The sequence below is a fragment of the Humulus lupulus genome, chromosome 2 (assembly GCF_963169125.1).
Source record: "Humulus lupulus chromosome 2, drHumLupu1.1, whole genome shotgun sequence".
In the NCBI taxonomy this organism is placed as follows: domain Eukaryota; kingdom Viridiplantae; phylum Streptophyta; class Magnoliopsida; order Rosales; family Cannabaceae; genus Humulus; species Humulus lupulus.
In genome coordinates this window covers 83714773-83786861 of record NC_084794.1, presented here as the reverse complement: position 1 = coordinate 83786861, position 72089 = coordinate 83714773, and the positions used below count along the sequence as shown (strand labels likewise).

Genomic DNA, 72089 nt, shown 5'->3' with positions numbered 1-72089 from the left:
GGTTCTACGATTTGTGGTGGTGCTGCAAGTTGAGCTAGTGCCATCCCTTGTTTCTATGGGGTCTGCCTTTGCTTTTACCCCTATTTTTTTTTATCTCATCTTTGAGTTGTCTGCACTCCTCGGTAAGGTGGCCAATGTCCCTATGGAACCTAAATTACTTGTTTTGGTCCCTTTTGGCGCATTGATTGCACATAGGTTCAATTCGCCGAAAGGGACTTGATTTTCATTCACTACATAAATATTTTCCCGAGTCCCTGTTAGCTTGGTATACACGGTGTATATGGAGATGTATTTATCTCCTTTTGTTCTTCTTACATCCATCCGCATCAAGGGTATTACCCTCATTCTTCTTCCTCTTGAAAGAGTTATCATTGGGAGGGTGCACAATAGTTGGTGCTGCTATTGGGATTTGTGCCATTAAAGCATATTTCTGTATGAAAGATTACTTTTAATTAAAAAAGTTAATATTTTGCACTCATATTTACATTTAATAATACATGCCATTTATCATGAAGATCCATTATTAACTATGCGGTCTTGAATTAAGTATATGTATAATGATATATATATATATATCTACAAAAGGATTTAATTCAAGATAATAATATAAAAGAAATTTCTATAATCGCTAAATAAAGTGGGAGCTTTATTTAATAAAGATTATGAGTACGGTCTATCTTCTGTTTTAGACAAAGAAATTTATCTAGACTATTAAGTGTAGTGATACAAAGAGATAGATGTATCGTATACAATATAGATTGCATTGGATTGAGACACGATGAAAGAAAGAACTTCTGGTAATCTCTGTTAAAATATAGAAGTTCAACATTCATCAATCAATGATCATTTGAGACTTGAACCCAATCCTAAAGTGGGTGATGAATTCCTATTTGTGCTTTTATGACTTTTGACTTATCGGGTAATGTTCAATGTTCCTATAACCGAATTCCTGATATCTTGGAGTCATAGAACTACAAGTGCCTGGGAACATACTTCACAGATATGGAATCTTCTCCTTAAATGAAAGTAGATTAGTTGTGTAATGCCCTGGATAGCCAAGACTATTACACTGCGTACTTTAAATAGTGTTGGACTTGTTAATCAAGTCATTTGGATATAAACGTGTTACTAGAAGTAATTAACAGATTAGGGTTAAAAATTTTGGCCAAAGGAATATTTACTTTCATTAAAAGTTTAAGTTCGTACATGGGATCCTAAAATAAACATTTACAAAGTCATTTGCAACCAAAAAGGGTGGTTACAACACAAGCCAGCCCAATCAGCAAAATTAGGGTTTAACCTAGTTCCTCTGTGAACCCCCGACTGTGGTGATCGAGCAAGCTACATATGTACACTCCGCCACCGAAGTTATCCAACTCATGGTTGATCTAGCTTCCCTTTTCCCTTACCTACACCACATAGCGCTCGTGAGCCAAGGCTTAACAAGAATCATAATCAGCATGCCTAGCAGTAATAACCCTACTCATGCATGCATTTACCCAGATAAGTGACTATGTTATCACACCGATGTTGTTGCCCTATATAAATGACTATAGAGTCACCCTGGGGCCCATTTCTCTAGGATAAGCGACTATAGAGTCACCCTGGGGCACATTGCCCTAGGATAAGTGATTGTAGAGTCACCCTGGGCCCATTGCCCAATCCTCTATATAACCAACCTTAGGGCTGACCAAGCATACCTGTCGCTTTATTTTCCAAGCGACCATAGGGTTGGTCATGTCTATACCATGCTCCTGGATAAGCCTAACCATATCGGTCAGCACTCAGTGTGTTATTTCCACTCTTGACTTATAAGTCAAGCCTTTCACCCGACGCTTTACTCACTTTTGTCGCCCATGACTTATAAGTCAAGCCTTTCAAGAAGATAATACATACAAGCATAAATCCTTTTAAACTTATCCATATACATAGCATTTAAGCATGCTTAATCAAACAATCACAAGCATAATCATAATCATGCTCATTCAAAGGGGCCAGAGCCCTAATCATAACCGAGGGTGCAGTTTTCTTACCTCTGGGACCCTCGAGCATGATCCCCTTCCAAGTCCTAGCGATACCCTAGTCACAACAATTGTAATGTCTCAAATTACCTAATAAGGCTTAGGGCCTTGATTAGGGGGCCAAGATGGCAAATTATGGAGAATTATTTGAATATATATGATTTAATTATGAAATATATGTTTATGTGATATATATATGTGTGTATCATTATATGATTATGTGAGTTATATTATAATACGACTAGATATGCATGTTTAGGTGTATTAAATATGTATGTGGGCCTGTTTCTTATTAAAAGGGCAATTTTTGTAATTTGGCCTGTTATGGGTATATTTGGAATATATGTGATATATGTGTGAGACCACATTATTATTTGGATATATTTGGGTTATTCGGAACAAGGCGATCTAGGAAGCAAGATAGTGGCCTGGTCATAACGAGATCAATTACCAGGCTCGGGGTGAGGCTAGGGGTATTTTGGTAATTTAGTACATTACCCAAAATTATCGGGTATTGGGAAATTGTTTAGTGATTATCCGAGGATATTGGAATTAATGGGAATGGTGAGACATTAATTATGATCCACAGGATAAGTTGCAAATGACAGATTTTCCCTTATGAGCATTAGAGAGTAAGTTATTGGGCTAGGGGTATTTTAGACATTTTCTTGCCTAAGGGATTGCTATACCCAACCTCTCCACTTGAGAACTTAGCAGAATTAAGGAAAACACACCTAGCAGCTCTCTCTCTCCCTCACATGTTCTCTTCTCTCTCTCACACCTAGGTTGGTTGTTTTTGAGAAAACTAAGAAAAAATTAAAGGATGGGAAGGCTAGAGTTAGGGTTGGAGTTGCTGCAGCTAAAAGGATGGAAATCACAACTGAGGTAAACTCTAATCCTTGTTTTGATTCATTTCTGTTTTTGGTTTCAGGTGTTCTTGAGCTTTGTGGCTCAAGATGTTGAATTGGAGTCTTGTGGAGGTTTTTAATCAAGTTTAAGGTTGGGTTTTGGTGCTGGTAATGTGTTAATAATGTTTTGGGACTAAGTGGTGATTTTAGGGTTAGTTTGGGACATATTTTTGGTAAGAATTTGCTGAGGAAAAGCTTAGAAAATTTGGGTTGTGTAGGGTCGAGCTGCGACGCTTTAGGGCTGAGTGGCGGGGCGTGTCCCTGGGAGCGTAAGGGCTGGGAGCCTTTGACTTGAGGCGTGCCGCAACCAGTAAGGGGGCGCCGCAGCGCATAGGCAGAATTGGACAAGTCAGGTTTTGAGTGACGGGAACTCAAACCTAAAGGATTGAGATGGATTTTACTACCCGGGTTAGTAGAATTAGAGGTCCCAGAGGCTAGGACTCGGTCCGAAAGCCTTTATTTACTCAATATTGATGAATACATTTATTATGGTTATGACTAGGGTACCGCTAGGGCTTGGAACCGGGATCGTGCTTGAGGGTCATTCTTATTGTATGTTGCACTCGGACCTGAGGTAAGAAAATTGCACCTAGTACGTTTTAAATGTGATTAGGGCTTGGCCCCATTAAGGAACATGGTTATTACTGTGTTGTATTCAACTGGCTGAGATATATGATTAATATGTATGCATACTTATATTATCTAAAGTACGCTTATCTGTATCTGGTTATATGTTTATCTGGTTGTTTGAGTATCTAGTTAAGGCATTGACTTATTAGTCAAGGGCGGAAATAGCACACTGTGCGCTGGTCAAGTGGCTTAGGTCTAATCAGGGACGTACTATTACGTTGGCCGACCCTATGGTTGTTTGGAAAAGCAAAGTGCTTGGCTAGCTCTATAGCTAGTTACTCAGAGCTAGGGCAAAGGGCCTCGTGTGAGTCGATGGCCACTTATCTAGGGCATAGGGCCCCGTGTTGACTCTATGGTCATCTATTCAAGGTAGTGGGCTCCAAAATGGTCATCCTATAATCATTTATTTGTAATTATATGCATGCATGAGTAGGTTATTAATGCTGGACATGCTAGATATGCATCTGGAATATGTATTTATTGCTCATGCACTTGTTTATACTTTTCTTACTGAGCCTTGGCTCACGGGTGCTGTGTGGTGTAGGTAAGGGGAAGGAAAAGCTTGATTAGGCCTGAGTTGGAGAGCTTCAATGGCGGCGTGTACATATGCAGCTGCTCGACCACCACAACCGAGGGTTTCTCAGAGGAACTAAGGGTCAAACCCTATTTTTGCCGCTTAGGTCCGCTAGTTGTAACCTTTGAACTGTAATAGACCTTTTAAACATTATGTTGGGATCCCATGTATGAACGTAAATATTTTTAATGAAATGGTTATTCCTTTTTTACCAAAATTTTTAACCCTAACCTTTGTCATTAACCTTAGTTACACGCTTATAACCAAGGGACTTGATTAGCAAGTCTGGCACTATTTAAAGTACACAGTGTAATGGTCCTGGATTAGGAGGGTGTCATAACTTGGTATCAGAGTTGCCAAGGTTTAAGTGTTCCTGAAGACTAGCCGGGCATGTACACTCGCCACTAAAGACAAGCTCGACTCAGGGTTTGGTAACTATTTATGTGATTAAGTGATTAACTGTTTAAATGAATGTATATGCCTTATCTGCATGTCTTATTAGGGAGCATGAGGTTATCTAATTGGGCCAAGCCCCTTTGATTGTAATGTGCATTATAGAGTGATGCTTATTAGCAATATGATTGATTATAAATGTTTAAGAAATGCTTATTAGCATTGTTAATTTCATATAAGCCAGGAAATGCTTATTAGCACTATTAATATTGGCATGGATTAAAGAACATGCTTATTAGCATTGCTATATATAAATGTCTGAATTGTTATATGCATCGTTATTTGCTTATGAATGCTAGAAATTCTTATTAGCATCGCTCTTTGTTGATGAATATTAGGAAGTGCTTATTAGCACTATGGTTGAATATATTATGTGTTGGCATGCTTATTAGTATTGCATCTATTTTTTTGTTCAGTCTTAGACCGCCAGGTGGCAAGAGGTATAGTTATTACTTACCTAATGGCCAATTGATCACTGCAGAGTGGGACAGTTGTCAGTATGCTTCCTCGAAGGTCACAGAGGTTGGCTGGCTAAGAAATACAAGCCAAGGAATAGAATGACCAGGGCTAGACCCTACCTCAAGCTCCAGAGAACTGGAAACAGATACTTGCTGATGTGCAAGCCAAGTTACAGAGGCAATAAGATGAGATTTGCCTCTTGAGACAACAATAGGTTCCAGCAGGGAGCCTACAGCCCGCAGTACCAGTAGTGATACAGCCAGTGGTAGCACAACCTCAGACAGTGGAAAACATATGGGAACCCCTATATAAGAGGTTTAGGAAATAGCACCCTTCGGTTTTTGAGGGTAGCTCAGACCTAGTGAAGGTTGAGTAGTGGATGATGATGATAACCGCCATCCTTGATTTCATAAGGGTGGGCGGTAATGAGAGACTGGCTTGTGCCGCTTATATGTTTCAGGAGGATGCCCGAATATGGTGGGAGGTACTATCCCAAACAAGAAATGTAAATACTATGGAATGGGAAGAATTCATAACTCTGTTTAATGAGAAATACAATGACACAATTAGAGCTATGAAGGCCGAAGAGTTCGGCAAGTTACTTGAGGGCAGCATGTTAATGATTGATTATGCTTTGAAGTTTGACAGATTAGCAAAGTTTATCAGGGATCTGGTGCCCACTGATGAGACCAAAAGGGAGAGGTTTCTCCATGGGCTACAACCTATGATAGCCCGGGATGTTTGCATCACTACCGTGCCAGGAGTGACTACTTACGCATAGGTTATTGAGAATGCATTCACAATGGAGAGCACAGAGAACAAGATTTGGTGCGAGAGTGGGACTAGAAGGGATTTTAGGAGGCCAGGACCTCCATTTGCAGGCTTTGGTTGGGGCGGAGGCCCTAGTGACCAAAACAGAAAGACTCCAGATACATTTTCAGCTCCAGGGCCAGATAGGAGGCCACGGGGCGTACAGATAGGCCGCCAGAGTGGCGGTGAGACCTGGAGAGCATTCCCAGAGTGTATTCGATGCAGAAGGCACCATATTGGGGAATTTCGTGTGAAGGCCTGCTTCATCTGCAGGATTGTGGGACACCTGAAGAAGGATTTCTCGAAAGCCAAGAAGGAAGAGCCCAAGAAGGTGGATAGCCTGACGCCAGCTCGGGTGTTCACCCTGACTCAAGCAAAGGTCGAGGCTAGTTCATCGGTGGTTACAAGTGAGCTTTCTAGTGCTGGGACCTTTTATACTGTTTTGATTGACTCGGGTGCTACACATTCTTTTGTTGCTAGTAGGACTATTGATGGATTGTGTAGACCTTGTGACTTTTATCTTGTGGGGTTTGGTACTTTGCTTCCTACTAGGGAGTTAATGGTTTCCAGGAAATGGATCAGATCATTACCAGTGACAGTGGATGGTAGAGAGTTGTTAGTTGATTTGATTGAGCTAGTCATTAGTGACTTTGATATGATCTTGGGTATGGATTGGTAGCCAAGTATGGGACAACGATATATTATAAGAAGAAGATGGTAACCTTTGAGCCTGAGGATGAGGATCCCTTTGTATTTTTTGGCACTGTGCATGGACCTCATATACCTATGACATCTGTACTTAGAGCTAGAGACCTATTTCAGGGGGGATGCATCGGATTCTTAGCTAGTGTGGTGGATACCACTCAAGTCGTGCTAGTGGGACCAGGACAGACCAGATTAGTGTGTGAGTTTCTGCATGTATTTCCAGAGGATCTGCTAGGATTACCTCCACACAGGGTAATAGAGTTTGTGATTGAGTTGGCACCAGGGACGGAACCAGTGTCTAGAGCGTCGTACAGAATGTCTCCAGCAGAGCTGAAGTAATTAAAGGTTGAGTTATAGGAATTACTAGACTTGGGTTTTATTAGGCCTAGTTTCTCGCCATGGGGCGCACCGGTTCTCTTTGTGAAGATGAAAGATGGTTCTTTGAGGATGTGTATCGATTATAGAGAACTGAACAAGTTAACTATCAAGAACAGGTATCCTCTGCCAAGGATTAATGACCTGTTTGATCAGTTACAGGGTAAGACGGTATTCTCCAAGATAAATCTTTGATTTGGTTATCACTAGTTGAGGATCAGGAAGGAAGATATATCGAAGACAGATTTTCACACCAGGTATGAGCCTTATGAGTTTCTGGTGATGTCATATGGTTCATGATCATTTTTATCAATGATATACTGGTATACTTTCAGTCAGAGATAGATAACGAGCAACATCTCAGATTAGTACTACAGAGGCTGAGAGAGCACATGTTGTATGCGAAATTCAAGAAGTGTGAGTTCTAGTTACCACAGGTGACTTTCTTAGGTCACATAGTCAGTAAAGATGGAATTATGGTGGATTCAGCGAAGATTGAGGCAGTTGGAGATTGGCCAAGGTCGAAGAATGCTTCAAAGATCAGAAGTTTCTTGAGATTGCCAAGTATTACAGATGCTTTGTGGGGGGTTTTCCAAGATTGTGTCACCACTGACAGAGTTGACATGCAAGAATTAGAGGTATATATGGTCAGATAGATCCAGAGGCTGAAGAAGAATCTGATCACTGCTCTAGTTTTGAGTCTTCCTACAGATCAGGATTAGTTGGTGGTTTATTATGATGCCCCGAGACATGGTTTAGGTTGTGTCCTTATGTAGACAGGAAAGGTGATTGCCTATGCATCACGTTAGCTGAAGGAATATTAACAGAGGTACCCTACACATGATCTAGAACTTGTAGCAGTGATTTTTGCACTGAAGGTGTAGTGGCACTACTTGTATGGTGAGAAGTGTGAGATATACATTGATCACAAGAGTTTGAAATACTTCTTCACCCAGAAGGACTTGAACATGAGACATAGGCATTGGTTAGAGCTGGTGAAGGATTATGATTGTGAGATCCTATATCACCCAGGGAAAGCCAACGTGGTGGCAGGTGCCTTAAGCTGGAAGGGTCCAGGACAATTATACAGTGTGATACAAATATCTAAGGAGTTGGCAAAGGATATGAGCAGATATTGAGCTAGTGGTGGGCTAGTTAGCCAACATCACCCTGTAGTCTACTCTATTAGAGAGGATCAAGGAGAAACAGTTGAGTGACCCACAGTTGGGAAAGATTAGAGGGGGCGTCCTAGCTGGAGTAGCTAAGGACTATACAGTGTCATACATGGGTTTATAGAGGTACAAGGATCAGATTTGTGTTCCGATGGACACTGGGATCAGACGAGAGATTCTAGATGAATCTCATACTACCCCTTATTCTATACATACAAGCACCACGAAGATGTACTAGGATCTGAAAGCTTTATATTGGTGGCTTGGGATGAAGAGGGACGTGACTGAGTACGTGGCTAAGTGCTTGACATGTTAGTAGGTCAATGCAGAGCATCAGAGACCAGCAAGGCTACTACAACCTCTAGATATCCCAGTGTGGAAGTGGGAGGATATCACGATGGATTTCATGGTGGGGTTGCCTAGGACAGTGGGCTAGCATGATTCAGTTTGGGTCATTGTGGATTGATATACAAAGTCAGCTCACTTTTTACCAGTGAGGATGAACTACACAGTTGACCAGTTTGCATATCTCTATGTGAGAGAGATAGTACGCATTCATGGGACTGCGAGGTCTATTATTTCGGATAGGGACCCTATCCTTACTTCCAAGTTTTGGGTAAGTTTACAGAAGGCAATAGGTACACAGCTGAAGTTCAGTATGACTTATCATCCCAAGGCTGATGGTTAGTCTGAGAGGGCTATCCAGATATTGGAGAACATGCTGAGAGCATGTGTATTAGACTTTGAAGGGTCCTGGAGTAAATTATTGCCTCTGATAGAGTTTTCCTATAATAACAACTACCAATCGACTATTGGACTGGCACCTTATGAGATGTTGTATGGTAGGAAGTTTAGATCGCCCATTCACTTGGATGAGATGGGTGAGAAGAAATATTTGGGTCCTGAGGCAGTTCAGAGGACCACTGAGGCTATTGAAAAGATTAGAGCTCGGATGCTTGCAGCTCAAAGTAGACTGAAAAGTCAGGGTATCACCACTGAGATGGGTGAAGAGATTTGGGAAGAAGGGCAAGTTGAGCCCTAGGTTTGTTGGACCATTTAAGATCCTAGTGAGGATCAGTCAGGTGGCCTATAGGTTGGCCTTACCCTCGACACTATCTAGTGTGCACAACATATTTCATATTTCAATGTTAAGGAAGTATGTATCAGATGAGACTCATGTGTTGAGTTACAAGGATCTAGAACTGGAGACAGATTTATCCAATGGGGAGAAGCCAGTTTAGATTCTAGATGTGAAGGACAGGGTCCTGAGGAACAAGACTATACTTTTGGTTAAGGTATTATGGAGGAACAGGAAGGTCGAGGAAGCGAACTGGGAGCTAGAGCCAGATATGCAGTATCAGTAACCTGAGCTGTTCAGGTAAAATTTTGAGGATGAAATTCCTGTAAGGAGGGGATAGTTGTAACATCACAAATTACCTAATAAGGCTTAGGGCCTTGATTAGAAGGCAAGGATGGCAGAATATGGAGAATTATTTGAATATGTGTGATTTAATTATGAAATATATATTTATGTGATATATATGTGTATCATAATATGATTATGTGAGTTATATTATAATATGACTAGATATGCATGTTTAGGTGTATTAAATATGCATGTGGGCCTGTTTCTTATTAGAAGGACAATTTTTCATAATTTGGCCCGTTATAGGTGTATTTGGAATATATGAGCATATATGTGATATATGTCTGAGACCACATTATTATGTAGATATATTTGGGTTATTCGGTACGCGACGATCTTATGAAGAAAGATAATGGTCTAGTCATAACGGGATCAAATACCCAGCTCAGGGTGGGCCTAGGGGTATTTTGGTAATTTAGTTCATTACCGGGTATTATCGGGTAATGGGAAATTGTTTAGTGATTATTCGAGGATATTGGAAATAACGATAATTGTGAGGTGTTAATTATGATTAATGGGATAAGTGGCAAATGATGGATTTGCCCTTGTAAGCATTAGAGAGTAAGTTATTGAGCTAGGGGTATTTTAGACATTTTCTTGCCTAAGGGATAGCTATACCCAGCCTCTCCAATTCAGAACTTAGCAGAATTAAGGAAAACACTCCCAGCAGCTCTCTCTCTCTCCCTCACTCATTCTATTTTCTCTCTCTCACCTAGGATGGTTGTTTTTGAGAAAACTAAGGGAAATTAAAGGCTGGGAAGGCTTGAAAATGGAAGGTTTGAGTTAGGGTTGGATTTGTTGCAGGTAGAAGGATAGAAATCACAACTAATGATGGTTGTGGGCGCAACCCTCCTGTATGGATGACTAACAAGTCAATCCTAAATAGATGCGTGATTAACACTAGAGGTTCTGATAACCATGTTGGGGCTTATAGCCCTAATCAAATGAGTGACTAATGAGCAAGTCACTAACATTGGATCTGCATCCTTAGATGAGTGACTGGTCAGCAAGTCACTAACATGGGATCTGCACCCTTAGATGAGTGACTGGTAAGCAAGTCACTAACATGGGATCTGCACCCTTAGATGAGTGACTGGTAAGCAAGTCACTAACATGGGATCTGCACCCTTAGATGAGTGACTGGTAAGCAAGTCACTAACCTGAAACTAACCTGAACAAAATGAGTGATCATGAAGTCACTATTGTGGGTTCCGTACCCTTAGCCATGTGACGAAATGGTCACCTGGGTCTTCCGGCCCTGGCTTTGAGTGACTAGTCATGGAACTAGGCAAGCGCTTTTAGTTTTAATCGAACTTGAGGTTGGTCCGGCATTAATGCTCATGATGAGTCATTCAATGCAGATGTCGATTAGATCTAATCTTTTCGGCTCTGCATTCATGATGCTTATGCCGCTCCTGACTCATAGGTCAATAACATACGACCAGTGCTCAGTACTGCTGTCGAACTTGAATAGTAAGTCATAGCTTCACAGCCAGTTCTGACACCATTGCCGATTATGACTAGTAAGTCAGTGCCACGCACAAGTAGGCAATGCTACCAGGCATATATCATATGTCAAATATCCACATGTAGGACATTCAGCATGCTTACTTAACAATTGCAAGCATAATTAGGATCATGCACAAAAACAGAGACTCAAGTTCTGATCAATCTCATATTTAACATTCATGGCATGCCCTAACCACATGTTTCTCGTGCATCAGATGCATCACCTACTGGGTGCAGTTTTCTTACCTCTGGTTCGGGCGAGAAATAACAATTGAACGACCCTTGAGAATGATTGTGTAATGCCCCGAATTCTCCGATGTGGTTTAATGGCGGGATTAGTAGGGCGGGAGGGCCATACTTGCTTAATTATGCCATTAGTTGATAAATGCATGTATATGTGAATTATATTATAATATGGTGTTATATGTGTGCATGTGGGTCCACATTCTAATTACAGGGGTGTGATGGTAATTTGGCCATTGAGGGCATAATTGTATATTTGTATGCATGTCGGTGATATATTGTTGAGACCACATTATAATGTGGGTTTGTTCGAGCTTTTCATCATGAGACGATCATGGAATATTAATTAGCGGTCTAGTCATAAAAGGTTTAAGTTCGGGGCTCGGGGTGAGTCTCGGGGTGATTTTAATGATTAGAACGTTGCCGGGAATTAAAGGGTAACAAGATATAAATTATTGGTGTTTGAGATTATCGAGAATAACGAGAATTGAAGAGCGTTAATTATGATTAACGAGATAGCTGGGAAATACCAATTTTTCCCTTGGGAGCCTTTAGAAACCTTTAATTGACCTAGGGGTATAATGGTCTTTTTACCCCTAGGATAGATATAAGCCATTTTAGGCTATGAAAGAAGAGGAAAAACAGAGTAACTTGAAGAGCCTTCCCGTATCTTCTTCTCCTTCAGATTCCTTTGAGATTTTTGAACCATTCTTGAGGATTTAAGCTTGGGAAGTAAGCCTTGGGAGTTTGGGAGAGTGTTCCTCCATTGAAGAGCATCACAAGCTGAGCTTTGGGTAAGTTTCTAGCCATTGAATTCCCTGGTTTGCCCTGTTTTAATTCTGTTTGGCAGTTGAGATTTCTAGGTTGAATACTTGGTTTTTTTGGGAGTTTTGGCTAGGGTTCTTATGGTTGTGATGTTTGGGGTATGTTAGGATGGATTTTGGGTTCATTTGGCACCAAAAATGGGATTTGGAAGCATTGGAATCAAGTTAGAATCGAAGGAGTCAAAGAAGGAGGTTTCAGGGGGTATCTGGTCTGGAGGTAGCGCTACAGCGCTACACAGGAGGCATTTGGGCCTGTTGGGGGTTCTGAGAATAGTGCTGGGGCGCTAGGGAGCAGCGCTGTAGCGCTACTCTGTTCCTTCAAAGTCCCGTTTTGAGTGTTTTTAGGGGTTTTTGGCTTGGGGTTTCAATCCTTAAGGCCCGGGATCGAATCTACTCACCGTGTGGGCATGTTTCGAGGTCTCGAGAGTGGTGCTTAGGTTAAGACCCGTTCAATGTTGAATTTCATTAATGGAGGTTATAATTGGTTATGATTTGGTAACTACTAAGGAATCAAAGGTTGATCGTTCTCAGGAGTCATTCATATTATATTTCTCGCTCGAACCAGAGGTAAGAAAATTGCACCCCATATGTGACATGCAAGGTTTTTCATGAGGCATGTTGATTGTGTAAATGTGGACATGGATTAATTATTGAATGCTTAGCAAATCTTGCTCACTTGTGCATGGTATTGACTAATTAGTCAGATTTGGCAAAGGTGTCAGTATCAACTGTGAAGCTGGGACTTATTAGTCAAGTTCGGTAGTAGTACTGGGCACTGGTCATACAGTGTTGACTTATAAGTCAGGACGACCTTAGTGTGTTCAACGCAAGCCAATAAAGATTAGATCTAATTGACATTTGCATTCAATGACTCAGAAGAGCATTAATGCTAGGCCGACCTCAAGTTCGATGAAAACTAAAAGCGCTGGTGTGACTTACCCATCAGTCACTCATCTGTTAAGTTGGAGACTTACCCATCAATCTCTCATCTGTTTAAGGCTAGTGACTTACCCAGCAGTCACTCATCTATTTAAATTAGTGACTTGCTTGTCAGTCACTCAGTATGGTTTACTAGAACCTCAAGTGATATTCACTCATCTGTTTAAGAGCTATAAGCTCTGTGTGATTATAATGATAATGAGTTGATAATATCTATATGCATTATTGTGTTTTCTTGCTGGGCTTTGGCTCATGGGTGCAATGTGGTTTAGGTAAAGGGAAAGAAAACCTCACCTAGCCTTGAGTGGAGATCTTAGGTGGTGATGTGTACATATGCGGCCGCTTGACCACCACGGCCAAGGAGTTCTCAGAGGAACTAGGGGGTTTACCCTATTTTTGCCGCTTAGGTAGGCGGGTTTGTAATTTTGAAACAATAATGACCATTTTGAGTTGTAAATAACTTGTAAATGTTTTTATGGGCCCATGAACGGTTTTATGTATTTAATAAAATATATCCTTCCCTTTTGATTGATTTCCACGTTAGCTTGTTAATAACACTTAGATGCACGTTTTTAACCAAAGGACTCGGGTAGCGGGTCAAATTTCCAGTTCACTGTTCACCGTAATTGTTCGGGGGTAACCAGGGCGTTACAGATTGATCCTTTAATCCCTTAGCGGTCAGCTAGTCATAATCAATTATAACTTCCATTAATGAAAATCAACAATAAAAGGGTCTTGACCTAAACCTCACTCCCAGGACCCCGAATTGTACCCAAACGGTGAGTAGATTCGATCTCGAGCCTTAGGAATTGAAACCCCGAGCCAAAAACCCTTAAAAATGCCCAAAACAGAAATTTGAAGAAGTAGGGTAGCGCTGTAGCGCAACCCCCTTAGCGCCCTAGCGCTCTAGGCAGATTGGCAAACCCTCGCTAGTGTTGTAGCGCCCCCTTGTGGGCGTTTTAGCGCTACACCCAGGCAAAAATGCCCTGGTTCTTCTCCCCTTCGACTCCACCATTTCCAACTTGAACCAAAAGCTCCCAAACTCCATTTAAACCCCCAATTGAACCCAAAAACCATCTACACATGACCTAGTCATCATAACCCAAGCAACCCTTGCCAAAATCTCCCATTAAAACTCAACTTTCAAACCAAAAACCAAACTGAAACTCAATGAGAAAACAGAGCAAGAACTAAGGTTTTAATGGCCAGAAACTCACCTCAATCTGAGCTTAGAACCCTCTTCAATGGTGGAACACAACCCTAGATTAGCAAAGCTTGGTTCCATGGCTTGGTTCCTCAAAAGAAGCTTCAAAATCCAAAGAGAAATGGAGAGGAAATGATGATCGATTGAAGAAGGAGGAGGTGCTCTGTTTTGATTAACTTCCACAGCCATCTAATGGCTAATATATATCCCTTAGGGTGAAATGTCTAAAATACCCTTAGGTCATTTAAAATCCTTTAAAGGCTTCCGAGGGAAAAAATGTCCTTTCCCGCCTCTCTCATTAATCATAATTAAGACCCTCCAATTCCCGTTATTCTCAAATGCTAATAAATCATATCTCATTACCCTTTAATTCCCAACAATGTTATAATCACCAAATTACCCCGAGACTCACCCCCAGCCCCAAAACTAATCTCGTTATGACCAGACCGATAACTTGCATTCAAAGATCGTCTCATGCCGAATGGCTCGATCAAATCCACATATAATGTGGTATTATTCATAATTCTCCAACATGCATGAAAATACTCAATTACGCCATCAACAGACCAAATTACGAAAATGCCCTTATAATTAAAAATGGACCCATATGCATGCATTTATCATCATATTATAATATAATTCACATAAACATGCATATAATCATTTAATGGCATAAAAAATCAATTATGGCCCTCCCGGCCTCCTAATCAAGGTTCTAAACCTTATTCGGGATTTTTGGGCATTACAACTATCCCCTCCTTACAGAAATTTCGTCCTCAAAATTTATTTGAACTGCCCGGAATAAGAATTTTGCACAACTGATTCCAGTTTTCCCCAGGCCGTTCCCTCGACCTCACTGTTGCTGCAACATACCTTGACTCAAGGTTTAACTTTGTTTCTCAGAACCTTATTCTTTCTGTTAAAATCTGAACTGACTACTCCTTACTGGATAACTTAGCCTAAATCTCTAGGTTCTCAAAACTCAACTCATGAGTTTCCTTCCAACCTATGTCCTCAACATGGAAATATAAAATACACTGTATACTGCTGATAGTGTCAAAGAAAAGGCCAATCCAAAGCCAACCTGACCGATCCTATCCAGGATTCAAGCGGCCAAATTAATCTAGGGCCCAACTTGCCCTTAACTCCTCACCCCTTTACATGGTGATACTTTAAGGAAGATACAATCTTCTACTTGGAACTCCACATTCCTGCATTTCAAATCAATAAAACTTTTTCATTTGTTATGAGAAGTGAGCATCCAAGCTCTAACCTCTAATAATCTCAATGGTCCCCTAAACTACCTCAGGATCCAAAATCAACACCTCACCCATCTCATTCCAATGAACGGGTGATATACATTCTCTATCATATCTCATCTCATAAGGTACCTTTCCAATAACTGGATAACTCTCTCTCTGATTTATCATCAGTCTGAGGATAATGAACTGTACTACATTCCATCTATATATTCATGGCCTTCTACAACCTCCCTCAAGACTTGGAAGTAAAAATTGAGTCCTCATCTAATAAGATAGACCTCGAATTCCATGAAGGCGTACTATCTCTCTCACATAGAGATCTAAATGCTAATCAGCTGTGTTACTTGTCCTTACTGATAAAAGTGAACTCACTTTAAACACCGGTCCACAATGACCCAAATCAAATCACGCCGACCCACTATCTTGGGCAGTCCCATCGCAAAACCATCGCGATGTTTCCTTATTTCCACTATAAAATACTCAAAGGCTGCAATGGCCTTACTGATTTCTGATAATCTGTCTTGACCTGCTAACAGTTAGGAACTTTGCCACATATACCATTATGTCCTTCTCCATCCTAGGCCATCAATATAAAACTTTTAAACTCTGGTACACTGTCATAATGCCTGAATGAAGAGAATAAGATAGTAGTATAAGATTCATCCAGAATCTCCCATTTAATCCCAGTGTCCATTGGATTCCAAATCCGATCCTTATACCACAATAAACTCATACCTGACACTACATAATCCTTAGCTAATCCAACTAAGACTTTTTACTCACTTCTTCCCATCTATGGTTCACTTAATTGTTCTCCTTGATCCTTTCTGAAATAATAATTTCAAGCATGAAGCTGGCCACCTAGCCCACCAGAAACTCTACTCCAGTTCTGGTCAGTTCCTTTAACTAACATGTTGCATAGGCAATCACTTCTCCATGTCTTTAAGGTGTCATAACAACTTACTAACTAGTTTTGATCTGCAAGAGGACTCGGAAAACTTTCACAAAGTACATATAATATCATGCCCGTCCAAGGAAACTCTTGCCCCAAGGTGTTCCTTGACCTTGGCAAATCTTTGCAGAGAATACATCACGATACCATCGTTCATGACGATCACAAATCCCATTCAAATAATCTTTAAATACTTTGTTCATCTTATTCATCAAAGCAATCTTGGCATTAATCAAATCCTCAAAATATACTCAGCACTCCCAGTGCCCTTATCTGGTACAATAACAAGTCATTTGCATATCCTTCTCCCTGATCTTCAACTGGTACTAACCAGATCAAAGATCCACCTTGGAGAATTCTATCTTACTCAATAACCGAGTCCCTTAGATCTTACCACTTTGTTGAAGTCGTTCAATACAGTGCCCTAGTCCTGATTCCATCCCTGGCACCAATCAAATCACCATTCTATCCTTTTTGTGTGACAGTAATCCTGACCAATTCCCTGGAAGCACATCCAGAAATTCACAGACTAATCCAGTCTGTCTTAATCCCACTGACATAACCTAAGTGGTATCCACAACACTAGCTAAGAGTTTTATGCATCCTCCTATAATAAATCTCTAGCTCTCAATACAGATGTCATCAACATACAAGATCCATGCACAGTGCCAACTACCACAAGGATCTCCCACTCTCAAATCCAAGAGTTACGATTCTTTTCTTACAATCTAGCATTGCCTTACAATTGGTTAACCAACCCAAATCCAGGATCATGTTGAAGTCAGTCATAACCAACTTTATCATACCAACTGATGAGTCCTTTCTCCACCACAATCTAACTCATCTCTTAAATCACCAATAAACCATCACATTCCCATCATAACATCACCATGTGATCAGTATATCAAGTCTATGCCTTTCAAGAAGCATCAAGCAAAGAACAACATGGCACCAAAACCAGTCAGCATAATACAAAAATCAAACTAGAAAGTTGACATGCCACCCCTGAGGAACTAGTCTCGGTCTCAGTCTCGAACTCTGACTGCATCGAAACGAACACTCAAGCTGGAGTCGAGTTGTCCATCCCCTTTTGCTCATCCTTTCTTAGCCTTGGGAAATCCTTCTTGAAATGCCCAACCATGTCACATAAGAAACATGTCTTTGCTCGACATTCTCCCAAATGATGCCTCGTGCACCGAGCACATACTGAACGGGTCCTCCACTCCTTCTTCTTGCTTAGTCCAATAAATGGAGGCATCACTGCTTAAGCTCCAGGCTCTCCAACACTCTCCTGCCTAATCATATTTCCTATGCCCTCAACAGTAAGAGCCTTTCCTACCACCTGAGCGTAGGTAGAGATTTCATGCATTGGGGCAACTCTAATACCCTGACCTATTCTAGGATTCAATCCCTGAATAAATTGTTTCTTTCGAGCTACATCTGTGGGTACCATGTCAAACGCAAACTTGGAAAACCCATCCAATCTCTTAATATACTCGGTTACCGTTGCATTGCCCTGAACCAGGTTCATAAACTCATTCATCTTTGCAGTCTTGGCCGCATCACAATAATACCTTTCATTGAATAGCTGCCTAAATTCTTTCTAGTCCATCACAACTGTATCTCGTGTCTGGGATACTACTCCCCACCACGTTCGAGCATCACCCTGCAATACATATGTAGCACAGATCACCCTATCGTGACCTACCAGCCCCATGCTATCAAGAATGGAGCTGATCATGCCCATCCATTGTTCATCTCTGAATGGATCTAGGCCTCCCTCAAAGACTGGAGGATAATACTCCTGGAATCTTCCACAGAGAAATTCCCATTTGTTCTTAACCCTAGGCTGAGGCAAAACTGGTGCCACTCCTGGCACAACAAAGGAAGAGGTGTTGCTCGACAGGTTCCGCTGTTACTTCAAACACTAGCTATCTTCCTCCTGCCTCTGCAATCTTAATTGCACATCTGTAAGCACCTGCTGGAAATTCTGAGGGCCAGATAAAGAACTCAACCCCTGGCTAAAACTCCCAGCCTCAGTATAACCACAATCAGACCTCATTATCTGCCTTGGATACATACCTGCTGGTTGAATCTGCAGTCAATAACTTGACCAATTAAACATGATGAGCATAATAAGATCTCTCCCCACGGGATCAATCTTACCACACTACATTCACAAACCACTGTAGTGCTAGAAACTTACCCATAACTTTCATACATCAATCATAATCCTTGCTCTTCCAACATACCTACCATGCCTCCAACTCTAGCATGTAAATAATACATTTATATATATTTGTGGAGCAAGTAATCATATAGTCAAGAGCCAGGCTCTATCAGAATCTCATGCTCCCTAATACAACATGTAGGTAAAGCATTTACATTCTATTTAAGCAGTTAAACACATAACTACAGAAATAGTTACCATTCCCTGAGTGAAGCTATCTTTAGTGACGAGTGTACATGCCTAGCTTGTCTTCAGGAACCCCTAACCTTGGCTCGCTCTGATACCAAGTTGTAACCCCCTAAACTCAAGGGACCATTACGGTGTGTATTTTGAACAATGATAAACTCGCTAACTGAGTCATTTGTCAATAATTGTGTAACTAAGTATGATTAGCGGTTTAGGGTTAAAATTTTTGGTTAAGATATAACATTTCACTAAAACATTTACTATATACATTCGGATCCCAAAAATATAATTTAAAGTTAATTACAAGAAAATATTTACAACCAGCCGACCTAAGCGGCAAAATAGGGTTTAATCCTAGTTCCTCTTTCAACCCTCGGCCGTTGCGGTCGAGCAGCCGCATATGTACACATCGTCACCTAAGCACTCCAACTCAAGGATGGTCTAGCTTTCTTTTGCCTTTACCTGCACCACATAGCACCCATGAGCCGAAGACCAACAAGAAAACTCAATATGCTCATGAACAGTAATAACATGTCATAAAATCATAATGTGCATGCCTAACAATAATAGCCTTAATCACGCATGCAAATAAGTTCAAATAATGATGGTTGTGGGCCCTGCCCTCCTCTATGGATGACTAACAAGTCAATCCTAAACAGATGAGTGATTAACACTAGAGGTTTGGATAACCATGTTGGGGCTTATAGCCCTAATCAAATGAGTGACTGAGGAGTAAGTCACTAACATGGGATTTGCACCCTTAGATGAGTGACTGATGAGCAAGTCACTAACATGGGATCTTCACCCTTAGATTAGACTGATGAGCAAGTCATTAACATGGGATCTGCACCCTTAGATGAGTGACTGGTTAGCAAGTCACTAACATGGGATCTGCACCCTTAGATGAGTGACTGGTAAGCAAGTCATTGACCTGAACCAAATGAGTGACCATGAAGTCATTAGTGTCGGTTCTGTACCCTTAGCCATGTGACGATATGGTCACCTGGGTCTTCCGGCCTTGGCTCTGAGTGACTAGTCATGGAACTAGGCAAGCGCTTTTAGTTTTCATCGAGCTTGAGGTCGGTTCGGCATTAATGCTCATGATGAGTCATTCAATGCAGATGTCGATTAGATCTAATCTTTTTGGCTCTGCGTTCATGACGCTTATGCCGCTCTTGACTCATAGGTCAATAACATACGACCAGTGCTCAGTACTACTGTCGAACTTGACTAGTAAGTCACAGCTTCACAGCCAGTTCTGATACCATTGCCGATTCTGACTAGTAAGCCAGTACCACGCACAAGTAAGCAATGCTACTAGGCATATATCATATGTAAAATATCCAAATGTAGGACATTCAACATGCTTACTTAACAATTGCTAGCATAATTAGGATCATGCACAAACAAAGAGACTCAAGCTCTGATCAATCTCATATTTAACATTCATGGCATGCCCTAACCACATGTATCTCGTGCATCACATGCATCACATACTGGGTGCAGTTTTCTTACCTCTAGTTCGATCGAGAAATAACAATTGAACGACCCTTGAGAACGATCGATCCTTTAATCCCTTAATGGTCACCTAGTCATAACCAATTATAACTTCCATGAATGAAAATCAACAATAAAAGGGTCTTGACCTAAACCTCACTCTCGGGACCCAGAATTGTACCCAAACAGTGAGTAGATTCGATCTCGAGCCTTAAGAATTGAAACCCCGAGCCAAAAATCCCTAAAAATGCCCAAAACAGAAATTTGAAGAAGCAGGGTAGTGTTGTAGCGCTACCCCCTTAGCGCCCTAGTGCTCTAGGAAAATTGGCAAACCCTCAGCTAGCGCTGTAGCGCCCCCTTGTGGGCGCTATAGCGCTACACCCAGGCAGAAATGCCCTGGTTCTTCTCCCCTTCGACTCCACCATTTCAAACCTAAACCAAAAGCTCCCAAACTCCATTTAAACCCCCAATTGAACCCAAAAACCATTTACACATGACCTAGGCATCATAACCTAAGAAACCCTTGCCAAATTCTCCCATTAAAACTCAACTTTCAAACCAAAAACCCAACTGAAACTCAATGAGAAAACAGAGCAAGAACTAAGGTTTTACTGGCCAAAAACTCACCTCAATCTCAGCTTAGAACCCTATTCAATGGTGGAACACAACCCTAGATTATCAAATCTTGGTTCCCTGGCTTGGTTCCTCAAAAGAAGCTTTAAAATCCAAAGAGAAATGGAGAGGAAATGATGATCGGTTGAAGAAGGAGGAGGTGCTCTGTTTTGATTAACTTCCATAACCATCTAATGGCTAATATATATCCCTTAGGGTGAAATGTCTAAAATACCCTTAGGTCATTTAAAATCCTTTAAAGGCTTCCAACGACAAAATTTTCATTTCCCACCTTCTCGTTAATCATAATTAACACCCTCCAATTCCTGTTATTCTCAATATTCTCAAATGCTAATAAATAATATCCCATTACCCTTTAATTCCCGGCAATGTTCTAATCACCAAATTACTTGAGACTCACCCAGAGCCCCGAAACTAATCCCGTTATGACCAGACCGATAACTTGCATTCAAAGATCGTCACATGCCGAATGGCTCGAATAAATTCACATATAATGTGGTATTATTCATAATTCTCCAACATGCATGAAAATACACAATTACGCCCTCAACGAGCCAAATTACGAAAATGCCCGTATAATTAAAAATGGACCAATATGCATGCATTTATCATCATATTATAATATAATTCACATAAACATGCATATAATCTTTTAATGGCATAATAAATCAATTATGGCCCTCCCGACCTCCTAATCAAGGTCTTAAACCTTATGAAGGATTTTGGGGTATTACACCCAACTAATTCTAAGACCTCGGACCATTAAAACTACTAAAACATAGCTACTGTTTTGGAATACATACGTAAAATAATAGAACTTTATTAAAAATCCAAAATATGGGATCCCATTGTTATTACATAAAAATAAAGAAAACATAAATTTTTAATTAATTGTTCAAATACTAAATGCGGAAAAATATATACATAAATTAAAAAGACTCAAAATATAAACTTCATCCTCGATCTTTTCTAGCAGTCCATTCATTCCATCCTCTCCCAATACACATGCCAAAACTGCCATGAATCCAACCCGCCTTCGAAGCTTATTTTCCTATTCCATCTAAAATAATAAAAAAAAAAGGAATGAGCCTAATGCCCAGCAAGGAAAATCTACTAAAACATAGCATAGATTATAAGACTAAAAACATATACTATAAAACATATAACGTAAAAATGTATATCATATAAACATGGGATTACAATATTAATGGCCATTAACTCATTACCGTAGTATGTGATAAAAAAACCATCCACATCCTCTGTCTACTAATCGAGGTAGGTTAGATCACCAAATAGTATATGATAAACCATCTAGGTCCTCTGTCTATTAATCGAGGTAGGTTTAATCATAACTCTAATCTACGATAATGATAAAAATCTTGGGATTCATTTGCTATCTAAGCAACTATATTTCCCAAGTGATCACAACATAAAACATATACATATATACATAACATAGCATATAAACATATCATAACACATACAATCTAACCTATTTTCCTTACCAAAAATCGGGATATGGGAGACAATAATGGGATTGGAAAACTCCTAAAACCAAACAGTAGGAATCATAAGTTTCTAAATAAATGGAGATGAAAAGGAGATCTAACCCATCAAGATAAAACTTACTGAAAACCTTAAGTTTCAAGAAACTTAAACACCTAACCAAAAGTCATAATAACAAGTTAGGATCTGAAAAAAAAAATGAAAGAAAATAAAAGAACTATAAGGAACTAACTCTGAGGATAAGAATACCTTTGATAGACTAGAACTTCGATCTACACCTCAATACCGAAATGTCACTCTATCTTACTTCCCAAGTGTTTACAAAAACTTAGATTGGAAAACTTTTAATCCCAAAACCCTAGTGTTTTCTCTCTAGAATAAACTTAGCAGCTTAAAGGCTCTAAAGAATGTTTGAATAATGAATGAAATGGCTGAGTGAAAGGTCCTATTTATAGAGTTCAAGGAGTGAAACTAACCCCTTTAAAAAAGAATAAATAAATTAATAATAATTGAATAAATTTGAATTTTTTGTTCAACAAATGCCTAGAACTTGGTCAAAAACGTTGTTGAGGGCTATTTCTAATTCGATTCCATGAAATTTCAAAAACAACATAAAGGGCTGATATATCACCCCTTATAGGCGCTATATCGCCTGCCCCTATGTCCTGAGCCTTCATGGTTTCATCCATGCGAAGTCAATGTGTTTTCCGTATCAACCTTAGGCGATGTATCGGCCCCTAAAGCTGTGATATATCAGCATACACTGATATTTTAAACATGTTTTTGCGCTCTTTCAGCATATTTTGAATTTGTTTAAACAACTTTGACTGAGTAAAACGTGATCCTAACAGCTGCTGGAAGGTTCTAGAGCTTCTAGATCTTCCTTTACTAATTTTGTTTACCCTCGATTTGGTCAACGACATGGAGTCAAGTAAAATGACAGAAATGAGATGAAATCAAGACAAAAAGATAAACGACACAAAAATATTTATAGTGGTTCGGCCCCAGAAAATGGTAACAACCTACGTCCACTTAGTGTTCTTATTGATGTAGAATTCCAAGAATTGTGATCAATGAACCAGGGTTCACGAGTTTCACAAGCTTTCGGATGAATACAATTATGGTGGATAAAAACACTATATTTCTCTCTTAGAATTCCAAAGTTCAATAGTCCCCTCTCTTGAGCCCTTTGATTCTTATTTATAGGCTCAAGGAGTTATACATGGGCCAATGGGCCTTTATTACATTTAATACAGGCGTATCTAAAAAATAATGGAAATTACAATTAATACGTAATCATAAGATTACATATCTAAAATAAATAAATGAAAAGATACGACCAGACCAGTCGCCCATAAATATGATGTCTAATGAGCCAATTCTCTTCTAGTCGATGGTTGAACAGATCATACTCACTTAAATTGTCACGTGTATCTCACGTGTAGGCTAATTCTGCCACGTCATTGGGTAGTCATTTCTTGGGTAAACATTTGCCCCTGAAGTTTATTTTACTACGACCAACATATAATAAACTTACTCAACCGACCTTTCGTATGGCCTGTCACATCTGTCAGTGCCTTTTTGAGAAAGTGGCTAATTATGACTGTTGCAGTTTCCCAAAAGTATTTTGACGGCTAACACAATTCCCCACATTTTGAAAACTCACCCCCATCATTACCTTATTACCTGTGCCATGATCAGTATAAATAACCCAGTCTTCTCACTTTTTACCTTTTACCACTCTTCTTTTTCTCAAGAACTCAGAAGAAAAACTCAGAAACATCTGGTGATCCGAGGTGTGTCCCTCCATCCGCAAGCATCAATGCTCGTGACTTCATTGCAATCTTTCACTCAAGTAAGTTTCTTGACCGATTCGACTCTGCTATACCGTGCAACGTTTATTTCTCCAGTTTTCTGATATTCGGACTTTGAGTTTTTGAATGTTCTTGAGGAAAGATTTCGGGGTAAATGGGCTCGTAGGTAGTAACATGATAGGATAGGAGTTTTAATTAGCAAAAACACTAAATGAGGCTAAGAAATTGGCGTGGGAAGAAAGCATACTGATTTAGGGTGCAAAATCGAAGTAAAATTTTGATTTTTATGCTTTTGAAAAAATTTGGGTTTTTCCCGCCTGTTTTCGGAGTCGAAAAATTTCCCTGAAAAAACTTTTCACTTTCGCTTTTTAATCTATTTTTCCAAACTGTTCGCATGCTTTTAGTGTTTACGTTAGAATGTTGCTGGTCATATAAAAGCTTAACTTTTATACACGAGCAAGGTTATCCCAACATTTCCACTTCTTCTATCTGTTGGTCGTAGATTCTCATCTCCCATTTTCTGTTCCCAGATTTTCATGCACAATCGTTGGGGAGGTGAGAGGTCGATCGACAACAATCTGCTCGCGTTACTGTTTGAGGGTCAAGAACAATCGTCACTGTCATTTTTAGAAGTACCATTTTCTCAACACAACCCAGCGACCAGACCTCTGCCCAGTCCACTGAACATGGGTCGCGTAAAGTATACTGCTCGTAGAAAGAAGAAAACAGCCAACCCTTATTCTAACCAGCCTGCCCTTCACACCGAGGATCCTTCGACAAACCCTCATCCTGTAAATATTGTACCACCTGAAATTCAACCTAAAGCCCGACCTCGCGACGGCCTTAGGACAAAGGTCGAATGGCACGTTGCCCTTCCTAGCATCATATCAGCTAGGATGGTGAATAACTATCTCAAGAAGTACGGTCTTCCTAGGATAACCCTAATCAAACCTTCACCCGACCAAAGGGCAAACATGCCTGGAGGCACTTTCAGCGCCTGGTCGAGATACCATATCGAGGCAGGGGCTATCTTGCCTCTACACGAATTTTTTCAAGGGGTGGCCAATTATTTTGAAGTCGCCCCCTTTCAAATTACCCCCAATGGATATAGAGTACTGTCTGCACTCTATATCCTTTATAACCATAAGAAGTGGCCTTTACCTACACCACACGAGATCAACTACCTGTTCGATCTCAAAACCAACCCCAACAACACAGGGTTCTTCCACTTCTACCATCAAGATTTCACTCGTACCTTCCTGAGTGATATCACCTACAAATCCAATGTAGGGAAGTACTTCCAGGAGTACTTTCTTACAACGGACCTGGTCATTGATAACCTGACCTTCACCCGAAGAGGTAAATATTTTACTCACTGGTCGTTTAATTTCTTCTAGCTTTTCTATGCCGTCTTTAGAACTTTGGCATTGTTTAGGTCCATGGTACCAACCAGACCCTACTACAGAGATGGAGATAAGGGTAGCAGCCTTGGCCAGCATGACGAACATCGAGAAGAGCGTCAAAGAGATGGTTAATGAGAGCAACTTAAGGCTGGTCGGCCTTCTTGCACCTCATCAGGAAGTGAGGGAGTCTATAGCAGAGAGTGCCACTGGAGGAGAGATCTCCGAGCAGCAACAAGATGTGTCACAGCCTCTGAGACGACAGGCAACAGGAGTAACCATCAGGGAACCCTCCAGCACCCCACGAGCTGCTACTACTCTAACCCAACACGAGAAGGGCAAGCAGAAACTTCCAGAATACCTCGAGCCCATACTCGAGTCTTTTGATGAGAACGGTATTGACTTCTCACTTTTAGACAATTTTCCCATTCCCTGTAATTTATTCGATGAGGACGGCAACTTTAAATATGCGATCAATAGTTTAAATTCAAACTTCTTCGAGGCAGAGAGTGAGAGTAGCAGTAGTACCATAAATAATGTATCGACCAGTAATAATAGCTCGGGTATACTACTTAGAATTTTTCTTGCTCTTATTCCCTTGCTTTTTTTTTAAGTAACTTAATTTATATTGTCTGATCATTTGTTTCCATCCTGCAATCATGACTTCTGGAGAAGCATTCGACTTGTATAGCAACCCCAATGCCATGACTCCTACGAGCAGGAAGAAAGCGAGCAGGTGACACCCCAGGAAAAGCAGTAACGACCCTTCTAAGAAAAGGGCTTGGACTGAGGGTCCTCCCATACCACCACCTTCCAAGGACACGACTCCTCCTCCAGCTCCCATCGACCAGACTCCTTCAGCTCCTGTCGGCCCAACTCCTCTAGCTCCATGCAACCCAAGTCCTCATGCTCATCCAGGGAAGACTCAGGCCGAGGCTATCCTGAACACAGCTTGCAACTCGGCCAACGACAGGCTGAAGAAACTGTCGAAACACCGGCACAGTCAGGAATCCTTCACCAACGTCTCCTCCATGAAGGTCAAACTAATTCTCAACAGCTTTAATTTTTCTCTGATCGCAGGGAGTTTTGACCTTGAGTACTGGTTGGCGTCGCTCGGAGGAGATGTCTGCCCAGCATGCTGAAGAGATTAATACTATCGAGGAAAGACTTGGAGAGGAGCTCAAGGTGGCCAAGGCTAAACATACTGAGTAGCTGAGAGTGGTTAAGGAAAAAATTGCTAAGCTAGCCGGGGAGCTAAAGCAGCATAATGAGGCCTTGGTCAAAGTCACTGAGGCCAAAGAGAAATACAAGGAGGCTTCGGTGTTGAACTTCAAAGAGGCCTCCAAACTCCAAGATGAAATGGCGATCAGCAAGAAAGAAACTATTAAGCTGGAGGAGCAAGTCAAACTGCTCGAAGAAACAAATGCTAGCAATCTGGAGAGGTTCAAGGGAGCGGCGTTTAAATGCTTCTATATGTTCTGGAAAAGCAACCCCGAGGCAAACTTTGATTATCTGCCAGAACATATGAAGCAGGTTGAGCTAGCTAACTGCATTGCTCACCTGGAGGATGAGGAGAAGGCTCAGGGATCCCCTGAGATCTCTTTGGCGACAGGTATTGAAGGAATCGAAGAGGATGTTAAGACCACAGTCGACCAGCAGCTCATGCAAGATCCTTCATCTGCTCCTGCCACTCAATAACTTTCTTTACTTTGTTTATTTATTTTTAACTAAGACATATGAACCACGGTTTGTAATGTCAAGAAAATTTTTTGTTGCGTAGGGCATTTCCCTTTTAATAAATAGTTACATCCGAGCAACAAATGCTCACGGTGTAACACATTTCTATTTTTATATTATAATATTTGTAATTTATTATAACATCTGTTCACATGACCAAACTTAGCATATCACTTTGTTTTGATTTGACAAAATTTAAACAAAATTTTGAAAAATACTCTAAGTACCGTAGTATGCTTTCCCTTATTTTGCTCGTTTGTTTACATATGCCTGTTGATATGCTTTGCTTACTTAGTACCTTATATGCCCCCCAAGTGATTGAAGAGCTCAAGGTCCTCAGTCACTTGCCATGACCATGACCTGTTCGAACATTGTTGCTTGTAATAAATACTTGTAAACGTGATAATATAGGAAAACAACACACGTAATGAGCAAATACTTGTAATAAATACAATAATTGGCAAGAATAACTGGCTGCGCACAGTTCCTTTTATTTCGCGTAATAAATGGACAATCGTGTGTGTACAAGTGATCAAAAATTGATCTTACATTTATAAGCGACTAGTCATATGACTGACTAACCCTTGTTCATAAACTTGTAAAAAGTGAAATTAATACAAGCCAATTCTTTAAAAAGAACTGTTTATTGATAATACTTGCGCAGGTGTTCTCCATTCCAATAGCGAGGAATGAGATCTCCATTCAAGCGAGCAAGTTTATACGTGCCTAGTTGGAGGACTACCTCAACTTGATACGGACCTTCCCAATTGGGTCCAAGCACTCTGGCGGCTTGATCTCGTGTATTAAGAAAAACTCGTCTAAGTACTAAATATCCCACGCTAAATTTTCTCTCTCGTATTTTAGAGTTCAAATATCGAGCCACCTTTTGTTGATAAGCTGCCACTTGAAGTTGAGCTTGCTCGCGCCTTTCATCGACCAAATCCAAAGATTCCATCAATAACTGACTATTAACACTCTAATCATATGCCAACCTTCTATGTGATGGTGGGTCTAATTCAACAGGCAACATGGCTTCATATCCATAGGACAAAGAAAATGGAGTATGGCCCGTTATTGTTCGATGGGATGTTCTATATGACCAAAGGACTTCTGGTAACTGTTCTGACCATGCCCCCTTCACTTCTTCAAGCCTTTTCTTCAAGGTATCCTTCAAGGTCTTGTTGACAACTTCAACATGCCCATTTGCTTGCAGATGAGCTACTGAAGAAAAAATCTTGATAATCCCATGCCTTTCACAAAAATATGTTAACAGATCACTGTCAAATTGTGTGCCATTATCTGAGACAGTCTTTCTTGGCAACCCATAGCGACACACGATATTTTTTACCACAAAATCTAGTACCTTCTTGGTCATTATTGTTGCAAGTGGTTCAGCTTTGGCCCACTTTGTAAAGTAGTCAACAGCAACTACTACATACTTGACATTGCCTTTTCCCATGGGTAAAGACCCGATCAAATCTATCCCCCACACTACGAATGGCCATGGGCTTTGCATCTGTTTGAGCTCATTAGGGGCTGCTCGCAGTATCTTGGAGAACCTTTGGCACTTGTCACATTTCCTAACAAAATCCACAAAGTCCTCATTCATTGTAGGCCAGAAGTATCCTTACCTTAGGATCTTTTTTTATAAACTCTGCCCCCCAGCATGATCTCCGTAGAAACCTTCATGGGCTTCTCGCAGTAATTCCTTGGCCTTTTCCTTTGAAACACACCTTAAAAGTGGCATCGAGTACCCTCTCCTGTATAAAACTCCATCGACCAGAATGAATCGAGTCGACTAGCTCTAGAGGGTTCTTGCTTTGTTTCTGTCTGTCGGTAGCACTCCATGCTCTAGGTATTCGATGAATGGCATCATCCATGTGTCTGTTGTTTGGATTACGAGGGAAGACTCTTCTGCTTGAATGCTCGGTGCGGAAAAATGCTCAACAGGTACTATGTTCAAGATGTCAGCATCCTTCGCGCTTGCTACCTTGGCCAAAGCATCAGCATTTGAGTTCTGGTCGCGAGGTACTTGTTGGAGAGTATATTGTTTGAATTGTGCTAGCAAGTCATTTGCTTTGTTTAAATAAGCAACCATCTTAAGACCCTGGGTCTGATACTCTCCAATAATTTGATTACACAATGGAATCGATATCCTTCGGGCGTGACTAAGATCAAACCTGCTCCAGCATTGTGCTCGTTGGAAGAGCCATCTACGAACAACTTCTAGGGAGGAGCTTGACTTTGTAGTTCAGGCTCTTCTATTGGCTTGGTATCTTGGATCCCAGTAAATTCTATGACAAAGTTTTCCAGAGCCTGTCCCTTCACAGCTGCTCGTGGTGAGTAAGAAATATCGAACTTTCCAAGTTCAACTGCCCATTTCAATAATCGACTGGCAACTTTTGGTTTTTGCAGGACTTGCCGTAGTGGCTGGTCGGTGAGTACTACGATGGGGTGAGCTTGGAAGTATGGTCGCAGCTTTCTGGAGGCCAAAATCAAACAATTGGCTAATTTCTCAATGGGTGGATACTGCAACTCTGCTCCCACTAGCCTCTTGCTTATATAATACACAACTTTTTGAACATGTTCCTCCTCTCTGATCAGGACAGCGCTAGCAGCATACTCGGTGACTGCCAAATAGATGAACAAAGTTTCTTTCTTGACCGGCTTGGACAAAATTGGTGGTTGCAACATATGAGACTTTAGAGCCTAGAAAGCTTGCTCGCACTCTTCTGTCCACTCGAATTTCTTGTTGCCCCTAAGTAGATTAAAAAAAGGAATGCACTTGTCTGTTGATTTGGAAATGAATCTACTCAAAGCAGCAATCATCTCGGTTAGGCTCTGAACAACTTTAACTTTGGCAGGCGACTTCATCTTGATCAAGGCCTTGATCTTTTCGGGATTAGCTTCGATACCTCGCGAGTTTACTATGAATCCCAAAAAATTTCTCGATCCAACACCGAATGAACACTTAAGGGGATTCATCTTCATCTGATATTTGTTCAAGATGCTGAAGCATTCTTGCAAGTCCTCAATCTGTTCTTCTTCCTTCTTTGACTTGACCAGTATGTCATCGACATATACCTCCATGTTAACACCGATCATGTAATGCCCCAAAATCCCAAATGAGGTTTAATGGTTGGATAGGTAGGTCGGGAGGGCCATAATTGATTTATTATGCCTTAAATGATTATATGCATGTTTATGAGAATTATATTATAATATTATGTTAAATGCATGCATGTTGATCCACATTTCATTATAGGGGCATTTTGGTAATTTGGCCCGTTAAGGGCGTAATTGTTTATTTTCATGCATGTTGGTGAATAATTGATGAGGCCACATTATAATGTGGATTTTTTCGAGCTTTTCGGCATGAGACGATCTTTTAATGCAGGTTAGCAGTTTGGTCATAACAGGGTTGATTGCGGGGCTCGAGGTGAGTCTCGGGGAAATTTGGTGATTAGAGCGTTACCGGGAATTGGAGAGCGTTAATTATGATTAACGAGATAGGCGGAAAAAGACGATTTTTCCCTTAGAGGATGTTTAGGGTTTTAATTAGGCTTAGGGGCAATGTGTTCTTTTCACCCTAAGGATAGATATAGCCATTTGAAGGCTGTAGAAGCTTAAGTAAAACAGAGCATAGTTCTTCTCTCCCGTACACCATTTTTTCTTATTTTCCCCTTGGATTTTTTAGCTTAATTTGACGAACCAAGCTAAGGAAGTGGACCTTGAGGGCTTAGGGTTGTGTTCCACCATTGAAGAGGGTTCTATACTGAGCTTGAGGTAAGGTTCTAGCCATTACAACTCTGGTTTTGCCATGTTTTTCTATTGGATTTCAGCTTAAATTTCTAGATTGGATATTGAGGATTGATGGGAGTTTTTGGCAAGGGTTGCTTGGGTTATGATGCCTAGGACTTGTGTATATGGTATTTGGATTCATTTGGGAGTTGGAATGAGATTTGGAAGCTTGTTTTCCAGATTGGAAATTGAGGAGTCAAAGGAGGGAAAAACCAGGGTTGAAAACCCTGGTTGTAGCGCTACAACGCCCAGCTATGGGCGCTACAGCGCTAGTTGAGGGCTTTCCATTCTGCCTGTAGCGCAGAGGCCCTAGGGGGGTAGCGCTACCCTGCTTTTCCAGATTCCTTTTGGGCACTTTTGAGGGTTTTTGGCTAGGGGTTTCAATTCCTAAGGCTCGAGATCGAATCTACTCACCATCTGGGTACAATTCGGAGTCCCGGAAGTGAGGTTTAGGTCAAGAAGCTTTTATGGTTGATTTTCCTTAATGGGGGTTATATTTGGTTATGACTAGGTCACCACTAAGGAATCAAAGGGTCGATCGTTCTCAAGGGTTGTTCTTTTACTATTTCTCGCTCGAACCAAAGGTAAGAAAATTGCACCTCATATGTGACATGCACGGTTATTCATGAAGCATATTGAGTGTTTAAATGTAGACATTGATTGCATATCAAATGCTTAACAAATCTTTCTTACTTGTGAATGGCACTGACTTATTAGTCAGAATAGCCAATGGTGTCAGTATTAACTGTGAAGCTGTGACTTACTAGTCAAGTTCGGCAGTAGTACTGAGCACTGATCGTATGGTATTGAATTTTGAGTCAAGAACGGTATTAGCGTGTTTAACGCAAGCTGAAAAGATTAGATCTAATCGACATAAGCATTGAAGGACTCATCATGAGCATTAATGCTTGACCGACCTTAAGTTCGATGAAAACTAAAAACGCTTTTCTAGTCTAATGGCTAGTCACTCAGAGCCAGGGCCAGAAGACCCAGGTGACTGCTTCGTCACATGGCTAAGGGTGTGGAACCCACATTAGAGACTCACTCATTAGTCACTCATTTGGTTTACATTAGTGACTTACACATCAGTCACTCATCTATTTAGGGCTATAAGCTCTGGATGATTATCATAATCATCATCTGAAATTATATACATGTAGTAATAAGTTTTCTTGCTGAGCCTTGGCTCACGGATGCTATGTGGTGCAGGTAAAGGAAAAGAAAAGCTCACACATTCTTGAGTGGAGAGCTTAGGTGGTGATGTGTACATATGCAGCCGCTTGACCACCACGACCAAGGAGTTTCTCGGAGGAACTAGGGGTTAACCCTATTTTTGCCGCTTAGGTCGGTGGGTTGTAATTTTTACACTGTAATGACCATTTTGGATTGTAAATAACTTGTAAATGCTTTTATGGGCCTATGAACAGTTTTATGTTTTAAATAAAATATATCATTTCCTTTTTTATCGAGTTTTCACCTTAGTCTGTTAATAATACCTAGATGCACATTTATAACCAAATGACTCGATTAGCGAGTTAAGCATGGTTCAAAGCTCACAGTAACTATCTTGGAGTAACCCGGGCATTACAAATCAACTCTTTAAACATGTGGTTGACTAGTCGCTGGTAAGTCGCACCAACATTTTTCAAACCGAAAGGCATTACTTTGTAACAGTAAAGCCCTATATCAGTTCGAAAGCTACTGTGATCCTCATCTGGTGGATGCATACTAATTTGATTGTACCCAGAGTATGCGTCCATGAATGATAAGATCTCATGCCCTGATGTGGCATCATTCAGCTGGTCGATCCTTGGGAGTGGGAAACAATCCTTCGAGCAGGCTTTATTAAGGTCTGTGAAATCCACGTTGTCCTCCACTTGCCATTCGGCTTGGGAACCAGTACAGGATTAGAGGCCCAAGATGGATAAAACACCACCCTGATGAATTCGTTCTCCTTTAGCTTCTCGACTTCATCTTTTAACGCCTTTGATCTATCTTTGTTGAGCAGCCTCCTCTTTTGTTGTACTGGTGGTAAACTTTTATTTATATTCAAGACATTACTGATAATTGCTGGGTCAATCCCAACCATATCCTTATGCGACCAAGCAAATACCTCCTGGTTATCTTTAAAAAATTCCACCAGTTTTTGCTTTGTTGTTGTCTCTAAGCTTTTACCGACTTTCACAACCCTGGTCGGATCTGCCTCATCAAGTTGGACCTCCTCGAGGTCCTCCACTGGTCCTACATCTTCTTCAAAATCCCCAAAGTAAGGATCTAAATCCATATCCTCACTTTGGGTTACACCCTATTTGGTGACCTTTTCACCTGATTGGGCTTGTAATTCATTCGCCAACTGCAACCTTTTCTCGACTTTTTCCCCCGATCCACCCCTTTTTGCCTTGGTAATTGAGGAATTATAACATTCTTGCGCTTCTCGTTGGTTTCCCAACACACATTCTACCCTTGTGTCAGTTGGAAACTTCATAGCTAGGTGTCAGACCGAGGTCACGACTCCCAGGTCGACTAGAATAGGTCTTCCAATCACAGCATTATATGCAGAAGGACAATCAACTACTATAAAAGTAGTGAGTAATGTCCTATTCACAGGTGTAGTTCCTGCTGTGACTGGAAGCCTGATCGACCCAGTTGGCGCGAGTCCTTCTCTGAAAAAACCATAAATGGTTTGGTTGTATGGCTCCAAATCTTACAACGACAATTTCATCCTCTCTAGCGAAGATTTGTACAGGATGTTGATTGTGCTTCTTGTATCCACTAATACTCACTTAACCATCATATTAGCAATCCGGACGTCCACGACCAGAGGATCTGAATGGGGAAGCCGGACATGCTGAGCGTCAAGCTTAGAGAAAGTTATTGGTTCTTCCTCTGTTCGAGATTTTTTGGGAGTTTGCTCCTCTACATTCAGCATTTCAATGTCCTGGTCGTGATATAAGGTTCGGGCATACTGCTCCCTCACCTTCCCACTATCACCTACCAGGTGTGGGCCGACACAAATGGTCAACAATGTACCTACAACTTGAGCTGGTTGTAAAGGGGGCGAGCGTTGGTGTACAGGTGCCGGCTCGTTGCCTCCTTGAGCCTCTCGCTAAAAACCTCTAGGGGCTCGTACATATCTTCTCAGGTTTCCTTCTCTGATAAGGAACTCAATCTCATCTTTAATTTGGTTGCACTCGTTGGTGTCATGACCATAGTCATTGTGAAAATGACAAAACTTAGTTGTATCTCTCTTGGAGATATCTTTCCTAATCGGGGATGGTCGCCTGAAAGGAACAGTGGTGTTAGTAGCCTGGTACACTTTTTCTCTGCTTTCGACTAGGGCTGTGTAATTGGTGAACCTTGGTTCGTATCTTTTACTTTTAGGGCGCTTGTTCTCAGATGTTGACGGCTCGTGGTTCACCCTTTTTCCTCCGTTTTTCCCATTATTTTTGTCGTTGCCATTGGATTTCCCAGACTCACTGGCGGCTTTGGTGGGATCTTCTTTTGGCCCTTGGTTGTCTGCAGGCGTCTTCCCTTCATTGGCAATGGCATCTTCGAGCTTGATCTACCAGTCCACTCGGTCTAGAAACTCTTGGGTGCTCTTTACCCCATTCTTCTGTAAACTGTTCCAGGGGATGAATGGTGCCGTACTCCAGCAGTAAGTGCCATCATCTTCCCTTCATCACCAACTGTCTTAGCCCCAGCAACGACTCGCATAAAAAGTTGGACATACCCCTTTAGGGTTTTTCCCTCCTTCTGGCGTATCTCGACCATCTGGTTAGCCTCGGTAGGATGTACACGACCAGTGTAAAACTGTCCGTAAAATTCCTTCACGAACATTTCCCAAGACACTATGCTAGCAGGAAGGAATTCAAAAAACCACTCCTGAGCAGTATCAAAACAAGGTGGCTAGGAAGATTCTGCATCGAGCGTCATCTGACACCTTCTGGATGTCCATTTGTATCTCTAATTTATTTACGTTAGATACTGGGTCTTCTAATCCGATGAAGTTGGGCAAGACTGGCATCTTAAATTTTCTTTGGGTCATGGCCATCACTATTCTTTGTACAAATGGAGTGCCTCTTCTCTGGTCATATTCAATGTGGGATGTCCGGCTCCCCACTAGCTGTTGGATGGCCTGATTCAATGCATCGAGCTGGGCCTGTACAACGTCTGGTATTGTTGGGGCGACTAGTGCTGGAGGGGCATTCTCATCGTGTCTTTCTCATCTATCATTGAGAACATCCCTCAAATCCTCATCTCTACGCCTTTTTTCGCTAGCGCCCAATCGATCAAAGACGTTAGGTTGCCTAGGCTGTCCCTCAGCATTCTGGCTCACCGACCGGTTCTCTCTTGGTGGGGGGTTCCGCTCTCCACCCCTATCTCCTTGCCTTCGACCAACATTTCCTCTGTCAATCTGCCTCATTGTAGTCATGGACATACCTAAAGTGTGACCGACTATGGTGCGACTTGGTAATCGCACTGTTTCCCCCTCCCCTTGCTGGCATGTCTCAACCATCAGGTGGAGGCCTGCATTGGTCGGTAGGTCCTCAGGCATTATTATGTCGTGGAGGGCCTCTGACCGCAGAGCCTGATTCAACTTTCCTTCTGCTAGCAGAAGGACGTTGTCCCCTACTCGGTGGGTTTGGCTCCTCAACAGTCTATCGTCTAGGGCTTCGGGGAGGCTGCCCAGCCCTATTTTTCCTTTGCTGCTGGGGATTGCCTCGACTAGCGCGAGAAGGTGGCTACTGCTCAGAATCTTGAAATGGAATATCCTGTTGAGCAGCAAGGGGTTGCTCCGACCTCTGAGGACTTGCCATTTGAGGCGGAATGTGGTGATGTTTTGGACGACCTGAATGTGGATCTTGTTGTGGTGGTACACTAGGTGGCTGATCCGGTTGGGAGGCTGGTGCAGGCTGTCCAACTAAATGGCTACCTCCAGAGTGGCAGTGGCGTTCCTCTGCCGGCGGTCCATATTGGCATGTCGCTCATTCAATTCTTAGCGTTGCCTATCAGTTTCTCTATGCTGCAATGCCATCGTTTCAGCCACATTTTCCTGATTAGCCCTCAGATTGGTCAGTTCTTCCTGCAACACAATCAGTGTTGTCCTCAAGGTCTCAGAATCCATTTCCTCCTCTTCGAATTCCACTTGTGGCTCATCCTCAGCCATATTTTGCAGAGGAGGCTGGGTTGGTGCGGCACTAGAGGTTTGTCCAGTCTTTCTAGCCGTTTTCGCCATTTGATCTTTTTGGAGGTCTTGAGTTTCGCTCTCAATGGAAGCACCAAAATGTTGACCCTCGATTTGTTCAACGAAACAGAGTCAAGTAAAACGAAAAAAATGAGATGAAATTAAGACAAAAAGATAAACGAAACAAAAAGATTTATAGTGGCTCGACCCCAGAAAATGGTAACAACCTACATCCACTTAGTGTTCTTATTGATGTAGAATTCCAAGAACTGTGATCAATGAACCAGGGTTCATGAGTTTCACAAGCTTTCGAATGAATACAATTATGATGGATAAAAATACTATATTTCTCTCTTAGAATTCCAAAGTTCAAAAGTCCCCTCTCTTGAGCCCTTTGATTCTTATTTATAAGCTCAAGGAGTTCTACATGGGCCAATGGGCCTTTCTTACATTTAATACAGGCGTATCTAAAAAATAATGGAAATTACAATTAATACGTAATTGTAAGATTACATATCTGGAATAAATAAATGAAAAGATACGACCACACTGGTCGCCCATAAATATGATGTCTGATGAGCCAATTCTCTTCTGGTCGATGGTCGAATAGATCATACTCACCTAAATTGTCACGTGTAGCCTGCGTGTAGGCTAATTCTGTCATGTCATCAGATAGTCCTTTATTGGGTAAACAAATTTATTCATCTAAAATCCTTAAATCCTTAATGAACATGCATGTGACAAGTGTCATGTTCTTAATTATTCTATCCAAACCTTAGGTTATAATAAATATCATTTTTAGGACTAGCTATATTAATCAAACCTTATGTTAAAATTAATATTTCTAAACTACAGGTTAAACTTGTAAAATCCATAACTAATTCTATGAGTTTCCAACTAAATCCCAGCTACTACTACTACTGCTGCTACTACTACTACTACTACTACTATCGGGTTCGTATTCATTGTTCTAGTTATGGGGGCCGAAGGTGCCAGCTGTAATGCTGACCTGGCCTCCTCTACATTAATGAATCTCTGGGCTCGTTCTGTAAACTTGATTATTGTTCGAACTAGTTTTCACTGCAAGTCATCCCAAAGGGAAATTCCTGGCATGATTCTAGCTCAAATGGCCATTAGATGGCTGATGTCATCCACATATCGTGCCCTGGTAGCCTCGATATTGAATCTCCCAATTGTTGCTTGTTGTTGGCCAAAGACGACACCTTGGGCTTAATACTCCGTGCAGCTCGAAACTACTTTTTAAAGTCCTTGGAAAACTGTTCCCATGATGAGATGGAATGCCTATGGAACTTATCAAACCAACTTTTGCTGCTCCTGTAAGAGTTGTTGGGAACAACATGCACCTGAGCTCGAACCTCACATTGCTCACTCTCATCACCATGTTAAAGGTGCTTAGATGGCTACCTGGGTCGGTAATTCCATCATATGGTGCCACATGGGGTATTTTGAACCCATTGGGAATTGATGTGCTTGAAATGTGAGGAGCAAAATGTTTAAGCTCCTCGTCTGAGTCATACGCCTTTTCTTTGTTTTTTCCTTCACGTAGGAGCCTAAACTACTCCTCGAACATATTAATTATCTTATCAATTGGATCTAAAAAGGGTGGTACTTGTACCTTGGGGAGCTGGTTATTGTTCAAAGGAACTCTAGCTCCCCGCTGCAGTATTGGGTTATAATTATTTTCATATATTGGTGGTAACGGTTCTCCTCATTGGGCATTTAATTGGGCCCTTAAGTCTGGGTTGGGCTGATTGAACTACCTCCGGTTATGATTTAAATGGTCTCAAAGATTAGGACCATCATTCAAAAAGTTATCATAGTATCTCGGCTCGATGTTATACACAATCACTGACCTACTTACATCATAGTTGTTAGTCTAGTAGCTATCCTCAGCAAAACTAACAGCTCGCTACTGATGTTCATGAGCATAGTTTCGAGGTGGGTTGTCCACATGTACGCTGATCCCGGTAGCTTGGGACCTAGGTATGTGACTTCCTAATTATTGGGGTTGTCTCGCCTGTCTTTCCTCATGGTTAGCTCTCATTGGGACTTCATGGTTATCCCTTCGTTCATGCCCAGACCTAGGATTTTTATCTCCACTGGAACTCCTCATGCTTCGAGCTGGCCTCTAGGGTATTCCTTCGCTAGCTTGCCTTCCACTTGGGACATTTTGTGGAATGTTCCGAGTTGGTGATGGGTGCCTAATGGGTGATTGAGGATACTGAACTGAAGATGGTGGGGGTCTCTCGCTATTTCGAGCAAGCTTTGTAGGCTCTAGGTTGTCACTCTTAGCTGCTTGTTAAGTAGCTTGGTTATTCCAGTGTCTACAGGGACTTCCCTAGCCTAATTGTTGTTTGCTTGCGAAGGATTTCAAGATGAAACCCTCAACTAGCTAACTCTAGGATTTATTGTGGCTCCTCCTGTCTGGGCCTGGTGAGCCCTTTTCTCATCCATTCGAACAGTCGTACTTCCTTGGGGGTCGCCCCCTAGTTTTCTTGGGGGTTGCATGAGCTTCAGTAGCCCTTCTCGCCATTTCTTCATTCAACCGAGTGGCCTCGCCATCCTTTCTCACAGTTGCTGGTTCTCGAGTTCCACCATTGGGACATACCTCGTAGCATCATAATAATTCTGGTGAGGTTGCCTCGAGCTCTGCCCAAGGTCACACGGGATCGTGTAGGCACTCCCTTCATCTGGAGTCCGGTCATCATTCATAGGTTTCTTGTCATCCTGTCTGGGGTGCTATTCAACCTAAAGATGTGTTTTCCTCGAATATCTTTGGGAGTGGTCATCCACTTCCATATTCGTGGACATTTCTAGTGGGTCTAGCCATTGCTATGATGAAGAATGAGGTTTTTGTGGGAGGTCTATGTGAATTGCTTAATGCTCTCAATGAAAGCACCAAATTACTGACGTAGTATTTAGTCATCTAAAATTAAAAGGAAATTAAGTAGACAAATGGTTCTTAAAGAATGAAGAAGTTCACAATGAATTTTGTGTGGTTCAATAGTTAAATCTACCTAGTCCATGAGTCACTTTTATTAATGTTTCTGTGTTAAAGATAAAAGCATTTTCATAGAGTTTCAGTACAATGATTTGTGCGTGCCCTACAAATGACTAGGGTCCAGATATTTATAGACCTGGTTATAGATACTCTCCGCCACGATTCAAGGAAGGAGTTATACAAATATCTCTATTTAAATTTGAATTACAAATGACTCAATCAACAACATAATATCTTAACTATTCCCTAACAAACATTAATAATTTACTTAAATACTGCTTTATGATGCTTTTAAACACGATACTGAGCTGGCGTCGATATTCTTCGAGCTGACATGTATCAATTGTTGTTTCAAGCTAGCATCCTTACTTTGAGCTAAAATAATCTACTACTTCATAATTACAGAAATATTATTGATGGTAACAATATTTAAATACGAGCTTATTAAGATATATTTGAGCATAATTATTATGTTCTCATAAACAGGGTATAACCTTCTTCTTCTTCTTCTTCTTCATTTTTTGATGAAGTGTTATTCTTTTATTAGTTTTTATGATTGCTTTTAAGATCAGATCATGTTTTTTTCCCCTTCAAATTTGATATTTCTTTTTAGATTTGAGATAAGTAGCACGTTCTACTAAATGTATAATTGTTGATATTCTAGGTAACTGGTTACCTATATTACTGTAAATATAGGGAACTAGTTACCCCTCTTATGGCAACATGTTACCCCTCCCAAGGTAACTCATTACTCGACATGATAGCCTCTTATTTAACCTGAATCTAAAAAAAAAACTCACATTTGGAAACATGAAAGGTAATTGTTTTACCCTGATTTTAGCTCGAGTCATTCACTCAGTACGGGTACAGCTGGCAAATAAATATATGGAGAAATAACCAAGGGAATGATATCTGCTTATTATCCATGTAAGCAACTCCAGTTTCACATGGGCATGTGTGGTGTTAGGCATCCTAGGTTTAACCCGGGCTACAGACATGAAGGTTGTGAACCGCGAGCTCGTAATATTCAAACAGTTGTCGAAGTAGGAGTTAGAAGAGATACCCAGCTCGTGGTATCTTTGATATATTGCATACCCGCAGATTCCCAAAGACTCTGGTACTTTTATACGATTATTTATGACCAACCTGTCATACTTAATGTCCTAGATATTAGGAGACCATTTATTTTGTGATCAAATCATATCCCAATATAAATGGGAATTATTTCTATTAAATGTAATAAATATGTAAATCCGTGATTGACTCACACAGTTACCCAAATATGTCCATGGAATTTCTCTATAAATACTGAGAATATTGGACAGGAAAAGGGACGATTATTCTGTAATACTGAAACTCTGCCAAAATAGAGAGAAAACAGCAATAATATAGACTCGTGGACTAGGTGGATTTTAACCACTGAACCATGTAAAAGATTTGTGTTCTTGTGAATTCATTTCATCTTTTGTTATGGTTCATTACAAAGTACTAATCAACCTTATTCTTTCTTAATACACTGTTGGCGAAAAACCGCATCAACAATTTGGTGCTTTCGTTGAGAGGGAAATTAGTGCTTTCATCAAAATCCCAGTCAAACCTCATCATGGTGTTCACTCACTCAATGCACGACAATGAGATAGAACAGCCTGGTGGGCAGGAGGCCCATCATACCGCTGTTTCAAACGAGCATGGCCCAGAAATCCAGCAACGTCTGGGAAAGCAACCAGTGGGTCACAGCAATACTGGGAGTTCGGCGTCATTGCCACCGAATCCAAACCCAGACTACGTAAATACAGTTGAGTTGGAAACTATGCAGTTAAGAAGCCATATTTCTAAGGCAAACAAGCAAATTGAGGAGGTTTTGGCTCGGTTACCCCCTCTGGCAACCGACGTTAATGTCAGAAAGAGGCAAAGTGCATCTCATAAGTCCCACAGGAATAATCGATCCAAACCAAGTCGATCAGTCAGAACTGCCACCCCAAGTTTTGTGCCTACAGGGCGAGACTGCCAGAATGCCCATCCCAGTGGCCCTCGTAGGGGTCATCAGCAAATCAGTCGATCGGTTAGAACCGCAACCCCAAGTTCGGTGCCTCCTTCACAAGCACCTATGAATTCTCATGGCAACCCACAAGGAGGGGCTGGGGCAGGCTCACAGAGACAAAATGTTCCAGTAAACCCTCCTACGTCACAATCGGATCGTCAGGTGCAGAGAGCTAGGAATAATGGGACAGAACAAAGGCGGGCTAATTTAGTTTGCCCTGATGGGACAAGGATTGCCTCGCCAGTTAGGCATCCCCCATCACCCATAAGACATCAGATGCCACCTTATCCTACATGGGACATTCTTGCTTATGGAGACAGCAAGAGAAATCCTCCTCCATCTGCCCATACATATGTCCCACGGACACGTGTCGAAAATCCGGATCCTAGGCCTCAACCGCGAGCTATAAGCTTTGCAAATGGAAGTTATTGGACTGAAAGTCATCGAAATGGTAGGTCCATGGGTGATCTAAGAAATCATCTAAGTTTGGCACAAAGCCCTCGATATAATCCACAGCCTGATCTGCGTGATCGCCTGAATTTGCAGAGAAGAAATTCAGCTCGAGATGAGGGTGTTAGTTATACTCGTCAAGAGGGAGGTCCTTTCGAAGTACTTGATAATGGGAATGCCCCACAAAACCAAGCTCGAGCTTTGAGGGACAACAACCCATCAAACGCGTATAATAGGATGGGAGTTGTAGAATAGCCCCAAAATGACCTAAGGACCAAGGACCAAAACCTCGAGAGGCTAACTCAAATAGAGGAGCAAATGAAGAAGCTTTTATTTGGAAAAGATAAAGACGATTGTGACTTAGAGGATGAGCTCGAGCTTTTCGCTCCAAATATTGCAGCGGCCACATATCCGGTAGGCTTTAGAATGCCACACTTGTCAAAGTTTGACGGGGATGGGGATTCATCTGATCACCTTGGGATGTTTAACACCATGATGATGGCCCACAATGTCGAACTCGATCTAAGGTGCATTTTATTCCCCTCAACTCTGATTGGGCCAGCCAGGAAGTGGTTTAAACAGTATAAGAAGCATTCAATTAGCTCGTGGAAGAAGTTTTTTGCTAATTTCAAGAGAGCATTCAGGGCTTCTCAGACAGCTCGGGTTAAGGTTGATTCATTAGCTAATGTAAAGCAGCAACCTGGCGAATTGTTGAAGGCATATTTAAGTAGGTTTGGCAATGTCGCTGCACGAGCTAGAGATGTCAACGACAGCTTCAAGCTCATGGCAATGAGGACAGGAATCCTTGTTTGAGGCGACATGTGGTAGGAATTACAGAGAAAATGAGTTAATAGTGTGGACGAGTTTTTGGCACGAGCTCAAAGATGGGTTAACCTAGAAGAGGCGCGAGCTTCTGTTGCAGGAACCAGCCAGATCCCTGTCTAGCCCGTTGGAGCGGTAACGGATGTTGTACCTACTGCTCAAACCGTTATCCAGAATAACCAAGGGGGAAATAACAAGAGGAAGGGAAATGGTGAGGGCGACCAGAGCGGAACAAAGAAAAATAAGTCTGGGGAGAAATTCAAGCCTGTTTACGCAACCTATACTGACCTCACGGATACTAGAGAGCGCATCCTCCTAGCCAATTCTACTCGCCTTCCATGGAAGAAGCAAGAACCATTGAAAAACCAAAGAGTGAAGAGAGATCTTTCGAAGTTCTGCCGATTTCACAATGATATTGGTCATAACACTAATGACTGTAGATAATTGAAGGATGAGATCGAGACTCTCATCAGGGCGGGACCTTTGGCCCAATATGCATGAAATTGAGTGGTCCCTAGTCATCCCACTGGACAAAACCCTCCGTCAGCTCTCGAAGCTCCAATGAATCAAGTAGGAGTTCAAGCGAATCAGGACAACCCTCCTTCGATAAAAGGGGGAGATATAGCCACCATCTCGGGAGGACCTCATCTGGCAGGCATGAACAGAGGTGCCCAAAAGAGGTACATTAATGAACTGAAATCCCATAATGGAGTGGAGTTTGTCCTAGAATAGCGGTTATCAAAACAACAACGACTGGAAAAACAACCAATCATTTTTACAAAAGAAGATGATAGCCATGTCCAGTTCCCACATAACGATCCTTTAGTCGTAACCGTTCAGCTTGCCAACTGGAGAGTATGGAGGACACTAGTAGATAACGGGAGTTCTGTGAATCTACTTTTTAGGTCCACCTTGGAAAAAATGGGGTTGTCTATAACTGAGTTGAAGGCGACCTCAATGATTCTATATGGGTTTTCTGGTGAAGGGTCGGCTATCATCAGAACGATCGAATTAGTGGTAACATTGGGAGAAGGTTCACGAATTGTCTCCAAGCTGCTTGAATTCATGGTAATCGATTTTCCAGCTGCATACAATGCAATTTTGGGTCATCCTGCATTGATGGCATTTGAAGCCATAACCTATATCTGCCACCTAGCAATCAAGTTGCCCTCAGCTAAGGGAATATGCCCCGTCAGAGGCAATTAGCTCGCTTCCGGGGAATGCTATAGCATTTCTATGAAGGAAAAATCACAACCTGGGTTGCAAGCTATGGCCATAAGTGACGGAGGTGAGAAGTCCCAGGAAGTGGAAGTTGCTTGTGGGACGGAAGAACCTCAAGAAACAAAGGATAGTGACGTCGCCCCACGTAATGAAATTGACCCATGAATGGGCGAGGATAGGTTAGAGCTCTAAGCTATTGATGAGCTTGAAGAAGTAAACATAGATCTCAATGAAGCTTCAAGAGTTGTTAAGATTGGTAAAAATCTTGATGATGAAAGGAAGAAGGAGCTGATTAATTTCTTACAAGGGAATCTAGATGTTTTCGCCTGGTCACATGAAGACATGGTAGGAATAAGCCCGAGTGTGATCATGCACACTTTAAATGTGGATAAAAACGTGCCTGCCAAATCCCAAAAACAGAGACGCTTGGGAACAGTCCAAGCTGAAGCACTTGAGGAAGAAGTAGCTCGACTGCTAAAGTGCGGGTTTATTCATGAGGCAAAATACCCGATCTGGGTTGCCAATCCCATGCTAGTCCCAAATCCAAATGGGAAATGGAGGTCCTGCATCGATTTCTCTGACCTGAACAAAGCTTACCCCAAGGATTACTTTCCACTGCCAAGAATTGATCAGTTGGTAGATGCCACAGCAGGTCACGAGCTCATATCCTTCATGGATGCGTATTTAGGATATAACCAGATCATGATGAATCCTGCGGACCAAGAGCATACTAGCTTCATGACCCCAACTAACATTTACTGTTATAAAGACATGCCCTTCGGGCTGAAGAATGCCAGAGCTACATATCAGCGATTAGTCAACAAAATGTTTGCTGATCAGATTGGGAGAAATATGGAAGTGTATGTCGATGATATGCTTGTCAAATCCAAGACTGTCGATAACCATGTATCCAATCTAAAAGAATGCTTTGAGATCTTAATAAGGTATGATATGGGGCTGAATCCCAGAAGTGTACGTTTGGAGTGGCATCAGGAAAATTTCTAGGATTCACAGTCGTTACGAGGGGGATAGAGGCGAATCCTAATAAAAATTAGATCATTGTTAGAAATGCCCTAGCCCAGGTTGCGTAAAGAAGTTCAAAGCCTGACTGGGAAGATGGCAGCTTTGAATCATTTTATTTCAAAATCCACTAACAAATGCTTGCCATTCTACAACTTGCTTAGAGGAAACAAGAAATTTGAATGTACTGAGGAGTGCGAGCAAGCATTCCTCGACCTAAAAATGCACTTGTCCGAGCCTCCAGTATTGTCTAAGCCTATGTCTGGAGAACCTCTATTCCTTTATTTGGTCGTGACAGAAAATGTAGTCGGTGTCGTGTTAGTTCGAGAAGAAGACCGTGCTAAAAAACTGGTGTATTATATAAACAAGAGACTTCTTGGAGCTAAATCACGGTATCCACTGATAGAAAAGATGGCATTTTGTCTGCTTCCATGAAGCTCCGGCCATATTTCCAGTCCCATTCAATCAACGTCATGACCGACCAACCTTTAAGGCAGGTGTTGCAGAAACATGAAACGTCGGGACGTCTTTTAAAATGGGCAGTTGAACTCAGCTAGTTCGAGATATTGTACGTGCCACGGACCTCAATCAAAAGTCAGGCCCTTGCTGATTTTGTGGCTGAATGCACTAGATTTCAAGATGAGCTTTTGAAGGAACCGGTGAAAGAGTTATGGAAAATATTCGTAGATGGATCATCGAACGAGAATGGATCAGGAGCTGGGATCATATTAATCTCCTCAGAAGGGCATCGATTCCATACAGCTCTAAGATTTGGATTTGAAGCGTCTAACAATGAAGCCGAATATGAGGCCTTACTAGCTGGACTGAGAGTGGCGAAGGAACTCAAATCGAAGGTCGTCCAGTGTTATAGCGATTCTCAGCTCGTGGTTAATCAGGTTTTGGGAGAATATCAAGCTCGAGGCACCAAGATGGCGTGTTACCTAGCTAAGGTAAAGGGGGCACTGTCCGAATTTGAGTACAGTACTATTGAACAGATACCTCGCGAGCAGAATTCTAATGCTCGCACTTTGGCAAGGCTTGTCACCACCAAAGAAGTTGAGACCTTGAATGTAGTGCCATTAGAGTTTATTGAGAGTCCGAGCATGACAGAAAAAATGGTAGAGGTCGAGATGATCGACACAAGACCGACCTGGATGACCCCCATAATGGAATACATCACAATAGGAAGGTTACCTGAGGATATAAAGGATGCAAGAAAAATACTATATCAAGCTCCGAGGTATGTGATAGTAGATGGGACATTGTACCAACGTGGTCATTCATTGCCTCTCCTACGGTGTGTTATGCCCGAGGAGGCTAAAACCATTTTGCAGGAAGTGCATGAAGGCTTTTGTGGAGATCATGCTGGGGGGCAAAACCTAACGCTGAAAATATTGAGGCAAGGCAATTTTTGGCCCACTTTAACAAAAGACTCCATCTCGTATGTTCAGAAATGCGACAAATGCCAGCGCTTCTCCATAGTTGCTCGAGCTGCTCCAATCGAGCTAACGATGATCTCATCCTTGTGGCCATTTACGGTGTGGGGAATCGACCTAATAGGGTCCCTACCTATGACCCTATGGGCAAGGGAGGAGTTTGTTACGCGGTGGTGGCAATCGACTATTTCATGAAGTGGGTAGAAGTCGAGCCTTTGGCAACCATCACTTCGAAGAAAGTTTTGGACTTTCTGGTGAAGAGTATTGTATGTCGGTTTGGGCTTCCTAAAAAGATGGTTTCAGACAATGGGACACAGTTCGACAGTAATCTTTTCACTAACTTCTGTGAAAAATACAACGTTATTAAGAGCTTCTCCTCAGTAGCGCATCCACAGGCCAATGGACAGGTCAAGGCTGTGAACAAAACCCTAAAGGCGAGCCTTAAGAAGATGTTAGACAAGGCCAAAGGAGTATGGCCCGAACAACTCCCGCAAGTACTTTGGGCATATCGAACTTCTCACAGAACCTCCACGGGACACACTCCTTTCTCCTTAGCTTTTGGAAGCGAGGTCGTCCTTCCAGTCGAAGCCATGGTAACCACTCACAGGCAAAGGAAATTTAGCCAGGAACAGAATGATGAATTACTTAACACATCACTCGACCTGATTGATGAGAAATGAGAGGATTCGCAGTTACAACTCGCCCATTATCAACAAAATATCACTTGTTACTTTAATTCTAAAGTCAAGAGGCGTAGTTTCAGATTAGGCGACCTGGTTCTCCAAAGGGTCTTTCTGGCAAATAAGGATCCCAAGGACGGTGCCTTAGTACCGAACTGGGAGGGACCATATCAAATCGTGGAGATTCTGTGTGAAGGAACCTTCAAGATAGCTCAGCTGAATGGGGAGATAGTCCCACGAACCTGGAACGCCATGCATTTAAAAAAAGTATTATCAATAGTACCATCATCCATGTAAGGCTTAAGTATAAACGCCATTTGATTAAATAATAGATGGGTTTTTAAATAATTTTTCTTGTTATGGTTGTATCAGCTCGCGTATTTAATGTTTGTAAAAGCAACCGAGAAAGTTTCTACATTTTGGTTACTTAAGGGCATATAACCCAAGATGGGTCAGAGATCGCTGGATAAGTTGAAATTACTTAAAACCTTGGATACAACTGTAACGCCCTGGTTACCCCAGAACAGTTACGGTGAACGATGAACCAGAAATTTGACTCATTGCCTGAGTCCTTTGGTTAAAACCGTGTTCTAGGTGTTATTATCAGGTTAAGGTGAAAACCAATAAAAAGAGAGGATATGTTTTATTGATACATAAAACTGTTCATGGGCCCACAAGAACATTTACAAGTTATTCACAACTCAAAAAGGTCATTACTGTTCCAAAATTTCAAACCCCGCCGACCTAAGCGGCAAAAATAGGGTAAACCCTCTAGTTCCTCTGAGAACTCCTTGGCCGTGGTGGTCAAGCGGTCGCATATGTACACATCACCACCTAAGCTCTCCACTCAAGGCTGGGTGAGCTTTTCTTTCCCTTTACCTGCACCACATAGCACCCATGAGCCACAACCCAGCAAGAAAACATAGCATTATATGTAAACATCATCAAATGATTATCATTATAATCACACAGAGCTCATAGCTTTCAAACAGATGAGTGAATATCACTTGAGGTTCTGGTAAACCATACTGAGTGACTGACAAGCAGGTCACTAATTCAAATGGAAGAGTGGCTGATGGGTAAGCCACTAGCCTTCAACAAATGAGAGACTGATGGGTAAGTCTCTACTTTAACAAATGAGTGACTGATAGGTAAGCCACACAAGCGCTTCTAATATTCATCGAACTTGAGGTCGGTCCGGCATTAATGCTCTTTGAGTCATTCAATGCAGAAAGTCGATTAGATCTAATCTTTATTGGCTTGCGTTGAACACGCTAAGGCCGTCCTGACTAATGAGTCAGTGCAATGTGACCAGTGCCCAGTACCACTGCCGAACCTGACTAATGAGTCACAGCTTCACAGTTGATATTAGCACCTTTGCCAAATCTGACTAATGAGTCAGTACCATGCACAAGTGAGCAACATTTACTAAGCATTCCACAATCAATTCATGTCCACATTTATACAACCAACATGCATCATCAATAACCATGCATGTCACATTTGGGGTGCGGTTTTCTTACCTCTGATTCGAGCTAGAATGAACAAAAGAACGACCCTTGAGAACGGTTTAGCTTTTAGTCCTTTAGCGGTTACCTAATCATAACACATTATAGGATACCATCAATAACATGATAATCAATGGTTCTCAAACCAATATCTAGCCTCCAAGAGATCAATCCAAACTAATCCAAGTAGTAGGGACACTCCCGAGGCCTAAAACTAGGTTCCTGGGGTCAAAATGAGGAAATGGGGCGAAAACTGGTCAAGGGCTGCAGCCCTAGCACCTTGGGCCGCGGCCCCCAGAGTTCCCTGAAGCAAGGGCCGCGGCGCCCCCCATCAAGGGCCGCGGTGCCCAGCAGGTACACCTTCCCCCACCTGCTTCTTCAAAGCAGGGCCGCGGCACCCCAAGAACAGGGTCGCAGCCCTCAACTCTGAGCCATTCCAAAACACGTTTCTAACACTCCAATGCCTCCAAAAACATACCTAAACATTCCCCAGTCATCAAATCGAAATTCCCAAGCTTCCCAATGCACCAAAACCCTCAAAACCCAAGGTTCAAACGAATCGGAAACTCAACAATTCACAAAGTCCAATTCAAAGCTTAGAAACTCTAAAAACTCAAAACTTTAAACTTAGATTACCTTCAATTAAGTTTTTTTCTGTCAAATCCTTCGATCAAGAAGCTTCTAATCTTTCCTAGGATCGCTATGCCTCAATCCTCGCTCAATTCCGACTCCTAGAACTCAAGATTTCTCCAAATACGCTTCGGGTGGCAAAAATGAACTAACGAAGGAGAACGAGAGGTTTTCTAATCGTACGTTCTATTTGACAGCTACTTCAAGCTTAAGTAACCTAAAATAAAACCTAATGCTCGGGGTCCCGAAAACACCCTCGGGGACATTATAGTCAAAACTTCCAGAATTTCACCCTGATCTCAAATATTCCCAATCATCATCAAATAAACATTTCTATTACCCTAAAATTGACCCCGTTATGAAAAAACTGCTAATCCACTAAATATGACCGTCTCATGCCGAATAGCTCGAATATATCTCCATAATGATGGAATCTCATTCACAAATCACATCATGCACCCAAATACACAAGTTTACCCTCAATGGGCCAAATTATCAAGACAGCATCATATTTCAAATGTGGACCCACATGCATGCATATATCATCATATTATAATATAATTCACATAAGCATGCATACATTCATTTAATGGCGTAATTAAACAATTACGGCCCTCCCGACCAACTAGACCGCCACTAAACCACATCAGAGAATTCGGGGCATTACAACTATCCCCTCCTTACTGAAATTTCGTCCTCGAAATTTACCTGAACAGCTCGGGATACTGACTCTGCATATCTGACTCCAGCTCCCAGGTCGCTTCCCCGACCTTGTTGTTCCTCCACAATACCTTAACCAAAGGTATCATTTTATTCTTGAGGACCTTATCTTTCCTGTCAAGTATCTGAACTGGTTGCTCCTCAAAGGAGAGATCTGGCTCAAGCTCCAGATCTTCATAACTCAAAATATGGCTCACATCATATACATACCTCCGAAGAGCTGATACATGGAACACATTATGCACGGCAGACAACGCCGGAGGCAAGGCCAATCTGTAAGCCACCTAACCAATCCTCTCCAGGATCTCAAATGGACCTACAAATCTAGGACTCAGCTTGCCCTTCTTCCCAAACCTTCTCACCCCTTTCCATGGTGAGACTCTGAGGAAAACATAATCTCCTACCTGAAACTCCACGTTTCTACGCTTAGGATCTGCATAGCTCTTCTGTCTACTTTGAGAAGTAAGCATCTGAGCTCTAATCTTCTCAATAGCCTCACTGGTCCTCTGAACTGCCTCATGACCTAAGTATCTCCTTTCACCTATCTCATCCCAATGAATGGGAGATCTGCACTTCCTACCATATAGCATCTCATAAGGTGCAACTCCAATGGTAGACTGATAACTGTTGTTGTAGGAGAATTCTATCAAAGGCAGATACTTACTCCAAGATCCACCAAAGTCCAGCACACATGCTCTCAGCATGTCTTCCAGAATCTGAATTGTCCTCTCAGATTGACCATCTGTTTGAGGATGATAAGCTATACTGAACTTCAACTGTGTCCCCATGGCTTTCTACAAACTCCCCCAGAACTTGGAAGTAAAAGTGGGGTCCCAATCTGACACAATCGACCTAGGTGCTCCATGGAGGCGCACGATCTCTCTCACATAGAGATCTGCATAATGATCAACTGTATAAGTGGTCTTCACTGGTAGAAAGTGAGCTGATTTGGTGTATCGATCCACTATCACCCAAATAGAATCATGCTGACCAGTAGTCCTGGGTAAGCCCACCACAAAATCCATTGTGATGTCTTCCCACTTCCACTTTGGGATATCCAGAGGCTGCAATGACCCTGTCGGCCTCTGATGCTTAGCCTTGACCTGCTGACATGTCAAACACTTAGCCACATACTCTGCTACATCTCTCTTCATCCCTGGCCACCAATACAACGATCTCACATCCTGATACATCTTCGTGGTGCCTGGATGCAAAGAGTAAGGTGTAGTATGAGATTCATCCAGAATCTCTCGCCTCAATGCAGTGTTTAACGAAACACATATCTAGCCCTTGTATCTCAACAAGCCTAACTCAGACACTGTATAATCCCTGGATGCTCCAGCCAGAACATCCTCTCTAATCTTGATCAGTTGTGGATCACTCAACTAACCTTCTTTGATTCTCTCCAGCAGCGTAGACTGTAGCATAATGTTAGCCAACTGGCCCACTAGCAACTCTATACTGGCTCTGGTCATATCATCTGCTAACTCTCTGGCTATCAGCCCCATACCATGAATCTGTCCCGGACCCTTCCAGCTCAAAGCATCAGCTACCACGTTGGCTTTTCCTGGATGATACAAAATCTCACAATCATAATCCTTTACTAACTCTAGCCAACGCCTTTGTCTCATGTTCAGGTCTTTCTGGGTGAAGAAGTATTTCAGGCTCTTGTGGTATATATAGATCTCACACTTTTCTCCATAGAGATAATGTCTCCATATCTTTAAAGCAAAAACCACAGCCGCCAACTCTAAATCATGAGTAGGATATCTCTTTTCATACTCCTTCAACTGACAAGAAGTTTAAGCTATTACCTTTTCTAATTGCATCAAAACACAACCCAAACCCTGATGAGAAGCATCACAGTAAATCACAAACTTCTCCTGGTCTGTCGGAAGACTCAGAATCGGAGCTGTAATCAATCTCTGCTTCAGTTCCTAGAAGCTGTTCTCACATTTATCTGACCACACAAATTTCTGGCTCTTGCGTGTCAGCTTAGTCAGAGCACTAGCAATCTTCGAGAACCCTTCCACGAAATGCCTGTAATACCCTGCCAATCCAAGGAAACTTCTAACCTCAGAAGCATTCTTTGGCCTTGGCCAATCTCTGACCGCCTCGATCTTTGCTGGATCTACCTTAATCCCCTCCATACTAACAATGTGTCCAAGAAAGGATACATGAGACAACTAGAACTCACACTTCTTGAACTTAGCAAACAGCCTGTGTTCTCTCAGTATCTATAGAACTAACCTCAGATGCTACTCATGCTCTACCTCAGTCTGAGAATATACCAGAATATCATCGATGAAGACGATCACAAACTAGTCTAAATAATCCTTGAACACTCTGTTCATTAGATCCATAAAAGCAGCATGGGCATTAGTCAATCCAAATGACATAACTAAAAACTCATAATGCCCATACCTGGTACGAAAGGCAGTCTTCGGTATGTCTCCTTCCTTGACCCTCAACTGATGATAACCAGAACGAAGGTCGATCTTTGAGAATACCTTCTTACCTTACAACTGATCAAACAGATCATCTATCCTTGGCAAAGGATACTTATTCTTAATTGTCAACTTGTTCAGTTCTCTCTAATCTATACACATTCTCAGAGAACCATCCTTCTTTTTCACAAACAGAACTGGCGCACCCCAAGGTGAGAAACTAGGTCTGATAAAACCCAAGTCTAACAACTCTTGCAACTGTACCTTTAATTCTTTTAACTCAGCTGGGGCCATTCTGTATGGTGCTCTAGACACTAGCTCCGTCCTTGGTGCCAGTTCTATAACAAACTCAATTTCCTTGTGTGGTGGCAATCCTGGAAAATCTTCTGGAAACACTTCCAGGAATTCACATACAAGTATGGTATCCTCTAGTCTCACTGGCACGACCTGGGTGGTATCAACCACACTGGCTAAGAATCCAATGCAACCTCTTTGCAATAGATCCCTGGCCTTCAACACAGAATTCATAGGAATGCGAGGTCCATGCACAGCACCAACAAACACAAAAGGATCCTCACCTTCAGGCTCAAAGGTGACCATCTTCCTTCTGCAATCAATAGTTGCCCCAGACTTTGCCAACCAATCCATACCCAGTATCATATCAAAGTCAGTCATAACCAACTCTACCAAGTCCACTGATAACTCTCTGCCCCCCACTGTCACTGGTAAAGATCTGACCCATCTCCTGGATATCACTAACTCTCCAGTGGGTAACAAAGTACCAAATCCCACAGCATAGAAATCACAAGGTCTACACAATCTATCAATAATGGTACTAGCAACAAAAGAATGTGTAGCACCAGAATCAATCAATACATTATAAGGGATTCCAGCACTAAGAAGCTGACCTGTAACAACTGAGGAGGAAGCCTCAGCTTCTGCTTGTGTCAACGTGAACACTCGAGCTGGGGCCGAGCTGTCCACCTTCCTGGGTTCTTCTTTCCCTACCTGAGGGCAATCTTTCTTAAGATGACCCACTGCTCCACACAAGTATCAAGCCTTTTCCCTACACTCTCCCAAATGGCGCCTCTTGCATCTAGGGCATTCAGGACAAGTCTTCCAGGATTCACTACCCCCAGGACGACCCATTGTAATACCACGGGGCCTCCTGTCAGGACCTGGAACTGGGAACGTATCAGGAACCTTCCTCTTCTGATCACTAGGGCCAACACCCCTACCAGAACCCACAAATGGAGGAACTGTCCTCCTGAAATCCTTTATGGCTGCACAGTCATGCCAGATCTTGGTCTCTGCACTCTCAGCTGTGAGTGCCTTCTCAACCACCTGTGCATAGGTAGTAACCCCTGCCACAGTGGTGATACGTACATCGTGGGCTAGTCTGGGCTGTAGCCCCTGGAGGAATCTCTCTCTCCTGGTCCCGTCAGTGGGCACCAGTTCCTTGGCAAATTTTGCCAAACGGTCAAATTTTAAGGCATATTCAGTAACTGATAAACTTCCCTAAACTAGCCTAATAAACTCCTCAGCTTTAGCTGCCCTGATAGCATCATTATAATACTTTTCATTAAACAAGGTCTGAAACTCCTCCCAGCTCAGAGCATTCACATTCTTGGTCTGGGTAATCACTTCCCACCAAATTCTGGCATCCTCCCGAAACATATAGGTAGCACAGTCCACCCACTCATTACCAGTTACCCTCATGAAATCAAGGATAATGGTAATCATACTCATCCATTGTTCTGCCTTGGCAGGATCTGCACTGCCCTAAAAAACAGGAGGTTGTTGCTTCCTGAACCTTTCATAAAGAGGTTCCCATTTATTTCCTACCTCAGGCAGCTATTCTGCTGATGGCATTGACACAGGAGGTGCCTCTGATACACCAACCACTGCAGGCACTTGTTGTTGTCTCAGGAGACGAAGCTCCTCTCCTTGTTTCAACATTGTTGCCTGCAACTCATTAAACAACTGCTGCTAGTTTGCAGGAGCTGGCTGTGGAATCTGAGGCTGGTCATTTTCCTGACTCTGGCTGTTATCATTATTCGGGCCCTGATCACTTTGGCCAGCTGTAGTATCTGTCTGTTCTGGATTCATTCTTATTTCTGATATACCTTGCTGAAACATTGATCAATACGGCCAGTCAGGTAGTAATAACTAAACCTCTTGCCGCCTCACGGTCCAAGAACAAGCAGACAATTATAATATTCCACAGCCATTCAATATTCACAAACAGATACATGTTTATGGCATTTAGCACTCAGCATGTATCACATAACAATTCATAATATTTCAGGGGCACAGGTTCAACACAGTGTCTCATGCATACAGGTAAAGCATGTGCACCACATTTAGGCAGTAATGCACATAACTACATAAATAGTTACCAAACCATGAGTCGAGCTTGACTTCAGTGATGTGTGTACATGCCTAGCCAATCTACAGGAACCTTAACCTTGGCATTGCTCTGATACCAAGTTGTAATGCCCTAGTTACCCCAGAACAGTTACGGTGAACCAGAAATTTGACTCATTGCCTGAGTCCTTTGGTTAAAAACGTGTTCTAAGTGTTATTAACAGGTTAAGGTGAAAACCAATAAAAAGAGAGGATATGTTTTATTGATACATAAAACTATTCGTGGGCCCACAAGAACATTTACAAGTTATTTACAACTCAAAAAGGTCATTACTATTCCAAAATTTCAAACCCCACTGACCTAAGCGGCAAAAATAGGGTAAACCCCCTAGTTCCTCTAAGAACTCCTTGGCCGTGGTGGTCAAGCGACCGCATATGTACACATCACCACCTAAGCTCTCCACTCAAGGCTGGGTGAGCTTTTCTTTCCCTTTACCTGCACCACATAGCACCCATGAGCCACAACCCATCAAGAAAACATAGCATTATATGTAAACATCATCAAATGATTATCATTATAATCACACAGAGCTTATAGCTTTCAAACAGATGAGTGAATATCACTTGAGGTTCTGGTAAACCATACTGAGTGACTGACAAGCAGGTCACTAATTCAAATGGAAGAGTGGCTGATGGGTAAGCCACTAGCCTTCAACAAATGAGAGACTGATGGGTAAGTTTCTACTTTAACAAATGAGTGACTGATGGGTAAGCCACACAAGCGCTTATAATATTCATCGAACTTGAGGTCGGTCCAACATTAATGCTCTTTGAGTCATTCAATGCAGAAAGTCGATTAGATCTAATCTTTATTGGCTTACGTTGAACACGCTAAGGCCCTCCTGACTAATGAGTCAGCACAATGTGACCAGTGCCCAGTACCACTGCCGAACCTGACTAATGAGTCATAGCTTCACAGTTGATACTAGCACCTTTGCCAAATCTGACTAATGAGTCATTACCATGCACAAGTGAGCAACATTTGCTAAGCATTCCACAATCAATTCATGTCCACATTTATACAACCAACATGCATCATGAATAACCATGCATGTCACATTTGGGGTGCGATTTTCTTACCTCTGATTCGAGCTAGAATGAACAAAAGAACGACCCTTGAGAATGGTTTAGCTTTTAGTCCTTTAGCGGTTACCTAATCATAACACATTATAGGATACCATCAATAACATGATAATCAAAGGTTCTCAAACCAATATCTTTCCTCTGAGAGATCAATCCAAACTAATCCAAGTAGTAGGGACACTCCCGAGGCCTAAAACTAGGTTCCTGGGGTCAAAACGAGCAAACGGGGCAAAAACTGGGCAAGGGCTGCGGCCCTAACACCTTGGGCCGCGGCCCCCAGAGTTCCCTGAAGCAAGGGCCGCGAAGCCCTCCATCAAGGGCTGCGGAGCCCAGCAGGTACACCTTCCCCCACCTGCTTCTTCAAAGCAGGGCCGCGGCACCCCAAGAACAGGGTCGCGGCCCTCTACTCTGAGCCATTCCAAAACACGTTTCTAACACTCCAAAGCCTCCAAAAACATACCTAAACATTCCCCAATCATCAAATCAAAATTCCCAAGCTTCCCAATGCACCAAAACCCTCAAAACCCAAGGTTCAAACGAATCGGAAACTCAACAATTCACAAAGTCCAATTCAAAGCTTAGAAACTCTAAAAACTCAAAACTTTAAACTTAGATTACCTTCAATTAAGTTGTTTTCTGTCAAATCCTTCGGTCAAGAAGCTTCTAATCTTTCCTAGGATCGCTATGCCTCGATCCTCGCTCGATTCTGACTCCTAGAACTCAAGATTTCTCCAAATACGCTTCGGGTGGCAAAAACGAACTAACGAAGGAGAACGAGAGGTTTTCTAATCGTACGTTCTATCTGACAGCTAATTCAAGCATAAGTAACCTCAAATAAAACCTAATGCTCGGGGTCCCGAAAACACCCCCGGGGATATTATAGTCAAAACTTCCAGAATTTCACCTTGATCTCAAATATTCCCAATTATCATCAAATAAACATTTCTATTACCCCAAAATTGACCCTGTTATGACAAAATCGCTAATCCACTAAATATGACCGTCTCATGCTGAATAGCTCGAATATATCTCCATAATGATGGAATCTTATTCACAAATCACATCATACACCCAAATACACAAGTTTACCCTCAATGGGCCAAATTATCAAGACAGCATCATATTTCAAATGTGGACCCACATGCATGCATATATCATCATATTATAATATAATTCACATAAACATACATATATTCATTTAATGGCGTAATTAAACAATTATGGCGCTCCCGGCCAACTAGACCGCCACTAAACCACATCAGAGAATTCGGGGCATTACAACAACCAGGTCCGAAACTTAGAAGCTTGGAAAATTGATTATTCGACGGCTTTTTAAGAGCTTGAGATGTCAATAAACCTAGCACGAACTAAGCTTAAATTACTTAAATCCCTGGATACAACCATGTCCAAAACTTAGAAGCTTGGAAAATTGAGTATTCGATGGCTTTTTAAGAACTCGAGATGTCAATAAACCTAGCATGAACTCAATTTTAATCATTTAAAATCCTGGATACAACCAGGTCCAAAACTTGGAAAGTTGGGAAAATTGTTTAAAATCAAGGGATTTTTAAAGCTTGAATTATCAATAAACCTAACACGAACTAAGTTTAAATTATTCATAGTCCCGGATATAACCAGGTTCAAGGCCTGATTCTTAACAGGTATGATTTAAATCAATACATAAAGTTTGGATATAACCGAGCTCAAAATATCTATCCCGATCTAAAAATCGATTCCTAAAATCTCGAATGTACAAGTCTAAGGAATCATAAACATGAGAGATAATAAAGGAAAGATAAACAGATAAAAAGTTAGATATATAAATTGTAAATAAAATTATCCCGAGGAGAAAAACCTTGAACTGAGCCCAAAGGAAATTGTTTACAAACAAATAAAAAAAAACACAAAAGGAAAAAGGGTGTCACTGAGCTCCTTCGGGTCGCTCTGAGGATGTAACCTCCTCGCCATCCTACTCGCCTGCCGCAGAAGCATTCCCCGTTTCTGACGATTCTTGCAAAATTCGAGCCTTGAATTTTTTAAGGTACGGATCCCACAGCTCGGGAGCCATGAAAGAAAATTTCCCATCCTGGTTAAAAGCCCAACAATGGTACAACATATCCTCCATGGACGACAATGAGGCCGCCCTCTCTTCTTTGACAGCGGCCTCGACCTCGAGCAGTTTAGCTTTGGCTCCATCAACCTCGGACTGAAGTTGTGCATTTTGAGCTTGGAGGGCAATCAAGGCGGTCTTCGCAGCCAGCTCACTTTCTTGGGATGAGACAAGAGCAGCCTTGGCTTCGTGTTCATTTTTATGAGCAGCCGCTAAGGCAGTTTTGGTGACCTGCTCGGCTTCTTGAGCAGCTGTCAAGGTAGTATTACCGGCATTTAATTCGGCCCTAAGCTCATCATTTCTAGCCCTTACACGGGCTATACTACGATATTGAGCCAAGACAAACTACAAAATAACAAGGCAAGTCAGATATATCCTTAGACGCAATAAAAAGAAAGATGTCACCAAGGGATGATAACTTACAGTAAGGTTCATCCCCATAGAAGACTCCATGACATTCTCCGGGCTCCGCTCCTCAATAGTCCTAAAGTCCCTCGAGCTGGCCCTATAGGCGTGCCCCACCATATGGCTTGCTGTCTCGTAAATGATCCCCTGAAAGGCTTCAGGGATTTTCTTTAGATCCTGGGGATCTACTGGTATTTGGACGGTTGCAGCTGGGACAGGGGGAGCTGGAGGATCACCTTGTATCACTTGGGCTTGAGGAGGTACATATCGGGGCGGAGGAGGAGGAGGAGGAGGAACCCTCCTATCGACAACAGAATACACCGGAGCTATTGAGCTCGTGCCTCTCCCCTTAGCAGGGGATTTTGAGGCGTTTCCTGCTGCCGGAGGGGCCTTCTTCGTAAACCTAGGCCTCTTCACAACGGGGCCCGAGCCGGTTTTCCCAGCCTGGAAGGCAGTACGGAGGTCAGGAGCTCAAGTTTGTTCCATCTCTTTGCCTGAAAAGAGCAAAAGGGGATTAGTTCACAAATAAAGTCAAAAACATATACAAGGAAAGAAAATAAACGAAGATCCTACCCTCCGAGCTGGGGGAGGAGTCTGTAATCACGACCTCCAGCCTTGGGACTAGTGGAGGAGAAGGAGAGTCTACGACTAGTATTTCTAGAATCCTATGAGGTTCAGGCTCATGTTCTTCCTCGGGACTAGATTCCTCTACATATTGTCTAAATCTAGGGGCAAAGGCACCCTGGAGCAGAGATGACAAGGACTTACGATTGGTCCCATACTCCTAAAAAATGGTAGACCTAAAATTTAAGGTATTGTCGACAACAACTGTCCCCTTTGGGTAACTATTGCCATGACGCACCACTAGGTGGTCTACACATTGGAGCAGGGTTGTGTTACGATCTGGGTTATGAGGATGATGATGGACGAGTTGATTCAGGTTAAACCTAACTAACCTAAAATCGGCAACAACCCTATCTAGTTTCCTATAGGGATATGGGCTACATTGGCCGGAGGGGCCGTCTTCTGCCCCTAACGCAGCATGATCTAAATTAGGTTCCCGAACAGCCTCAGGAACTCGCATTTTCCGCACAAGAGGCACCTCATCCTCGCCTTCGGTGGCTGGCAAGGCCTCCTCTTGAGAGGATGGGAGCTCATGGATTACTGGGAGGGTAGCCTGAGTCCTTAAGGCCAACGTCTGGCCTTCGCCAATCAACTGACACACCAGCATCATGGCGTCATTCATGACCTGGCAGTAGTCCTTCTTGCTGGGTGGAACCTCAGACAACGTCTCGTATTGACCCCCGAGGGCCACGGACTTCGTCGTCCTCGCAAATATGGTTGCACGAGAAATAAACTCAGTTAATACATGTACAAGGGAAACATCTTGGAAAGAATAAATTTCACGAGCTGAGGTCAAATAATAAAGAACTTACGAGGATGGTTGAAGTATTTGTGTTCACAATTGCGGAACCCATTCGACATAAAGAACAAGTCTTTATAGTCGTTAGGGTGGCTGGGAAGCTCGATGATGGGAGTAGAGATGGAATCTGGTGAGATAGTAGAACCTGTCACCTTGACCTCTCTGTTCCAGGCTAGCCTTGAGGCAGAAAAAATAGAGGATGTCTACCGGAGAGGGGACCTCCCACTCATGCTTCAAAAATAAATATTTAAGCCCTGCCAAAAGCCTATAAGAATTTGGGGAGAGCTGAAATGGAGCCAACTTCACGAAGTTCAAAAAGTCCGCGAAGTATTGGTCCAAAGGGAGAAAGGCTCCTGCCTTCAGGTGTTCGTCACTCTAAGTTGCGAAGTCATCCTGGAGAGGGGAGCAGCTCTGTTCCCCTTCAAAAGCAGGTTGGGAAATGAGAACTCCAGTCCCAACCTCAATATTGTGGTTCAGCATGATCTTGTTCACCCTCCCCTAGGTCGTGATCTTGGATACGATGTGTTCAGCCTCGAAGAAGGCATTGGGGTCAACGACCACCGAAGAAAAGTTGGGAATGGGAGACTCAGGGGCGAACTCCTTCCCCTTGTTCTTTTGCTGAGTAAATGAGTTGGATGCCTTCTTCGTGGGAGCCATCAGATCGCCTAACGAACAGAACAACCTAATTAGTAGGCGACCTAGGAGGATTTAAAGGTTACGATGCGGAAGTACGGAGGGGGGGAATAGTTTACTTTTGATATACGAGCTTAGTTAGCCTTAGCCCCATCGCGTAATGCCACGCCCTACCCAAAGATATGCGCCTCGGTTTCCTAATAGACCCCTAATATTTAGGAATCCGTGTGTCAGAAAATCAGACCACTACTTTCCTTGGAAGGCGGTTTAGTGCAAAACAACCCAAAAAGTGTGACCCCTAAGCAACCTGGTTTGAACCTTAAAAAAATTTCATCTCCTATATCCCGAATGGGTATTTTCTAAATTCACCTTGGAGATTACCCAAGTTTACCCAGAAATTACCTAGTTTATGAATGTCGTAGTTCTAAAGATATTTTAGGACCTACCCATTGAACCTAAGTCGAGGTCTATTCACTAAAAACATTCGGTAAATAGCCTAATATTGACTACAGTGAATAGTGCGGAAGAGCATGGTGAAGAACAAAACAGACCAGTAATTTTTTTTTCAAACCAAGATATCAGAGGTACTTACATTATGTTCTTCGACAGCAAGACGTAAGATTTTGCAAAGGGAAGTTCTAGGAAAATTCCTGAGTAATGGGGTACAGTGAATGATTTTTGGAGATTTCTGAGAAAGAAGAGGGGTTCGGAAATGCAAAAGAGGAAAATTTTCAAATGAAAGGTGGTGAAATCTGAAAATTTCCTATCCTATTTATACATAAACTACGTAAATTAATTTGGGCCATCTGATTTGGTTAGTACAAGATCCAAGGGCCATGGTTAAATAGACAAAACGACGACAAAAAGGTGACAAGACAATTATTACAGTCCTCGAAACCCGAACTGACGCCAATTGCGTTATACCACATGTTCAGTACTCGAGTAGTGGGCAGGCATGGTTTTGTGTAACAAAAGACTAAAAGCCCCTACTGTGTAGGTCAGGAAATGATGATGTCATACACGAGCAGGAGCTTGGGGGGCAAATGGTGTACCCTGATTTTAGCTCGAGTCATTCACTCAGTTCGGGTACAACTGTCTAATAAATGTCCGGAGAAATAACCAAGGGAATGATATCTGCTTATTATCCACGTAAGCAACTCTAGTTTTACATGGGCACGTATGGTGTTAGGCGTCCTGGGTTTAACCCGAGCTACAGAAATGAAGGTTGTGAAGCGCGAGCTCATAATATTCAAACAGTTGTCGAAGTATAAGCTAGAAGAGATACCCAGCTCATGGTATCTCTGATATATTGCGTACCCACGGATCCCCAAAGACTCAGGTACTTTTATACAATTATTTATGACCAGCCTGTCGTATTTAATGTCCCAAATATTAGGAGACCATTTATTTTGTGATCAAATCATATCCCAGTATAAATGGGAATTGTTTGTATTTAATGTAATAAATATGTAAATCCATGATTGACTCACACGGTTACCCAAACCTTTCCATGGAATTTATCTATAAATACTGAGAATATTGGACAGGAAAAGGGACAATTATTCTATAATACTGAAACTCTGCCAAAATAGAGAGAAAAACAGCAATAATATAGACTCGTGGGCTAGGTGGATTTTAACCACTGAACCACGTAAAATATTTGTGTTTTTGTGAATTTATTTCATCTTTTGTTACGATTTATTACAAAGCACTAATCAACCTTATTATTTCTTAATACACTGTTGGCAAAAAACCGCGTCAACAGTAATCGATCAAGTGATTGGTTATCTTAGCTAGACTTGGAAAAAAAATGTACAATAAATGTCTTAAAAAAAACTAATATAATATTAATAAAAAGAATTGATATAATAAATAAATATAGAAAAATAAAAAGACTTAAAAAATAAAATTGAAATGACCAAATTAACCTCCCAATTTAAAAAATTTAATTAACAACTAAATGATGACTTAACCACAAATTTATACCAAAACATGGTAAAAATAAAATTCATAACTTAAGAATTTTAATAAAAAAAAATCCCTAAAATAACTTAATAACTTATTTTATTTTATTTATAAAAACTATTAAATATGTAATTTCTTATTTTATTTTCCCTCCTAAAAAATGACATTTATTATTTTAACTTTGACTACAATGCCACATCAACATTTAAGCATCAAAATGGAACGGAACCTTAAGGGTTGCGTTTCTGTAAATGAAATTTTTTAGTAGAATTTAAATGAGTAATGCTAGGGAAACACTCATTTTGCACACATAAAATGCATGCATTGATATGACATACATTTTAAACCACACAAAAATAATGGGTTGAACCTAAAAGAAAATTGAATGATTTAAGATGCATGCCACATCGTTGTGTGCATTTTGAGTGTGTAAAATGAGTGTGTCCTTATCATTATTCAGTAAGAATTCTACTAAAAATTTTCATTTGAGAAACATAACCCTTAAGGTTCTGTTCCATTTTGCTATTTAATAACTCCTATACTTTAGGAGACACGATCGAGTTTAGAGCACTCACAATGGATGTGCTATTTTATCACTATTTTACATCACCAAAACTCTACTTTTTCCATTTTACCTCAAACTACCATACATCAGGTATTGAGATTGGTTAAATACATAGTGAAATTATTTAGGCATGAAGCGATGCTAAAACAATATTGATTTCATAAAAGTCAACATGTGAAAGTTGACTTCCAGTATAGGCATTTATAAATCAACTTTTTGGGTCCAAAATTTTTATTTAGAGTATATAAGAGTACCCAAGAAGTTTGGGAGCATTTGGAGGTGTTTTGAGACAAGTCTTGGAGTGCCAACACAAAGGTGTTGTTGATGTGTCACCCCTAGGAGGCGACGCGTCGCCAAAAGCATGAAACCCTTGGCTGAGACGGGCCAGGCAATGCATCGCCTGGTCATAGGCGATACATCACCTAGTGTCAAGCGATGCATCACTTAGTGCCAGGTGATGCATCTTCTGGGCTGTTACGAAAAGTTCGTACAACTACATAAATTACCTCCAAAACTTAAATTTAAATGTTATAATCTCATTGGTTGAGGATCCTATACTATTTAAAGAGTTTATATGAGTTAATTGGTGAATTGATCACTCACCTCTCTCTGTAACGCCCTGGATAGCCAAAACTGTTACACTGTGTGTTTATAAAGGTGCAAGACTCGCTAATCAAGTCATTTAATTCAAAACGTGTTACCGAAACTATAGTTGAACTAGGGTTAAAATATTTTGGTCTCAAGAGCTTCATTTCTTTTAAATAAACATTCTTTTTACAAGGGATCCCAAAAATAATAAGTTAAAGACTGTTTGCAAAAGATTCAAGATTTAATTACAGTGATTAGCCACTCTAAGGAAAAACAAACAGTTAAGCATTTCTCGTCCTGTTCCACTCCTCGGCCATGGCGGCCGAACAGCTGACTATGTACATTCAGCCCCGCAGCTCTCCACCTCAGGGTGGGTCCAACTTGCCTATAATGCCCTGAATTCTCCGGTATGGTTTAATGGCGGGATTAGTAGGCCGAGAGGCCCATATCTGTTTAATTATGCCATTAAGTGATATTATGCATGTATATGTGAATTATATTAAAATATGATGTTAAATGCATGCATGTGGGTCCACATTTTAATTATAGGGTTGTGATGGTAATTTGGCCCGTTGAGGGTATAATTGTATAATTGTATGCATGTCGATGATATGTGTTGAGACCACATTATAATGTGGGTTTGTTCGAGCTATTCGGCATGAGACGATCTTGGATGATTGATTAGCGGTCTGGTCACAACAGGTTTAAGTGCGGGGCTCGGGTTGAGTCTCGGGGTGATTTTAATGATTAGAGCGTTACCGGGCATTAGAGGGTAACGGGATGTGAATTATTGGTGTTTGAGATTATTGAGAATAGCGGGAATTGGAGAGCGTTAATTATGATTAACGAAATAGGAGGAAAGTACCAAATATGCCCTTGGGAGCCTTTAGAAACTTTAATTGACCTAGGGGTAAAATGGACATTTCACCCCTAGTATAGATATATTTAGTGTTGGCTGAAAGAAGGAAGTAAAAACAGAGTAAGTTTCTGAGTTCTCCCATACCTTCTTCTCTTCACCTTTCTTTGTGATTTTTGAACCAATCTTGAGGATTCTAGCTTGGGAAGCAAGCCTTGGGAGTTTGGGAGTGTGTTCCACCATTGAAGAGCATCATAAGCTGAGCTTTGGGTAAGTTTCTAACCATAGAATTCTCTGGTTTGCCCTGTTTTAGCTTTGTTTTGCAGCTGAGATTTCTAGGGTGAATACTTGGTTTTGTTGGGAGTTTTGGCTAGGGTTCCTATGCTTGTGATGTTTGGGATGTGTTGGGATGGTTTTTGGGTTCATTTGGAATCAAGAATGGGATTTGGAAGCTTGGGAATCAGATTAGAATCGAAGGAGTTGAAGAACGTCAGTTCAGGGAAGTTCTGGTCTAGAGGTAGCGCTATAGCGCCCACCCTAGGGCGCTACAGCGCTCCTTAGGAGGCTTTTGGGCATGTTGGGGGTTCTGAGTATAGCGCTGGGGCGCTAGGGGTTAAGCGTTGTAGCGCTACCCTGTTCCTTCAAAGTCCTGTTTTGAGTGTTTTTAAGGATTTTTTACTTGGGGTTTCAATCCTTAAGGCCCGGGATCGAATCTACTCACTGTGTGGGCATGTTTCGGAGTCCCGAGAGTGGTGCTTAGGTTAAGACCCTATTATTGTTGATTCTCATTAATGGAGGTTATAATTGGTTGTGACTAGGTAACCGCTAAGGAACTAAAAGATTGATCATTCTCAGGGGTCGTCCTCATTATATTTCTCGCTCGAACCTGAGGTAAGAAAACTGCACCCAGTGTATATATGACATGCGTGATTGTTATTGAGGCATGTTGATTGGTAAATGTGGACATGGATTGCATATTAAATGCTAGTGAATGTTGATTATCTATATATGGCAATGACTAGACAGGGACACTGACCTAAGAGTCAGAAACGGCATAAGCGTCCTAAACGCAAGGCCGAATGAAGATTAGATCTAATCGATATCAGCATTGAATGGCTCTATGGCATTAATGCTGGATCGACTCTAAGGTCGATGAACTTATAAGTGCTTGGCTAGTCTAAGACTAGTTATTCAGAGCTAGTGCATATGGCCCCGGTGACTACTTGTCACATGGCTAGAGAACGCTGTTCCAGGGTTAGGACTCTAAGGTCATGAGGAAGGTTATGTTGGTGACCATTCACCATACACCTATCCTGTTCAAACTTATGAAATATTCACTTACCAGTTATGCCCGAGTGACCCTATCATCACATGGCTAGAGGGGGTTGAACCCACTTTTGTGACTTTTGCGACTGTCACCTATTTGTTTGGACTGTTGGTCCTGAGTGATTATTACGATCATTGTTGATATTATATCATGTTTTATTATGCTTTTCTTGTTGGGCCTTGGCTCATGGGTGCTATGTGGTGCAGGTAAAGGAAAAGAAAAGCTCACCCAGCCTTGAGTGGAGAGCTTAGGTGGTGATGTGTACATATGTGGCCGCTTGACCACCACGGCCAAAGCGTTCTCAGAGGAACTAGGGGGCTTACCTTATTTTTGCCGCTTAGGTCAGCGGGATTGTAAATTTGAAACAGTAGTGACCATTTTGTATTGAGAACAACTTGTAAATGTTTTGATCTGCTGTGCAGAGCAGTTTGTAATGAAAAATACCCATTCCTTTTTATTACTTTTCCACCTTAACCTGTTAATTACACTTAGAGCACGTTTTTAACCAAAGGACTCGGGTAGCGAGTCAAATTTCCGGTTCACCGTTCACCGTAATTGTTCTGGGGTAACCAGGGCGTTACATTTCCTTTGCCTTTATTTGCACCACGTAACACCCGTGAGCCAAGGCCCAGCAAGGAAACACAATAACAGAGCATAATCATTCAATAGCCATTCAGATTACTCATACTGCATAAGCATGTACTCAACAGTCTAAGCATTCATGTTAATCAAGTATTCAACATACCAAGTATATCATCCCATATCAATAATCAATTCACATATGATAACTAGGGTTAATGCCCTTAGGCCGCACCCTCTATTTATCCCACTGACTTCGGCCCGCTTAAACCGAGCTCAGTGAATGTTAAGCTGTCCTCAGCTACCAGTGGCCGAACCGCGCCCTATGCGCAAGTATTAATTACGACACCCTTAGGCCATTTATCACATGTCCCATGGAAAAATACCATCTATGACATCATACAGATATAGGGAGCTCTTAGTCCAATCACAAACACATAACCGGGTGCAGTTTTCTTACCTTTAATTCGCTAGCTTTGTTCAATTTGATCCTCGAGCACGATCCCACCTGAGCCCTAGCATAAACCTAGTCATAGCCATAGATCAGAATCATCACCAAACCTCAAATCCAAAACCTAGCCTCGGGACCAATCCCGAGCCCTCGGAAACCCCTAATTCCACCAAACGGGGTGGTGGAATCAAACCCCGAACCTCCGGGCAAAAACCTTGAAAATAACCCAAAAACCCCTTTTCTGGAAATAGAGTAACGCTACAGCGCTCTAAGGAGAGCGCTACAAACAGAGCCTAAAACGCCCCAGACCACATAGCCTAGTGCTACAGTGCCCAGTGTCTAGCATTGTAGCGCTAGTCACAGCACAGCCTTGCACAGCATTTTCTCCTTCGAATTTTCCCGAGCTAAACCTACTCAAAACTCAACCAAACCTCAACCAAACTTCAAAGCAAGCCTCCCAACATCCTCCACTCATCCCATAAGTCCCAACCACACAAAACTCAATCACATGCACTCCAAATCACAAAATTCACCATGGCTGAACCTAAAGCTCAAAATCTTAGCAAAACCACAGAAATCACAAAGCTTGAAACTAGAGTTTCTTACCTTTGATGGATGAGTTCAACTTAGGTTATCCTCCACACCATCTTAGCCTTCACATCCTCAAAGCTTCAGCCTCAACTCCCTAGAATTTCCCATCAGAACCCAACTCAAAATCCACAACAATACCAGGAACTAGAAACTGAAAAGCTACCTTGAACCTTACCTCAAATGATGAATATCCCCTGCCAATTCCTCAAACCAGACCAAAGACCTTAGCCTCAAGCTCCTACCTAGACTCCCTCTGAGTTTTAGCTCCAAACTCCTTCAAGAAATGGAGAAGAGATCTCCAACCGAATGAGAGAGAGATAGATTCCTAATTCCCTTTTTTTCCTTTTCTCTTCTTTCTTTCCTTCAGACCTCTACTGCCTTCTACACATTCCACTAAAGTATAAAACTTAGTAATACTTATCCCCTTATAAACCAAATGACCACAATACCCTCCCATTAAAATTTAAGCCCTTAACCCATCCAAGGGCATTCTGGTCATTTATTCCCAATTCCCGCTAATTCCTCGAGTGTCTCTCATATTTGCCGCTTACTTCCCAACACATAACCAATCACCAATTATATTCCCTAATATCAAAATAGACTCCAATATATTCTCTAAATCCCCATGAATACCCCCAGGCTTGCCCCGAGCCGAGTATAAATCCCCGTCGTGACTTTTTTGCTAAATCGCTCACTAGGATCGCCTCGAATCATAGATTACAAATATATCCACATAATAATGTGGTCTCATCAATTTATCACAAATATATATAGTTATGCCCTCAATGGGCCAAAATTACGAATATGCCCTTCTAACCTAATCAGGGCCTACCAGCATACTAATACACATAGTCATGCATCATATATATTCAAATAATCATATAACATACGTTTAATCATTAAATCACATATAATCTAATTATGCCCTCCCGGCACACTAATCAAGGCCCTTAAGCCTTATTAGCAAATTTGGGTCGTTACAACTATCCCCTCCTAATGGGAATTTCGTCCTCGAAATTTACCTAAATAACTCAGGATACTGATCTCGCTTCGTTGTCTCAAGCTCCCAGGTCGCTTCCTTGACCCTACTATTCCTCCACAATACCTTACCAAGAGGAATCGTCTTATTCCGTAGTACTTTATCTTTCCGATCTAAGATCTGAACCAGTTGCTCCTCATAAGCTAAATCTGTCTACAACTCCAAGTCTTCATACCTCAACACATGAGTTGCATCTGAGACGTACTTCCGGAGCATAGATACATGGAATACGTCATGGACTCCTGACAACGATGGTGGCAAGGCTAACCTGTAAGCCACCTGACCAATCCTTTCCAGAATCTCAAAAGGTCCAATGAACCTAGGGCTCAGCATGCCCTTCTTTCCAAACCTCCTCACCCCTCGCAACGGTGAAACTCGGAGAAACATGTGGTCCCCGACCTGGAACTCCACGTCCTTACGCTTGGGAACAACATAGCTTTTCTGTCTGCTCTGAGAGGTGAGCATCCTAGCTCGGATCTTCTCTATAGCTTCACTTGTCCTCTGAACCATATCTGGCCCCAAATACTTCCTCTCACCCATCTCATCCCAATGAATGGGTGATCTGCACTTCCTCCCATATAACATCTCGTACGGAGCCACTCCAATCGTTGATTGGTAACTATTGTTATATGAAAATTCAATTAACAGGAGATACTTACTCTGTGACCCTTCAAAGTCGATCACACACGCTCTGAGCATATCTTCCAACACCTGAATCGTCCTCTCAGACTGTCCATCGGTCTGAGGATGAAAGGTTGTGCTGAACATCAACTGAGTTCCCATAGCCTTTTGCAAACCACCCCAAAACTTGGAAGTGAAGATTGGATCCCGGTCTGACACTATAGACTTAGGAACCCCATGGAGACGTACGATCTCCCTCACATACAACTCTGCATACTGATCCACAGTATATGTCGACCTCACTTGAAGAAAATGGGCTAAGTTGGTGTATCTATCCACTATCACCCACACCGAGTCATGAAGCCCTACAGTTCTGGGTAAACCTCCCACAAAATCCATTGTAATATCCTCCCATTTCCACTCAAGAATTCCCAAAGGCTGAAGCAACCCTGCTGGTCGTTGATGCTCAGCTTTCACCTGTTGACAGGTTAAGCATCTGGCTACGTACTCCACCACATCCTTCTTCATCCCAAGCCACCAATATAACGTCCGCAGATCCTGGTACATCTTCGTGGTACTCGGATGAAGTGAGTACGGCATCGTATGAGACTCATCCAGTATCTCTCGTCTGATTCTCTCATCATATGGAACACAAATCCGTCCTTGATACTGAAGCAAACCAACCTCAGAAATAGAATAGTCCTTAGCTACCCCCGCCAAGGCATTCTCTCTAATCCCCTGTAACTGAGCGTCTACCAACTGTCCTTCCCTGATCCGCTCTAGCAGGGTCAACTGCAGAGTAATATTGGCCAACCGGCCTACCACCAATTCTATCCCCGCTCTGGCCATCTCATCAGCTAACTCTCTCGAGATCTGGGTGGAGCTGTATAACTGACCTGGGCCTCTCTGGCTCAATGCATCTACCACTACGTTAGCTTTCCCCGGATGGTAAAGAATATCGCAATCATAGTCTTTCACCAACTCTAGCCAACGTCTCGGTCTCATGTTCAAGTCCTTCTGTGTAAAGAAATACTTCAGACTCTTATGGTAAATGTATACTCGAACTTCTCCCCATACAAATAATGTCACCAAATCTTCAATGTGAATACTACCGCTGCTAGCTCCAAGTCATGGGTAGGATACTGCTGCTCATACTCCTTCAGCTGTCGTGATGCATAAGCTATGACCTTCTCATTCTACATCAACACACATCCTAAACCCAACCTCGATGCATCGCAATAAACAACAAACTTCCCTTCCCCCAAAAGAAGACTCAACACAGGCGTCGTAATAAGTCGTCACTTTAGCTCTTGAAAACTGTCCTCACACTTGTCTGACCAGATAAACTTCAGATTCTTTCGTGTCAATTCCATCATCGGTGCCGCTATCTTCGAGAAGCCTTCCACAAACCATCTGTAGTAACCCGCTAGACCAAGAAAACTCCGCACCTCCGAGGCGTTCCTTGGCCTCGGCCAATCCCTAACTGCCTCTACCTTATATGGATCCACCTTAATCCTATTTGCGCCCACAATATGTCCAAGGAATGTCACTTCTGGTAACCAAAATTCACATTTCTTAAACTTGGCGTACAACTGATGCTCCCTCAACCTCTGAAGAACTTGTCAAAGATGAAGCTCGTGCTCTGCCTCTGAACTAGAGTACACTAAGATGTCGTCGATGAAGACAATAACGAACTGATCCAGAAAGTCCTTGAACACCCTGTTCATTAGGTCCCTGAAGGCTGCTGGGGCATTGGTCAAACCAAACGACATGACCAGAAACTCATAGTGCCCGTACCTCGTTCGGAAGGCCGTCTTCGGTATGTCCTCGTCCTTGATCCTCAGCTGGTGATAACCAGATCGAAGACCAACATTTGAGAACACCGTCTTACCCTGCAGCTGATCGAACAAGTCATCAATCCTTGGTAGGGGTACTTATTCTTGATAGTCAACTTGTTCAATTCCCTGTAATCTATACACATTCTCAAAGTCCCGTCCTTCTTCATCACAAATAGAACTAGAGCACCCCATGGCGAGTAGCAAGGCCTAATGAACCCCAAATCTAGAAGCTCCTGCAACTGTATCTTCAATTCTTTCAGTTTCCCTGGTGCCATCCTATATGGTGCCCTCGACATTGGCTCTGTCCCTGGTGCCAGCTCAATAACAAACTGAATCTCTCTACGCGGCAGCAACCCCGGAAAGTTCTCAAGGAACACATCCAAGAACTCGCAAACCAATCTGGTCTCTTCCAGTTCTATTGGCGAAACCTTGGTGGTATTTACCACACTAGCCAAAAAACCTATACACCCTCCTTGTAGCAGATCTCTGGCTCTAAACGCCGATATCCTGGGTACGCGGGGTCCATGCACCGCTCCCACAAAAATAAAGGGATTCTCACCCTCTGGCTCAAAAGTCACCATCTTCTTCCTGCAGTCAATAGTAGCTCCATATCTAACCAGTCAATCCATACCCAAAATCATAACAAAGTCCTCCATACTCAGCTCAATCAAATCTACTGACAACTCCCTACCGTCAACTATCACTGGCAGTGCTCTAATCCACCTCCTAGATACTACCAGTTCTCCTGTAGGCAAAATAGTCTCAAACCCTGAAGTACAATACTCACTAGGTCTACACAGTCTATCAATCGCCTTACTAGAAACAAACGAATGTGTAGCACTAGAGTCAATCAATACAGTAAAAGGAGAGCCAGCACTAGAAAGCTGACATGTCACTACCGAGGGACTAGCCTCGGCCTTCGCTTGCGTCAGGGTGAACACTCGAGCTGGAGTTAAGCTGTCCACCTTCCCCGTATCTCCTTTCTTCACTATCGGGCAATCTTTCTTGAAGTGTCCCACCACCCCGGACACGTAACAGGCCTTAGCCCGGCACTCGCCCGAATGGAATCTTCTACACCTCATGCACTCAGGATAAGTCTTCCATGCATCACCGCCTCCCTGACGGCCACCCTGAGT

General features: G+C 42.0%; 1 protein-coding gene across 1 annotated transcript; it reads right to left on the bottom strand.

Moving 5' to 3' along the window:
- Positions 1-36266: 36266 nt before the first annotated feature.
- On the bottom strand, positions 36267-59723 carry LOC133814475 (uncharacterized). Its single transcript, XM_062247431.1, has 4 exons — positions 59434-59723; positions 58496-58778; positions 58163-58417; positions 36267-36353 (listed from the first exon to the last, which is right to left on the bottom strand). Exons 1-4 carry the CDS (start codon positions 59721-59723, stop codon positions 36267-36269), a joined length of 915 nt encoding a protein of 304 aa, XP_062103415.1.
- Positions 59724-72089: the final 12366 nt, after the last annotated feature.

Excerpts from the sequence above, each read along its gene's own strand:
- LOC133814475 (XM_062247431.1), bottom strand. The coding sequence starts at position 59,723 with ATGAATGACGCCATGATGCTGGTGTGTCAGTTGATTGGCGAAGGCCAG. Across the intron at positions 58,779-59,433 it reads AGGGTTGTTGCCGATTTTAG|GAGGGTTCCTCCTCCTCCTC; the intron begins GTTAGTTAGGTT and ends TGTTGTCGATAG. Across the intron at positions 58,418-58,495 it reads CTATGGGGATGAACCTTACT|TTTGTCTTGGCTCAATATCG; the intron begins GTAAGTTATCAT and ends GTTATTTTGTAG.